Below are 71461 nucleotides of genomic sequence, written 5' to 3'. Positions count from 1 at the left end.
AATTCACAGGAAAGAAACACGCAGTAGGAAAGAACTGGGTTTTTCCCTACATAGGAAGGAAAAAAGCTGAGTTTTCCCCAACTTACTCACTTTTAGCAATAGATTTACCAAAAATGTAAAGTTGGATACATAGACATAAAATCACATGAGTAATAGTTTAAGCAATAAAATCTGGGTTTCTCAGTAGCCACCTTAGGAAGATAGGCTTCCAACATGACCAGTGCTCAAAATGTGATGGGAATTCCTTTTTAAAAATGTATGTCATCTGCTTTTTTTTTTTGGCTGCGTTGGGTCTTCATTGCTGCACATGGGCTTTCTCTAGTTGTGGCGAGCGGGGGCTCTTCTTTGTGGCCGTGCGTGGGCTTCTCTTGTTGTGCAGCACGGGCTCTAGGCACGGGGCTTCAGTAGTTGCAGCACGCAGGCTCAGTAGTTGTGGCTCGCGGGCTCTAGAGCGCAGGCTCAGTAGTGGCGCACGGGCTTAGTTGCTCCGCCGCATGTGGGATCTTCCAGGACCAGGGCTCGAACCCGTGTCCCCTGCATTGGCAAGTGGATTCTTAACCACTGCGCCACCAGGGAAGCCCTTGCTTTTTTCATAGTAACATTCCTCCAGGAAGCCCACTGCTCCCTGGTCCTCCTCCTGGGGTCTTTGGACAAGTCAGGTATGTATGAAATGCCCAGTCACCCCTGGGCTCCATGCACATTCTCAGGGGTAACTGAGCCCTGGGATCTTAATCACCCACACACCTCTTTAAGTGTCTGAACAGATTCTGTGTGCTTTCCAAACATTTACCCTTTCTGCACAGGGAATTCAGCTATCTGAAGGCTCAGAGCCTGGGGAGTGGGTTTAGGGGAGCCAATCCATTAGCAGAAAAGAGTTAGAGCAAAGAGGTGGTCGTCCAACCAAGGCGGAGCTGTCCCTGGAGAGCAGCGTTTCTTTACCTTCTCGAGGAGCTCCATGCAGGCGGCCAGGTCCATCCCGAAGTCGATGAACTCCCACTCGATGCCCTCCTTCTTGTACTCCTCCTGCTCCAGCACGAACATGTGGTGGTTGAAGAACTGCTGCAGCTTCTCGTTGGTGACGTTGATGCACAGCTGCTCCAGGCTGTTGAACTGGGTACTTCGAATACCAAAGAGTTTGAGTGAGTTTGGAAAATCCAGTGGAGACTCAAAGCAGACACAAAGCGGAAGGGTGCTTTGAGGCTTGTCGTTGATGCAAACAACTCACATCAAAGATGTCAAAGCCAGCGATGTCCAAGACCCCAGTGAAGTACTGCCTGGGCTGCTTGGTGTCCAGCTGCTGGTTGATGCGGGTGACCATCCACAGGAACATCTTCTCGTAGACGGCTTTGGCCAGAGCGCCCACCGAATTGGTCACCTTGGAAAAAAGAACATCCACTCAACCCTCAAATTAATGTTTTTATGATTGTATTAAGTTGAAACATACAAAGTTCATGTCTTGAAAGTCAAAAGCAGCTGGAGACTGGCAATTTCATATATTTCAGTCTAATATTACATCTATCTTGAGACATCTGCTCCGTTCCATGAGGTCTATCCCATTTACAAAGATCGTTTTCTACCAACCTTGGTTATAACACGTGACTCTAGCCCCGGCCACACCTAATTGAACCAGAGGTGGACATTTGGTCCAAGTTGGGCTAAACAGAGTGTCTCTCCTGAGAATTTGGAATTGGGATCAAAAGATGCTGGTCCCAGTCTCAGGGTGAGGCTGGAACCACGGAGATGTAAACTTGGGAGTTCTGGGGTGGCCACGGGCAGGAGAGGTGGAGAAAGCTTATCTACCTAGTGAGAACACAACAGAGCAGGAGAGAGAAGACAGCCTGGAGCTGTCTTGCCAGAGAGGCTGCCTGGCTCTGGAGGGCTCTTCACTTCCTGGCTCCAGACCCTCATGGCACCCAAGGCACTCCTTGAGTTACCCCTGAGGCCTAAGAATGAATTCTCCCTTCATGGTGAGGCCAGTTTCATATGTGTTTCTGATTCCCGCGACCGAAAGAACTTTAGGATGGTCGTTAAAATAGCAAAATACGTGAGTCATTCGGATTCAGAGCATCTCCATTACCTGCTGGACATTTTGCCCTTTAGTGACATATTCGTTCCCAACCTTCACCCTTGGACAGCACAGGCCTTTCAGCATTTCTGCAGAATTCAGACCCATCAGGTACCCAGCTTTGTCAGCCACTGAAGGAGGAGGAGAAATGGTATCACACAGACAGCAGCTACTAAAACAGCCAGTTAGGCCCTGGTTCCTCCTAGAAGTATTTTCTATAATCCTTTTGGATGTTTTTATGTTTTCCTACACGCCCCAGGCCTGGACTTGACTAATGGAGTTTCAACCCCATAAGCCAGGGTCCTGGGTTTTCGAGAACTTTCACTTTGCCTTCTAGATACAATCTTTAGAAATAGGTTGATCTTCACTTACTGATATTTAAATTTCATTAAAAAACATATTGTTATGTAGTATTGTTGGAGTCTGATAATACAGCAACATGGTATATGAGTAAAGGAAGTACTGTTTGGACAGTTAATATAAGTTCAGCACCTTCCCAATTTCTGCAAAGTGCCCTGCTAATAGCTGAGAGAGAAGTACGAAACCGTCACCCCACCTGCAAGTGTTTGGAGATGGTCAAGCTCAGTTGAATACGGGAAATTTCATATAGTTCACTAGGAGTTCAGTTGACTTTGGGATGGACCGGGCTGCCTGCATTGAGCTCATAGAAAAGGTAAAGAAATGCTGCTTCCCAAGGACAGCTCCTCCTTGGTTGGGACCATCACCTCATTGCTGGCTCGGGAGCCAAGTTAATAAAAATCCAGGGCAGTGCTTGTTAAGGACTTAGACCAGTTGTGTGTTTTACTCTTTGCTCAAACCATCCCTTCTTCCTACTTTGCCCATTTACCATTATTCTTCTGGTTACTTAAACTTGAAAGCTTGGGGTGGCACATCCTTCTTTTTCGCCCCTGACATGCAGTGTTGAGAGAGGCATCTAAGTCCTGCTCATTTCACCTTAAAAATAGCTTGCATCTCTATGGTTTCTAAGACTGTAGAATAGTAAAGTGGCAAAGAGCCTGGGTTCAAATTTAGGCTTTGCTCCTTTATGCCTCAGTCTTGCCATTTGTCAACTGGGGGACAGTGACAGTACTTATGTTACTGGGTGGCTGTGAAGCAGTCCTGGTATACAGTAAGCACTCAGGAAACACTGACTTGGGTTGGTAGCATCATCAGAGGAGCTCAGGCCCCGGTTACAGCCACCGTTTTCCCCTTTGCCAGCCTCTTTCTGCTTCTAAACACTGAACACGTGGCTGCCAGGGCTGGAAGAGGGTGTGGGACCTTGCCGTGATGCATGTGCATATGGTCCGCCTGTGCCGAGGAGCCTGATGCATTTTTTCCCTACATTCCACACTCTGGGTGAGCATGACTACAGATGGATTAATTCCAGGCTGTCACACATACTCTGCTGCTGCTTGGAGCGTCAGCGGCTTCTGGTGTCTATCACATACATTCTAAACCATTTATCCTGGCACTCAAGGCCTTTCCAGACTGACGCCAAAATAATCGCTTTTTAATTCCCATCTCTTACAAATCCACTACACATATCGTCTTCTATAGCCAAAGTGGACCACTCTCTGCTTCTCTGTCCCCATCACATCCCTTCCTTAGCCCCCTTGCTCATCATTTCTTCTGCTTAGACTGCCTGCCCCCCCACCTTTTAGGATCCTACCCATCTTTCAAAGTCCAAGTCAATGTCCCCACCTCCCCCAGGAAGCCTTCCCTGATTACCCCAATCAGAAGGGCTCCCTGCTCTGAACACTTTGAATTTTTCTCCTGTTACTTCGCATGCACCACTGGGAGGACAATGCACCCGTGGGTGTACACTTCCTGTATAATCCCCTTCACTTGAGTGTGGGTGGAACCTGTGAATGTAATGAGATATCACTCCCATGATGAGGTTATTAACCAGTTGTCTTTGAGTTAATAACAAGGGAGACCATCCTGGACAAACCTAAGCTGATCAGGAGAGCCTTTATGGACAGTGATAAAGTCATGTATATTTTCCTGGCCTTTAATTCATGGCTATTGTTCCTTTTTATCATCTGGGGTGCCAGACGCACTGCTTCATGCAGTGTGGGGATGTTATCAAAAGGTAGAATTATTAGGGATGAACCAGCCTTTGACTCTGGGAGCTTGTAAGATGAAGTACTAGAGGCATGAGGCATGCAGGGTATATGGCAATGGGGTCTGGCCGTCGGTCAGCCCCTACACTGCCCTCTACTCTGTTTCCAGGCCTCTTTGGGATGAGGCAGAGGCAGGTGGTGAGATCATCCAGGTGAGAGTCATGGGAAGGAAGATTTGTTCACCAGTCCTTGGTTCAGGGTCAGTTCAACAGATGTAGGAGGCGGAAGAGAAAGTGATAGGAGGGAGAAATTTATCTGCCACCTAAATTGGCAGCTAATTAATTCATTAATTTAGGTTAATTAATTTATTAACCTGAATTAACAGCTGCCTAACCAAGGTTCTTATTTTAGGCTCAGTGAGTAGGGCAATATTCTGGATATTAATAATGATATGTAAGCAGAGAAAGAAAGTGAAATTCACTCAACCATCATAAATGTCCACCCTAAAATAACAGGTGAACTGACGGTGAGAGATACTGGACAGAGATTATTCACTTATGAGATGATGCTCTTGTTTTCTAAGGAATCTCCACTAAATGATTCCTTGACCAAGTGAATGGACTTCCCCAGCGCATGTTCAAAAAGCTTTGGACAACCCAAATTCAGTTTGTATGGTTTTCCAAGAGCAGCTCTTGAGATGAACACAAGGTTTATCTCCTGTGGCCCAGTCCACACGTTAACGCAGGGGGAGAGGCAAACCTCTGTCCCCTTCCCAGATGTGGTACCTTCGGTGCCGTCTGGCTCTGCCTGCGCTTCCCTCTGTTTCTGCCTGAATTTCATGTTCCCGTAGTGCATCACGGCGCCTGTGAGCTTGTAGATCCCAACTTCCTCCTCTGAGCTGAGGCCCAGGATGTCAGTGTCATTCTGGGAGTTAGAAAAAAAGGACAGCCGTCACAGCAGGCCTCAGGGACCCAAATGCTGCTTTTCCCCGGCATTTTGTATAGCACGTGAGACAGCATTTACCCCAGTAAGTGGATGACAGGTGGGGTATGACAAGTTAGGGCTTAAAAACCGTGTCTTAATTGAACATGTTTGTGTGGGTGGGTGAAGATTATGGGAAGAAAATGTGAATAATCTGATTTTAATCCTTTCCCACTGTGCATAGATGTGGGCACTGTTTCCTGGATGAGAACACTGGGAAACATTGTGTGATGCTGGGAGGATGTACTTTCACGGACCCCATACCAGAGCTTGCGAACTTTGCATTGCAACCCAGGAATTACAGTGTAGTTCAGCATGGAGATAATATAGCACCGTAGACTATTAGAACTGGAAGGGAAGATATTTTTCAAATGAGAAAGGAGCTAGGTAGGGGGCTAGGCCCTGAGAAATGGAATATTTCCTGCCATATCAGTAAACAAAGGATGTCACAGTCATCAGCGATTGCAGCCCTCCAACGATTGTGCCATCTAGCAGCCATCAGATGGCAGCCGCTCCCCAGGTGAGCCCTGAGGAAACTCAAGAAGGAGCGAATACGTGCCATCTAGCAGCCATCAGACGGCAGCCACTCTCCGGGTGAGCCCTGAGGAAACTCAGGATGTGAAAACACGGGATACTGGCCCCAGATGGCTGAGGTGCATATCAAAGGAATGATTTCGGTGAGCTCAGCCTCTTGCATCTTCCCACACATAGAAAAGTGCTAAATTCCTTAACTTGGGATTGCTGGTTTTCTTTAACTAACAGTAACCTTTTGATGTTCAGACTACCTGCCCTTTGTGGCAAAACTTCTGTATAACCTGGCTCCCCCCTCACCTCCTCGGGGCACTTCTCTCAGGGTTACTTGAGATGCTGCCTCCTGAGCTTGGAAGTCCTAAAAATTCCCACCAAATAAAACATAACTCTCAACTTTTAGGTTGTGAATATTTTTTAAGTCGACAGAACCATCCCTATGTTATCTCATTAAGTCCCTATGAGAACCTTATAGGTGTGCAGATTTTTTCCAGATTTCTGGGTGAAGAACTGAGGTTCTGAGGGACCTGCCTGCAGGGAGGATGTGATGAAAAGGGGCCGGAGCAGCGCTGGGTCACTTCAAAGCCTACAGCAGATACTGATCTGATTTTATAACCTCTTGTTCTGCCACAATGGTTTTAAACTGGAAAATCCTTCTCCGGGGTATACATATGATTGTGTAGCAGGGTTTGCAGCCCAAGCCTAAGCAATGCCCAGGGCTGGAGTTGAAACATGTCTGGATGTGTCAGGTAAGCTGGCGGGGACAGACCATGGTATTGAAGCGCGAGGCACTCTTGGGGTGGCGCCCCCTTGTGGGGGAGGGAGAGTCCACGCCAGGAGCTGACAGAGGGGAGGAGAGTTTCTGAGGCCCTGAATCATATCCCATCCCAGCTGATGCCTATCTGTGTCCTAGGAACGGGCGGCTGCGGGGAAACTAGAGAAAGAACTTTCTTTCGCTAAGTGCTGAAAGGAAGCAGGTGAGAGCGCGACTGCGTGGGAGCCTTCTGGAGAACGCAGTCACTCGGAGGCAACAATCCCCCTCCATCTGGCCATAAACCATCACCCTGGAGAAGCTCCGTGGGAGGAAGGAGCAACAGAAGCCCTGATGGCAGGGATCTCTGGTGAGGACCTGAGATACTTTGGGGACTTTGAGAATTCCTTAGGAGGGCCTTTCGGGGGGTGGGGGAGGGTGGCTGGAGGCCTTGTATCAGTCACTAACCCTCCTCCCCAGCTGGTAAAGACTGGGGAAAGCTGGTTAAGAATATATAATAGCCAGACTAGTGTAAAATGAAGTTTGTTTGACCATGAACATTTTCTCCTTGACTTAAAACAATTAGCATCACCTGGAAATGTCACAGAATGAAGGCCAGGGAGCTGGGCCCTGGGCAGGAGCCCCTGGGGTGTTGGGCGAGAGTGCTTTCCAAAAGCTTTTAGAGCTTCCGTGAGGGCAGAGCCAGCAGGGGTAGAGATTAATTGCACTGAGATATGGTGTATTTTAGTTAAAAATGCAAGTTCTGGGGCTGGGCAGATCTGGGTTCCGACTGTCGTTTACAAACTGTCTTCGAGCAAATTGTGTGTTTTTTTCCTAAAACTCAGCTTCTACCTTTATGAAACGGGGGTAACAGTGGTGCTGATGCCAGAGATCTTATTGAGGCAAAGCTCCTTTCTCAGTTCCTGGCACGCGTAAGTGCTCAGTGCACTTAGTTAATATAGTTATCGATCCTGGAGATACTCCCCAAAGCTAAAGGCCAGAGGCCTGACAGGTGTGTGAGCCCGAGGTGGCAGGTAGCCGGAGGAGCGGAACGGCTGCTGAAGAGCGGGACTCTTTTTCTCCTGCGCTAGACTTTCCTGTATTTTCTAGATTTTCTTAAAGAACCATGTAGATGGTTTTGTACCCTGAAACCTTCCAACAAGACCTTTAAAGACCTTATCCGTGCAAACATTTACTCTAAAAAGCTGGCGAGTGGAACTGAAGGCCTATTTTGGAGAGCTTCCTGTATTCCCATTTCTGGAATCTTCTGAAATGGAACCAAGTGGGGGAGGGGTGTGATCTGTACTAATTCTCTGAGCTCTTGGGTCTAATCGCTGAGCATCCCTGCATCCCAGCTGCCTCCTGAGATCATGGGTACCTCTCGGTTCATAAATTCAACAATTCCTTACTTAAGTAAATAAACACACAAAATACATCAGTGGCCAACTGTTCCTCACTGTCGTCAATAGTGGCCACGGTGACCTCTCCTTGGCTCACAAAGGGGACGTCAAAGGGGTAGGTTGAAATGAGAAGCAGGTCTGTGAAGCAGAAGGATCCCTTTAGCCTCTTATGCACAACTGACTCTGAGTTTTTTTCCAATGTGATCAATTTGGAAGATGAGAATGAAAACCAAGGAACTTACCGATAAGTTCCGGTTTCTTGTTTGACATGATTTGGTAAAAAAATATGATAGCTTCTCTCACGGGATAACTGAAATGTCACCCTGGATTTTTCTAAGAGATCTGAGGTAACAAAAAACGATGTGATTTTAGGGTCCCCAGGAGATGCCTCTGTGGCCAAGTCCAAGGTGCCAGATAGAATGTTTGGACTCACAGGTTTCAATGGCCACTGATGCCAGCTTTCCTGTGGCCCCAAAGTGAATGCGAATGAGCTTCCCCCGTCCAAAGACAGATTGAAAAACACAGTTATCTTCTTTATATGGTACTGTAGCCAGCTTCCGTTAGGTACTCCTGAGGATGGGTGGGATGTGTCGGGTCGCGGAGGAGGTGATGCCAGAAGCATGAGGACTTTCCTCCTCTCTGTTTGCTTGGCATCTGGTCCCCACGCCGGCTCAGCTAAGACTCGGGTAGCTCTGCCCAAAGCACCTGGCCCTGTTCCTACAGCTCTGGGGATGCCTGCAGGCTCCCTCTCAAGTCTCTGTTCGGGACTACCTCACACCTGACTGTCTCCTTGGTCTTTATCCCGCTCAAACTCTTTATAACACCTTTGAACTGATAACCTGGTTGGACTATCTGACTTTTTTTTTTTTGCCTCTGAATGTTACTTCTGAGATTTCTTGCCTCAGTTTTCCTTACTACTTACTACATGCAGACCTAACTCCCAGGCCAGGCCTCCTGGCTCCAAAAAGACCCACTCAGCCCTTGGGTTCCCCCAATCTTGGGGAGTGAGAGGTGAAATTATATATAGTATATATGTGTGTGTGTATACTCCCTTCTTACATCACCCGCTTAACTGGTCGCTACCACCCTGTGAGCCAATTTGAGGGCAAAAATATCGCCTTGCTTGTTCACCCGCAGACCCTGGAATGTAGTACGTACTCAGTAGTATTCTCAGTGTTTTCTGAATGAAGCCTAAGAAGAATTAATGAAGGACCAGTGGAGGTTTATGTGAATTATGTGTTTGCTCTTCAGGAGTTCTAGCTGCTGAATGGAAATGCCTCTGGGTACCTGCTCTACTGGCCGGTGAAATTAGATAGGAGGCTGGATACTTGTTTATTTGCCAGTGTCGGAAGTAAATGCCTCTTTGGTTGAGCTAAACCTAAGTGAAACGTTGAAGGATGGGACGTATCCTTCAATATCTTTAGTATCAACTTCTTCCCAATTTTTTTTTTTTTTTTTTGCGGTACGTGGGCCTCTCACTGTTGTGGCCCCTCCCGCTGTGAAGCACAGGCTCCGGACGCGCAGGCTCAGCGGCCATGGCTCACGGGCCCAGCCGCTCCGTGGCACGTGGGATCTTCCCGGACCGGGGCACGAACCCGCGTCCCCTGCATCGGCAGGCGGACTCTCGACCACAGCGCCACCAGGGAAGCCCAGCTTCTTCCCAATTTTTGAGCTCTGCTGCCTCCACCAGGTTTTCCCTCCTCCCAGCACCTCCTGACCTGGAGAAGGTCAGATCTGCTAACTAACTTCGCATTATGGTTTTCATGGCTAATAAGTCAGTGGATACTGTTCAACGGACTTACGTATTTTAAAATGCTTCCACCTGAAGAGACCAATTTTAGCACAGAGAAGTCATTTTGTACTTGTGGAATTTGAATCTGGAATCATTGTACCTTCAGGATGCTCTGAGGCAATGCTGACTAGTTAGGGAAGGACAGCTAAATCTTCCTCCGGCTGGGAATAAGACAAAATGTTCTTTGAAGGGTTATCAGAATATCCCAGTATAGTCTACTTGGGGGTAGGCTAAGGCCAGATATATCCTAGTTTATGTGGCCATTTTTCATATTCAGCATTGGAGGAGAGGGTTTTCTTTCTGGGGGTCATTGACAATTGGACCGAGTCTTACGAATCTCGAGGAGTTGTCATTCCTCACAGTCTTGGCCTTTCTAAAGGCCTCCAGGAGGGGGTTGGCCTGGATGATCTGGTCTTCCAGGGTTCCCTAATAATAAGTGAGAAGAGGAAAAGAGAGGACTTTGGACGTCTTCTGAATTAACTTCCCAGTGACTCAAAAGTGTGGATGCTCTGGGAAGGGCCCAGGGAGAGATGTCGCCCGGCTCAGGCTGGTGGCAGGTACAGTTATGCTGAGTACCCACAGGCCCATCCCCACCCCACCCAAGGAGGCTTCAAGGTCCCATCGTAGAAGGGGTCTTAGCACAGCATCAAAGTGGCTTCTGGCCACACCAGATTCCAGGTTGGAGCACTACCTGCTACATCTCAATCTCCCAGACAGCCTTTCTTACTCTGATAACATTTTATTATAAATCATGGATTTGTAAAATATAGACCTCTGTTCCTGCATGCACCAGGACCCATTTACATAGATATTCGGGTTCAGAAGTAGAAATAGACTGTGAGCAATGAAAGTGACCCACATGATAGAAACAGTGGTTCTCAAAAAATTTTTTAAGTTGCATAAAATATTTTGTGAGAATTATTACGTAGAAATCCACTTATAGAAAGCAGAGTTTTCACCTTCCCCCCTGTTCCCCACATGAGTGCTTGCCTTTCTGACGTCAGAGCTGTTTGGAAACTACTGTCCAGCCCAGTGGTTCTCGAAGTGTGATCCCTGGACCGGCAGCATGAACAATGGGAACACGACAGAAATGCAACATGCCAGGATTTTGAATGTGAGATAGGAATTTCAGTCAGAAATTCTGGGCCTGGGGACCAGCAATCGGTTGTTAACGAGCCCTCCTGGTGATTCTGATGTGCTCTCCCCTTTGAGGACCACTGGCCTAAACCATTCCTTCTCCAAAGGAGGATGTGGAGTTGCTCAAGGTCACTCGGCTGTTGTTGATGGAGCTGGTGCTAGAGCCTGAGTCCACAAGGTGGAGCCATTTCCTGCCTTGCCCCGTAAACACCCCCTGGGGCAGGACCTCGTGCTGTGCATCTCTGCTGGGCACAAAGCCCTGCAAACACTTGGTGCTCACCTGGGAGTTAAGGTATACTTAGTCCAGCAAGCCTTCCAGGTGCAGGAAGCTGCTCACCTGCATCTTGCCCGGCCGCTGCTCCTTCCTCTTCTCCCCAGTGACCGCAATTGTTGCAGAGTACTGGACGACACGCTTCGTGTTCACTGTCTTCCCAGCCCGGATTCTCCGCTGTTGATTTAAAAGTAAGTGAGAGGGACTTCCCTGGTGGTCCAGCAGTAAAGAATCCGCCTTGCAATGCAAGGGACGCGGGTTCGATCCCTGGTCAGGGAACTAAGATCCCACATGCCGTGGGGCAACCAAGCCCGCACGCCATAACTACTGAGCTTGTGCGCCTCAATTAGAGCCCACGTGCCAGAACTACAGAGCCCACGCACTCTGGAGCCTGCGTGCCACAACTAGAGAAGAGGAAACCCGCACGCCACAACGAGAGAGAAGCCTGTGCGCCACAATGAAGAGCCCACGTGCCCCAACAAAAGATCCCGAGTGCTGCAACTAAGACCCGACGCACCCAAAAATAAATAAAATAAAATAAAGTAAAATAAAATAAAATAAAGTGAGATACACAAACATAGGAAACAGACTTGTAATTGCCAAGGGGACCAAGGAAAGGGGGAATGGAGGACAAATGGATTGAGAGTTTGGGATTAGTAGATGCAAACTATTATATATAGAATGCATAACCACCAAGGTCCTACTGCATTGCACAGGGAACTATATTCAATACCTTGTGATAAAACATAATGGAAAAGAATATGAAAATTCTTTCATATATATGTATAACTGAATCACTTTGCTGTACAGCAGAAACTAATACAGCATTGTAAACCAACTATACTTCAATAAAATAATTTTTTTTTAAAAAGTAAGTGAGGTAAAGGAGAGCAGAAGGAATGGACAGCCCCTTCCCAGTCATCATGGCATAAACACAGGTCACTCACGTGATGAGGGTGGACTCATTGTCTCGATCTAGAAATGCAGAAGGAAGCAGGATGGAGTAAATAAACAACATATAGGCAGGATATACAAATCGGGCAACATTGGGGGTAGACAGAGCCCATGTTCTGGCTTTGCCATTAACTGGTCGTGTGATGATTTGGTCATGTCTAGTCTTCTCTGAGACAATTTGGGCAGATTTCCCAAATGCTGGAGGTGTAACGTGGGCAGCATGGGAAGTGAACGGTGAGTCCCACAGTGTGAAAGTTATTCATGTTCACAGATCTTTACCTCCTCTCTAGCACTTTCTTATCTCCCTTTTCAACAAAGAAAGCAAGTCTCTGACTTAGAACTTGTAAGAAGCCACAGCTACTAATTAGAATTTCTGGACACTGGTTTGTTGTCATTGCATTTTTCTTTCACCTTTACTTTCTACTTGTGGATAGTGACCGTGGTTTTCCATTGACAAGAGTGTTATAGGTTGAATTGTGTTCCCCGCAACAAATTAATATGTTGAGGCCCTAACTAATCCCCAGACCTTATTTGGAAATAGGGTCATTGCAGATGTAATTAGTTACGATGAGGTCATACTGGAGTAGGTGGGCCCCTAATCCAATATGACTGGGGTCCTTATAAAAAGACAAATTTGGAGACAGATGAGAAAGTGCAGATCAAGGTGATGATTCTAGAAGCCAAGGGATGCCGAAGCTGGCCAGCAAACCGTTGGAAGCTGGGAGCGTGGCCTGGAACACATTCTCCCTCTCGGCCCTCAGAAGGAACCAACCCTGCTGACACCTTGATCTCAGACTCCCAGGCTCCAGAGCTGTGTCACAATGCATTTCTGTTGCTCAGGCCACCCAGTGTGTAGTACTTGGTGACGGCAGTCCTAAGAAACTAATACTAATAGTGATATTATTCTTCCTTTTTTTAAAAAAATAGTTTTCCTCCAGATCAAAGGGCAGATTTGTTCAGTTCCTATTTTATTTTTATTTTTGGCCACGCCGCGTGGCATGTGGGATCTTAGTTCCCTGACCAGCTATCGAATCCGTGTCCCCTGCAGTGGAAGCACAGAGTCTTAACCATTGGACCGCCAGGGAAGTCCCTATTCTTCCTTTTTGAAATGGACGGAACTTCAGTCACTATAAGGAAAGATTTTAAATATGCAGAAATGACCAGGATCGCGAATGTGAAATTGGCATGGCTGAAGTTTGGGCAACGTTGTCCTGGATGACTTTTAAGCATCTTCAGATCTCAGATGCTTGCTTCTACTTCTTCTCTCTGCACCAAGTCAAATCAGGTGAAAGTTGAACAGACTGAAGTGATGTTAGGCATGACAGGGTGACGGTATTACCACATCTCTGCTATTTCATCTGCTATTCTGGGAATTTAAGGAGGAGAAAGAGGGAGCCTGAGAAAACAGGTGAAGGGAAGTTGCTGTGCCCGTTTCTCCAACTTTGCATTCCTAAGTGGCTACTAATATAGTCTCTCTTCCAAGTGTGTTCATGTTGGGGGTCTCTTTGGAGGTGGGGGCAGCACATGTCTTTGTGCTCCACGTCCACCCCCAGAGAAGCATGTACTTAGCGTGGCTTCAAGAACCGTGACTGGTAATGGAAGATGCTGCGCCCCTGGCTTTCCATCCTGACATCCTCTGAATCTCCTTAGGTCACATTGGTCATTGCACCATTTGGATGACCAAAGCCTGTGAAGGGCTCGAATAATTAAGTAAGAACCAGTACAGTTAAAGGACTTGAATACTTCACTAAAACTATTTTTTTTTAATATGCATTAAAGAAATTACTCACCAGTCAGCATGAACTGAAAGGCGTTGTCAGAGATGGAGAAGATGTGGGGCGGGGCCTCCTGGCGCTTTTTGCCTCTGTAGGCCGTCACCACCTCGGGGTTGTACACCGGCAGCCGCTTGTAGGCGTTGACGGTGACACAGAAGAGGCCCGAGTAGGTCTGAGAAAATCAGAAAATTCAACCTATGGATCTTGATTTTACTCAGAGAAGGGAAAGGAATAAAGAGAGGTTGAAGGGCACTCACGTAGATCATCCAGGCTGCGTGACGCTCTTTGAGGTTGGCACTGCTGGCTCGTGCAGGTGGGTCATCATGGCCATGTCCTCGATCTTGTCAAATTTGGGAGGGTTCATGGGGAAGACCTGTTCACTGTTCAGAGCGAGTTATTGAGATATTGAGAGGAAAATCACGTGATGAGTGGGAGAGCCGATGTGGTGAGCTACCAGTGTGGTGAAAATGGTGAGATATTGTGCTGAGATTACCCCATTACTGTGGTTAACTTTATGGATCATTTCTGTGCCCAGAGATGATCCGTAAATAACTGTTCCTGATAAATCTAAGTCTGGTCAAAGTGTATAACCAATTCTGGTCTGATGCCCCCAAGTCAGCATGCCATTCTGTGTGCCAGAAGTGGGTTACAGGTGTGCAAAGTTAGAGAGCCCTTCAGCCTCAGGGTGGCCAGGTGGAACTCAGGATGGCCAAGGCCACAGCAGCTTGCCTCTGTTTACCCCATTTGCTATGAGTGCTGTAATGAGATCAAGCTTGGAATATTGGAAAAAACTCTTCTAGTGTGTATTCTGTGCATCTCCACCTCAGTACCTCTGCTCATGTGGGTCCCTTTGTCTGGAATATATCTACATTGAAATTACATCTAGCAACCTTCAAAGCTCTTCTTAAGTGCCACCTCTTCCATGACCTGTTTCTGCTCTCCCCTGTCTTTTCAAGGCTTCCAGAAATCCTTGCACCGCTGCTCTAATAGTTAAAGCATTTGGACTTGAAGCATGGTCCATGGCTGAACAGTATTTTGAGACTACTACCTAATTTTCCCCTCTCTGCTTTCCCTTCCCTTTAAGCATACAACTGGCACTCCATTACTCAGGAAAGGTAGAAAATAAGGCATAAAAGTAAGAGAGCCTGTAAGCGTTTGTTTTCCAAAAGCCCAAATCCTTAGAAGAGCTTTGAGGGTTTTACCGAAAAGATAAAAGGGAGAAGATTTGTTGATATGGACCAAATCTCTTGAGGAAAGGAAGCCCTTCTGCCCCACTGCCCTAAACTAGAGAGAGAGAGACACCCAAAATAGCATAAGGGAGATGGAAAAATCTGTGTGTCCTGAAGATTCAGAAACTGGGGCTTGTTTCTTAGCACATCCTTTAAGGGGGGCAGTGACACCCCATGTGGTATTACTGAAAACGTGGCATGGCTCTGGGGAGGGGACTCCAATAGTAACTCAGAAAATTTATTTCCGGCCCTGTGAAAAGAGGCTGACACCAGAGGTTAAGTTTAATAATAACCATCATCGTCATCAATCTGTCTCGTATGCTTGGATTTGTGAACTGCGATTCATACCTACCATGTACTCTTTTTTAAAAAAATTATTTTATTTATTTATTTTTGGCTGCGTTGGGTCTTCCTTGCTGCGCACGGGCTTTTCTCTAGTTGCGGTGAGCGGGGGCTACTCTTCGTTGCGGTGCGCGGTCTTCTCATTGTCATGGCTTCTCTTGTTGCAGAGCACAGGCTCTAGAGTGCAGGCTCAGTAGTTGTGGCGCACGGGCTTAGTCGCTCCGCGGCATGTGGGATCTTCTGGGCCCAGGGATTGACCCCATGTCCCCTGCATCGGCAGGCAGATTCTTAACCTCTGTGCCACCAGGGAAGTCCCCATACCCACCGTGTACTCTTGATTCCTACACTAGATAATAAACGTTGGGGAAGCAGGACTGAGATTTGCTCACATTTGCAAAGTGATAGACACGGTGACCTAGACATGATGGGTGTCCAGTAAGTGTTGAATTGAATGGTGCTCTGTAATTCTCTGCATTAAATTAGGCATTGCCTCCGGAGCTCCCTCTGTAAGTCACTCTGCAGCCTAGAGAGTTCCATTCGGTATATTCGCCCATCCAGCAGCAATCTGTATCAGTCTCTCCCTTAAGCAGTCCAAACGCTTCCACCACCGCCTTCCCCTTTCTCCAAAGCAAACATCATAAAAACTCTCAAAGCCCAAGTCCTCGAAGGAAAGAGCCAGAGCAGAGGTACGTGCCATGGCAGTTTTTACCTGCAACTTCACTCAGAGGAGATCAGTGTGAGGCTTGTTCTATCTTCAGATTCCTGTGGACCAGCATGCAATTTCTGCTATTCTACTCCAAAGGAAAAGGAGGATGCCCGTGTTAGCAAGGACATCTGAGATCAACACTTACCCGGTCGTCGAGGGTCTTGACTGTGACTTTGTCATTTTCCTTGCTCTGGATCATACCTTTCACATAAAATTCCTTATCATCCACGGCAAAGCAAGCTTTCTTAGAATCAAATGGGCGAGTTTGAGCCTCGATTCTCTCCTTCTCTGATTTCCGCGGGTAGGGAGCTGCTTCTCCAAAAATGGCCATCTCCGCAGCAGAGCTCATGACTGCAGGGGCTGGGAAGACCAGGGCTGCTGAGTCTGGAGCTTTGGGGAGCTCCATCCTGTTATTTCCATTCAGACAGGGGGCCGGATTCAAAAGTTCCTGGGATTAACCTACGTTCTGAGGAATCCAGGACCTGGTATAGGGGCCTAGAGTGGGCAAGTGGGGGTGAGCTAAAGGGGATATTCTACTCCAAGAAAAAAGTTTGAGGGGACATCTCTTAGTCCAGCTCCAGGTGTGGAAGTCTAAACCAATTAGAGGAAGCCAAGCTGAGCCTAATAAAGGAGGCCTCAGAAAATACTTCCTTATCACACATCACATTTGAGCCTCATGATCTCGGTGTCATTCCCAAATCTTAAGGGTGTCTGAAAAGAATTATTGGAATGTTGATAATTCCTAGCAGAAAGTTCAGATAGCCCAGTGAAAAGTAATGACTTGAACATAGAGTACTGCCGCACTTGTTTAGCCAATTACAGGCAACAAGGTCATAGGAGACATTATGGCCTAGTGCAATGGTTCCAAACTTTAATATGCACCAGAATTACCTGGAGGGCTTGTTTAAACACAGATTTCTGGGCCTCACCCCCAGAGCTTCTGATTCAGTAGGTATGGGATGTTGCCTGAGAATATGCATTTCTAGCAAGTTCCTGGGCAATGGAACTTGTGTGTGGTCCTTGTGATCCTTGAACATCAGCATCACCGAGGAGTTGTTAGACGTTCAGAATCTCAGAACCACCCCGCATTACAAAACCAGAATCTGCACTTCAACAAGATCTCCAGGTGATTTCTAGGCATCGGAGAGTTGAGAAGTCCTGGGCTTAAGGCAGGGGTCTCCAAACTTTAGTTATGTGTAGCAGTGTCGGGGTGTGACAAACAGTGTTTAATTAAATACCCGCTTTAGAACTCATTACTTAGCGTGTGTGTGTGTGTGTGTGTGCGTGCATGTGCGTGTATGGTGTGTTTATGTATCTTTCTGCCTCTCTCTCTCTGTCCACCCTCCCTCTCATCCCTCCCGTCACTTCTTTCCAAACCATCCCCTTTCACAGACCTTCTCTTTATGTGTTTTCCTTGCTTAGAAGCTAGACATTTTGGCTTAAAGTCCCGGCACTGAACTTGGTCAAACCACTTAACTTCTTTGGGCCACTAATTTCACTTAAAATGAAGAAGCAAGCCTAGCTCATTTCTAAGGCCCCTGCAGGTTGTGTGGCTTTTCTGGTTCCTTTTCCTCATCTGCCTTTGCTTTTCCTGTTCCCTCTGGGCCTCTTCCCGCATGCTTCCTGACCCTCTACTTCTTTTCCCCACAACTCTCCCCCTTCTCCCTTTCTTTCTCTGCTTTTCCTTTTCCATACATTCTTCTGTAAGTGACCATAAAATGGAGTTCAATTACACACATGTATCCCCATATCTCTCTTAAGAAATAGTTCATATGTTTTGAATAAGGCCTTTTATGTTTCCTATTAAAAGTGGGAAAATTGAACATTTTATAGTTGTCTCTTGGAACTTCCCCCGCCCCCAATCTTACACTTTATGAAATTACTCTTCATTGGTAACTGACTGTTGTTTCAGTATCCCTCCTTGAGATTCTGGGGGGATCTAGTCCTACAGAAAGAGGAGCAACTGCTTCCCTCTGGATCTTATTCAGGATAAGTTGCATTTCGCTTTTACTTTGTCCAGCAGCTCTGCTGAACCATCTGTGTGCTCGTGGTTAAGTTTTCATAGTTAAGAGATTGGAGCTCAGTATAGCACCACAAAGAGGACCTCTGGCTTGCAGGCTTCATGTGGTTTAAATTTTCTGTTACTTCCTGGTGGAGAGGAAGAATTCATCCATATTGTTTCCTCATCTGTGAAGATAGTCCCTTCTTTTGTGGCTTAAGTGAGTTTTACGACAGTAGCAGTTCTCAAACTTTGTTCTCTCAGAACCCCTTCACACTCTTAAAAATCATTGAGAACCCAGTGAGTTTGGTTTATGCAGGTCATATCTACCAATATTTATGATATTAGAAGTCAAAATTGAGAAAATCTAATTCATTTAAAATTCCTATCAACTTCATTACATGTTAACATTAATGACATATTTTTATGAAAATGACTATATATTTTCCAAAACAAAAAAATTAGTGGCAAGAGTACCATTGTTTTTCATTTTTGCAACTTACTTTAATGTCTGCTGAGTAGAAGCTGGATGGATTTTCATGCCTGCTTCTGTATTCGGTCTGTTGCTGTATGGTTTTTTTGGGTTTTTTCGTTTTTTGGTTAAAGTAGATATAGAAAATCTTTCACAGATATATAATTTAGAAAAGGAAAGAGTATTTTAATTGCCCTTTCAAATAATTGCAGATATTCTTTTTAGATACTATACCAAATCTTGACATGTGGTAGTTTCTGTGGTAGTTCCTTAAAGGCTAGTTGCAATGTGGAATCTGAAACCATATCAGCAAACATTATGATCTGTTGGTCTGTGTTGAACTTTGAATGAAACTTTTACCCATGTGTAGACATCATACATTGATCATTTGGAAAATATTGTTCACTGAATTATACGGAACTTCCAAATATTGGCACGTTTCACTATACAGTATAAAAAAATCACAGTCATTAATATCAGTACTGATCTCATTAGAAAATTCAAATATTAGGACGTTGTCAAGCTAATGATAGTAGATACAAGTCTTCCAAAATTTTAATTTTTGCTTGAAAACTCAACTGTATCATTAGCAAAAGATACTGTCAGTAGTTTTCCTTGAAAGGAGAAACACACTTCACTGCTTTTTGAGAAACTGTCTGGCAGATATCCAAGTCTGAGAAACAATAGTTTGTCTGCTCGTCGTTCTTCCAAGTAAAAATGGTGCTTCATGAATCAAGTGGCTGGTTCATCTTGCAACTCAGACAGCTGCACACGTGTTTTTCCTTGAGACAAATGTCAAAGTCCAGTGTGCAGAAGGAGTGCTTTTTCATGGACTTCCTGTTTGATCGTGTAGGATATTATAAAGATGTGGATAAAATTGAGATGTAATAAAATTAATACTTTCCACTGCTGCAAATTTTAGGTCATTTTTCAGTGAAGCTGGCTTTTTAAAAAAATTATTTATTCATTTATATTTATTTTTGCCTGCGTTGGGTCTTCGTTGCTGTGTGCGGGCTTTCTCTAGTTGCGGCGAGCGCTACTCTTTCTTGCGGTGCGCGGGCTTCTAATTGCGGTGGCTTCTCTTGTCGTGGAGCATGGGCTCTAGGCACACGGGCTTCAGTAGTTGTGGCACGCGGGCTCAGTGGTTGTGTCTCACGGGCTCTAGAGTGCAGGCTCAGTAGTTGTGGCACACGGGCTTAGTTGCTCCGCAGCATGTGGGATCTTCCCGGACCAGGTCTCGAACCCGTGTCCCTTGCATTGACAGGTGGATTCTTAGCCACTGTGCCACCAGGGAAGTCCCGAAGCTGGCTTTTTAAATTAAAAAAAAATTTTTTTTTCACTGTCAGTGTATGGCTGTGAAGAATACTATGACTACTAGTCCAGTTTGGTGCCATGTCTTGATTTGTAATAAAGTGAACTTTATTACAGAACTTCTATCCATCCTTGCTTTTGCATCATTAAGTCAACACAGTGAAGAAAGCACATGGCATCTGGGTATCATTATGAAAATTGTTTTGACCTCATGTACCTCTTGAAAAGTTCTTAAGAATCTCCAAGGATCCATGGGCCACAGTTTGAGAATGGTGGCACTATAGTGTGAGGGAATCTCGTCAGGCTGCAAGTGTACGATCTGATGTCGTTTAGCTTGACTTGGTGTTCAGCCTGCTCCCCAAAGTGTTGAAAGTTGACCCACATCAAAATCGTCTGCAACAGAATCTCTGTGGTTGGGACTGAGGAAACTGAATTGTTCTCAAGGGCCTCAAACACAGTGATGTTCGGGAGCATTAATTTGCTTTCATGAAGCCACTTTTTCCAAAACCGTGGCATGGTCCCAATTGTCAAATACAAAATGATTTTAGGCAACTATTTCTTAATTTTAATAGTTATATTAAAGTCTGTTGCCTTATTTTAGCAAAATGTAAGATGCCATCAATTGTAAGATAAACTATTTTGTGTCCCACTAATAAAGGAAAACACCCTGCTAATTACAATACTCCCTTCATTGATTATAAGATGCATCCCAAGTTTAGAGATAATATTTTGTGAAAATGTGAAGAAAGTTAGAATAAAATAGAATAATTATGTGCTAACCACTTAGAGACGGTGAGATATCTGTTTATAGTAGTGATATAAAGCAGTGTTTCTCAAACTTTGGTGGGCATAGGAATCCAACTGGGAATCTTGTTGAAATAGATATTCTGATTCAGCAGATCTGGAGTAGAGTTTGAGATTTTGAATATCTAAATGTCTCCGCTGATGCTCAGATAGACGGTCCAGACTTTCATAGCAAGCATATAGGGTAACTTTGAAAAACACATCTAAGAAGAAAAAGGAATCAAGGTAAATCAAAATATTAAGTGAATTAGCAGTACTGGTCTTAAATGGGTATTGCAAAATTTGTGATAGTAGTATAAGAATGAAGTCTGAAGTTGGGGAAAGCCTACAGTGACTCATGGTCAAACTATACCTTTAGGTCTCTTAGAAAAACAAGACTTTCCGTCTGGGATTCAAGTCACTGCGTGTGTTGAGGTGGAGATTTTTCTTCTTCCACCCAGAGCTCTAACCATGACTCAGAATCCAGTATCTCCTAGTGTTACTGCCTAGATGATGCCTGAGTTGTCTCACCGATATTCTTGCAAAAGTGTTGTCCAGCCTACTCAGATGCCTTCAAGATGACTTTTTTCCCTTTCGGAAATTTTGGAAAATCATTTGGGGTAGTTTCTGGAGGCCAAAGATACTTCTTGCTTGAAACTGAAATCTGGCTCTCTGTGATTCAGGATGTTTGATTCTCCTTTCGGCTCTTGGTAACAACAGAAAGAGTTCAAATCTTCTGCCCACAAGACAACTCTTCACCCATTTGATGGCTCCTCTGGGTTCTCCTTAGCGGGCCTCTCACTGTTGTGGCCTCTCCCTCAGCAGAGCACAGGCTCCGGACGCGCAGGCTCAGCGGCCATGGCTCACGGGCCCAGCCACTCCACGGCATGTGGGATCTTCCCGGACCGGGGCACGAACTCACATCCCCTGCATCGGCAGGCGGACTCTCAACCACTGCGCCACCAGGGAAGCCCAATGTGGACCATGTTTAAAGTCTTTATTGAATTTGTTACAGTATTGCTTCTGTTTTATGTGTTGGTTTTTTGGCTGCAAGGCATGTAGGATCTTAGCTCCCCGACCAGGGATTGAGCCTGGAAGGCGAAGTCTTAACCACTGGACCTCCAGGGAAGTCTCTCCTTAGCTTTTTCTTTTCCAGCTAAGTAGCCCGAGTGCTGTCTTCATCTGTTTCTTCCGTGATATGCTTCTGCATCTCCTTTACCATCACAGTGAGCTCACTCCTCTTAATCTCTTAAGTGTGACATCCAGGCCACGTGTTGTCCTCCATCAGCATGTGCCCTCACCTCTCCTGACCTAGGTGTCATGCCCGAGGTGGTGACTGCCCTCTGGCAGCCTCATCACACCGACGACTCACCACTCACTGTCAAGCAAAGCCCCTCAACGCACGCTGCGTGCGTGCGGTTGCTAAGTCAGATCTTGTCCCCATATTTATACAACTGGACTCTGGGACCCAGGGCTAAAACCATTTATTCTTGGCTGAAAAAACTTTCCCTTGTTAGGTATCATCCAACTCTCTTGGCATGACTCATGGTGTCCCTGGAAACTCTACCCCCAGAAAGTCCCCTAAGTATCTTCTTCTTGGTTTTGAGAGCTTGACCTCCTTCCAACCCTACACAGCTGTGTCCCTCCAACCATCCCCTCTGTTCCTGTCTTTAGGGGTCTTCCAATGGGGATGGCCATCCCAGTCTACCTAACCTCCAGCACCACCTTCTGATTGCTCCCCAACCCCTCTTTCTGCTGTCAGTGCTCTATGACACTGCTCTTAACTTTCATCCCTCTCCTGGGAATTTCTCAGCTACTGCATCTTGTCAGCAATGGTGTGGTCATGACTTAATTATACTTTTGTTTCCTTGGTCCTAATTCATCTAGAATTACTTCCAATAAACACAAATTTTGAGGTGGGGGAGTAATTTTTTTTTATTACTACAGTGGACATAGGTTTGAATCCATTTCTCCTTTTTCTCTCAGCATTATTTGTGAGTGAAGACACAGCTGAGTGGATTCAGGGGTGCGGACTCTGCTCAAAAAACAGCAAAGTTAGACTTGTGTGAAGACTGAATCTTGAGCCTACGAACATCATGTTTGGGGCCAACCTAAGTATATTGACCTGGAGCTTGCGTGTCACAGTTCTGCAGTGTGTTTTATTCCTGTTAGTGTGATGAGCAAATTTGGGAAGCCCTTCTTCCTTAGCTGCATATTTTGTAATCTGTCTTTAGAAATACTTAAGTAATGGATTTTAATTTCATCAATTTCAGATTCCTGTGAGTGTCGCAAGAATGAGAATGTGTAAAACACTGTTTGCTAATTTCAATGATTGTATTCCCAGTCAAGATGAAAGTGACTCTTACCTTCTTGGTTTCCAAAGCAATGGTTAGTGTCTTTCAGGAATGAAGTGGCTTCTGAGAGAGTGATTCCAGAAATCAAAACCAAACCAAACAAAGAACAAATGAACTACGAAGAGTTTAAATAAATCTAGAAATTGTACTTTTCTAAGTTTAGCTACATTTAAATAGTACACAGTGGATGGTGTGGGCTGGAAATAAATTTTCCATTTTTCCCTTCGGTTAAATCATCATTCTTTAAATAATTGGGTAATTACAGCATTGATTGACAATTTTTTTGGGTATCTTCTGTGTGTGCGAAGTACCATGTCAGCTCCTTAAGGGGGTATAAAAAAGGATAAAGACAGTCTCTACCCTAAACGAAGGCAAAATTTAGGAACAGTTAAGAGAAATGCTCAAATAAATCTTTGAACAAGGAAGAATAATACAAATTCTGTAAAAGCATCTAAATCAAGTGTTATGGGGACTTAGAGAGATCATGCTTCCGGCTGAGGGTAGGGGGCTGTGAGGGGTCAAAAAACAAAGGAAGGATGGGGGGGAATGATCTGGATTGTAACTTGGATGCTTTTAGACCAGAAGTTGAATTCTTTGGCAATGAGGGAAAAGTTGTGAATTATGGGCAAGACTTCTTTAAGAGGTCTAGGAAGGGCACTCTCTTAAATATCCTATATTCTCTTGGAGAAGATGAAGGTAGGGTAGCTGATAACTTATTTGGGACTAAGGAATCTCAGTCCAGAAGTTTATAACCTACATGAAGATCTCAGGATACCATAAGAGTCTGAATAATTTTCAATATCAAATTTAACTTAAACTTCCCATTTGCCACACAGTACTTTTATGGAACCTGGGGAACATGTCGTGAAATACCATTTAGGCAGGAAGAGACATTTCAACACTTGCTTTCCTACTTTGGTTGCCTACTCTTGGTCTCTTCCTTTTATGAGCCTCTAATAATCTCCAGCTATATCCTGAAATTCTCACAACTTTCTCAGGAAAAGATTAAATGATTAAGTATCATATTCTGAATCCTTGGTTCAAACGAAATCACACTTGGAGGCACAACCTCCGTTTTCTAATGCCAGCTCTGTAAAGTAGCTCTTGTAATTTCTTTGAGCTTTGGTTTCCTTCTGTAAAATGAGGCAGATGGACCAGAAAATCCCCAAGTTTTCTCTTAGCCCTGTGAATGTATGACAGAAGGTATTCTGGTGAAGATGATGGCCAGAAGCCAAAGCATCGCAAGTCTCCTAAAGCTATAGAATCCCTCTGAGGGATGCTCCTGCGGTGTCAGACATGACCCAGCCCAAAGTCCACGAGGCATGCCATGCATGAGCAGTCTGGAAACTGGTCATTAATAAGCAAACTAGGATGCATTCTGAGATGGATAAAATGCATGAGAGAATTTCTTCCCGCAATCATCTCCCAGAGATCCTAAGAAAAAAATTTACATAACCACAAAAATTTCAAATAATACTTCAAGGCAATCACAGAAGAGAGATCACAAATTAGCATGTTTATTTGCTAACTGCAGTTATAATACTGACCTAAACAATTAGAGGGGTAATACGCATTATATTCAACTTTATATCCTGCAGGTTAGTTGTGGTTTTTTTGGTGTCATAATTGCTTAGATTCTTGTCTTTTTACTCTTTGTAGAAGCTTCTTGAAAGGCCTCGCCATCTTGTCTCCCATATTGCCCTTAACACAGTTCCTTACGCTTAGTAGACCCTCAGCAAAGGCTGCTGTGTTGCATTCTCTCCTCTCCAGGTAACCTGATCAGGTATAATCACAGCTACATGGAGCAAAAAAGCGGGCACTTGTGAGCACTTACCTTGCGATGCTGCGGTCGAAGCAGTTTCGAAAGTGTGGTCCCCCCCAGCTCCCTTTATACTCCCCAATGTGCAAGCCCAGCACTCTCACTTGGCTGTATTTGGGGGATCACCATTTACTCCTTAGATGTAAAGACATCGTAGCCCTGATCTCTCACTCTTGTTGAGTTACTTGGATAAATGACCAGTGGAGGCTGTATAATGCCAAGTCAGCTGCGAAGGGATTGTGACGTTGGACACAGATCTTTGAGACTTAGAGAGTCCTAGAGGCCGAGCAGAACTGGGGCAGAGTGTGCTAAGAAGGTCAGTGAAGGGCAGAGCCACAGGGTGAATTGTCAAGCGATGGCTGATCAATAGCATGGATGCTAACTACGTCTCCTTTACCCAGCATCGTAAACATGAGGTGGTGTGCACCTCTTCTCAGAAATCTCCGGAAAACATAAGGTTGGCCATTTAACACATCCATTCTTTTTTTTTAAACGTTATTTTTTAATTGAAGTATATTTGATTCACAATGTTGTGTTAGTTTCAGGTGTACAGCAAAGAGATTCATATATATATATATATATATATATACACACACACACGTATATATCTATATATTCTTTTTCAGATTCATTTCCCTTGTAGGTTATTACAAAATATTGAGTGTAGTTCCCTGTGCTATACAGTAGGTCCTTGTTGTTTTTCTATTTTATATATAGTAGTGTGTATATGTTAATCCCAAACTCCTAATTTATCCCCCCCCTTTCCCCGTAGATAACCATAAATTTGTTTTCTATGTCTGTAGGTCTATTTCTGTTTTGTAAAAAAAGTTCATTTGTATCATTTTTTATTTTTTTAGATTCCACATATGAGCGATATCATATATTTGTCTTTGTCTGGCTTTGTCTGTGATAATCTCTAGGTCCATCTAACACATCTATTCTTATCCATTATTTTGTTAAAAAAATCCATTGTAGATGGAAAACTTTCTAAAATGTATTATATATTATCTTGATTTATTTAATCTAGTATCTTGAATAGACTTTAACTTTTCCTTGATCACTCAGGGGCCTGGGAGGTGATGTAATAAAGTTGTCAGGGATGTTATAGTTTCTTCGTGGATTTTACCCTGCACTAATTGTTCCTAGGTTGCAATGAATTTTTGTCACCTTTCTAGTTTTTATATCTACACCTTCACGGCAAGATACTCAGCTGTATTCTGTCTGTGGTTAGTGTGTTTGCCTCTGCGAGCCCAGTCTTCCTTTTCCTAATTTGCTATAGAATGGGAAACAGATGAGCAGGCTAAAAGAAAAAAGAAAGAAAAAAAGAAAAAAGGAGTCATAAGTTCCATGGGAAGTTCTAGAAGTTCAATGAAAAGACATGGTCTTTGTGACAACTCTTATGGTTGCTTGGGGTTGTTTTTTGGCTGAAACATAAGTAATGTTTGACTAGGTAGGAATTACCATACATTTTAGAAGTTAGAGCCATTTACAGCAATACAGTTTGACTTGTTTATGTTGTATATGATCAATGTGTACTGAATTATACTCAATATTTTGTAATAACCTATGATGGAATATAATCTGAAAACAATATAACTGAGTCACTTTTCCATACACCTGAAACTAACACAATATTGTAAATCAACTATACTTCAATTAGAAAGAAAAAAAGATACTCTAGTCTCCCAGTGGGTAGTCTCATATAGGTGAGGCATTTCCAAGGACAGTTTGCATTAGTCAAAATGAAATTGTGGACAAAGGAGAAACAGATGGGGATAGGACTTCCACGTAGCATTTTCCAAAGTAGATTTGACAGAATGATGACTGAGAGAAACTGTGAAATAAAAGGTCCCATGGCTAAATGAGTTCAGGAAATGTGGCCAACTCTATTCCCTGTTGTTGGAGATTCACGATAAATACTAGCATGTTAAGGGGCCTGAGAAGGCTTGCAGTAAAAAAATATGAAGAACTTTTTTGTACCTGGTGATTTGATGTTGGAACACCATCTTACTCCCTGCTTGAGAAAACAAGAGGAGAAAGCTGAAGGCTGCAATCCACAGAGAACTTGTCTCATTCTTAATACCATTTGGCCCAGAAGAAAGCAACAGAGAGTGATCAGGCATAAACACAGCTGCTTTTATTCAAGGGACAGTCTTTTGTATGTAACAGATGCTCAGTCGATTTTGTTCCTGTGTATAAATGAATAAGGACGATTCATGGGGAATCTGTGTTGAAAGATGGCTGAAGTGATAAGGCAGAAAAGAATGGAATCAGACTCAGTCTCACTTAATAGTAATAGTTTATATTTATTAAGAACTCACTACGTGCCAGGCTTTATCCAGATTGGCTCACTTAAGCATCATAATAGTTTTGTGGGGTAGGTGCTAACATCATTCCCATTTTTTTTTTTTTTTTGCACACTGCTCCACAGTCTCATTTATTTATTTATTTATTTTCAACATCTTTATTGGGGTATAATTGCTTTACAATGGTGTGTTAGTTTCTGCTTTATAACAAAGTGAATCAGTTATACATATACATATGTTCCCATATCTCTTCCCTCTTGCATCTCCCTCCCTCCCACGCTCCCTATCCCACCCCTCCCATTTTATGGCTGAAGAAATTGGGTCACTGAGAGTTTAAATAAACTGCCTAAGGCCACACAACTAGTAAGTGACAGAAATGGGATTCAGATCCTCTCTGGCTCTAGAGCCAATGCCTATGACCTTTCACTTTTGCAAGCCCATCACTTTTGAGTGCTGGCAATGGGGAAAGGAGATATGAAATAGGGACATTGCTCCAAAGGAGGTGATAATGGACATGGGAAGAGAGTACATAGACACGAAAAGATAAATTACTTTTCCAAGGTTAAGTGCCAAGATGAGTGAGATGCACAGTGGACTAGATGTATGGACAAGGTATTTAAAACCCGTAAGGTATGTTGTGTATGTAATATATTCTCAGAATTGTTATTAATGATAATGATACTACTTTGGAGGAGAGAAGAGATCTGAAGGGGATGGTGACTGTGGAGATAATAATAATAATAATGCTTTTCGTAATTCTTTCCAGTTTACATAGTATTTTTGTATATTTTATTATGTTTATTTTTCTCTGCAAGCCTTAGGGGGTTATGCTGTTTATATTCTTATTATTCCCATTGTCCATATGGGGAACTGAGGCCTAAGGGAGTTAAGTGATTGACCAAAAGGCCCCACAGCTAGTAGGCAATGGAGCCAGAATTGGCATCCCAGGTTGCTGATTCCAAAGCCTCACCTTTTCCTCTATCCTCTACTCTCTCTTAAAGGAGGCGGATTTTAAGAGTACAGGGAGGAGGTTCCAGGCTTAGGGAACTTCGGGATTGTGGTTAGAAACAAGACTTCCCAGGGTGTGTTTCAGGAAGGTGGACTGGGCAAGCCTGGGTGGAAGGGTTGGGGGTAACATGGAGGTGAGGCTGGAGAAGTGGGCTGGGCTTGTCTGTGATGGGCTCCCAATGCCCATGGAAGGAGTCAGGACATTATTCTGAGATCATTGGGGAACCTTTCAAGGTTTTAAGCAGAAAAGTGAATGTGTGTGTGTGTGTGTGTGTGTGTAGACACACACATACATCTGAAGATTAGTATAGAACTGATGGTAGAATATAATGGAGAGGGAGAACCTGAGGTCCTAGAACCACTTAGCAACTATTTAGAAAATCTTGGTGTACAACTTGCCAAGATGATTATACAGGCTCTGATATGATTTATGGGAGTAGGTGGGCAGTTAGAATTAACCCCTGGATGACCCTATAAATTCAGATCTGTGTTAAAACTCTTCATAGCACCAGAGGGCTGGCTTTCACAGTGATTGTGCCCTGGTATCTCCTGGTCCATCCTGTAGATTCAAGAAGAGTATTGTGTGGGCTTGAAGTTGTCTGCCTCACTGTCCCGTTTAGGCCTGGCAAAAAGAGAACCCCAGGAGGTGAAAGGAATATGTTTAGCTCATTTAAGACCTCTCTGAGCTCTAGACTTATTATTATTATTTTTAATATTTATTTATTTATTTAGGCTGCTCCAGGTCTTAGTTGTGGCATGTGGGATCTTTAGTTGTGGCATGCACGTGGGATCTAGTTCCCCGACCAGGGATCGAACCCGGGCCCCCTGCGTTGGGTACGTGGAGTCTTACCCACTGGACCACTGGGAAGTCCTCTAGACTTATTTTTTGAGGCCCTATCCCACATTAATATATTAAAATCCTCTCAACATATATTAAACATGCAAGTAATATCTATTTGCATTGAATATAAAAATAATCGTGGTGTAAAATGAAGAGGGCCTTGATTAAGCAGTACAGAAATGAGATGTAAAAGGAAAGAGAAAACCCAAGGGATACCCTGAAGGCAGGATCCACAAGACTTTGATGATGCTGGGTTTGAGGAGGAAAAAGGAATCAGAGGATCCTACCTTTCGTCCAGCCCTCATTGCAGCCTAGAGATCTAGGGGCATGATAGCAGCCCAGGAGAAATACCGAAGGGGGAGAAATATGAATTTAGATTTTGGACAGATTGAGATTGAGATGGTGGTGATATCCAGCTAAGTAGGTAGAGATAAGGGTTCAAAGTTTACAGGAGACATTAAGACTGAAGATGTAGGTCTGTGAGTGTGAGGGTGTCACCTCTATGCCGTTGGTTGAACTTATTAAGGAAGTTGGGTTCTCAGAGAAAGGCTGCATGTTGAGGAAGTGAGAAGCGGAAATGAAGACAAAGAGAGTGGAAAAAAAAAAGGTTATTCTTCAGGTAAACAAATACCTGAGTGAGATCTTGTTGGAGTCAAAAGAGCCACGTGGATCCATATTTCACTTCTGTCATTTACTGCCATAAATGGCAAGTCCCATCACCTCCCTTGGCAGCTGTGATGTTTTCCCCTTCCGCTGCAAAATCAGAAACATAATTCTGTTTCTGCCCAAGTCATGAGGATAGTGTGGGGATCAAATGAGATACTGTCAAGATGTGGCTGTCTCCGCAGGCAGTCTGCTTCCAGCCGGTGCCAAACAGTATGCTTCAATCTGTAACAACCTTGACACAGACCTTGGCAAATAATCCACTAGCACAAAAAACGTAAGTGAGCAATGCAGACTTTACTGGAGATTTTGTAGAGCAGACTAGAAGAGGATTATATTACATCCCCTAAAGTATTCAGTTTCCAGCAGCAATGACTTCCGCGAAGTCCGTTTTCCTTCACACTGATGCCAAGAAGGGTGGATGATTTCCTTTCTTCCCCTGAGGTGTCTGCCCGACCCCTACGGGTACTCAGTTGTTCCTCTGTTACATGGGGCCATTTAGCTCTGCCACTGACCTGCATTCCTACTCATCTGGTTACTCAACAAAATAAAAGTCCTCAAGTAAAGAACACCACTTTTATCCTTAGAAAGTTTGGTGATCACCTATTTTTACTCACATATTCCCTTTGGGAGCTTCATCTTTATCCCACCACTATGCCCTGTAGTCCACAGCTCACACCCCACACCATCATTCCATCTCTCCCAGCCCTGAGAGGAGTTCTGTCAATGAGCATTTTCTCCAGTCTTGTTACAAAATCATTTTGTCAACTCTAAAGTGATGGGAACTTTATTATTAGCGTCAGAAGAAGTCAAGGGAGGTGGTATTTTCGAGAGGGTGGTATTTTCAAGAGAGAGGATATAGTAAAAAGCTCTACAGAGAAGATGGAGAAAAGGAGGACCATGAAAAGGGCATTGGGTCAGTCAGAGAGATGATCCTGACATTAATGTCAGCAGGGTGGTGGGGGTGGAAGCTTTGAAGGCAAGGATTAAGGAGTGAGCAGGTGTTACGGAGGAGGAAAAAGTTTTCCTGGTTTCCCTGGGAGCACATCTCTCCACCAATCGCTATATAAGGCGCATTCAGAGGAAATGCATGATTTGGATGGAGAAAGCAGCAGCAGGGCCAAATAGAGAGGCCCAGGAAACAAGTGTAATCAATCAAGTTCATTCCGCAGAGAAGAAAGGGCAGTTAATTGTGCTGATAGGAGGATCATCCCTTACCCCTTACAACTATCTAAGAGCTTATGTAACAGATGAAATTTCCAAAAGCAGCAAGAAGTTCCCCAGCCAGAAACAGACATTTCTGGGCAAAAGTCACAGGACAGGTACATTAGTGAATGATACAAATTTATATTTAATCGCCTAATTAAAAATATTGAGTGAGAATATTAGATTCCAGAACTAGAGGGGAACCTTGAATATTACCTAATCTAACCCTGATGGTACAGAATCAGAAACTGAGGCTCTGGACAGGTTACCTAATTAATGCTAATTAATTAGACAGACCCCCCCCCCCTTCCCATTCTACTCTCAGATCCAAGAGCGCTAGTTCAGAACTCTTTCAAGTGCAATACATAACCTTCCATACTGCTGGCATTTATACACTACAATTTTGCAAAGCAAAAAGTTGATGGGGGATTATCCAGAGAATTATTTAAACTGATTTTCCTTCAATCAGTGAGGACACAGATTTATCAGTTTTACAGGTTGGAAAACTGAGGCTTGGAAAGATCGACTAGTCATACGGCTAGTAAGCGTCAGAATGGGAGCTAGAACGAGTCTGGTTTGACTCCAAGTCCAGTTTGTGTTTTCACAACAAGACAGCTGTTTCTGGCTTTGCAAGATCCTGTTAAGACACTGACGCTCTCAGTATTGTACATGCTCCTCAGCATTACACACAAACGAGGCGTCCTTCTCCGAAAACATCATGGAGAGAGTGTGTGCATGGCCTGGGAACACTGTGTTCAGAGAAGAAATTCTACCAGTTAGGTCTGGCCAGTAAACTGGAGACTTTCTTATCTGGCCTCATAATCTTGACTGACGCCTGTGAGAGTTAGGGTCTACGTCATTTGCCCTTTTTCTGTCTAGTAGTTGTATTTTGGTTTCTTCAGTGCTTAAAGCCTCATTAGCACTAAGAAAAGCGTGATCAATTACTTTTAATTTCAACTGTTGGGGTATGAAACAACATAGCCTAAAAAAAAAAAGATTTATGCCCTTGGCTAGGCATAGCCCAAATGTATATTTACATTGTTAAGAGCCGCATGATAATGCAGTGACTAACAGTGGAATTTTTTTTTTTTTTTTTTTTTTTGCGGTATGCGGGCCTCTCACTGTTGTGGCCTCTCCCACTGCGGAGCACAGGCTCCAGATGCGTAGGCTCAGCGGCCATGGCTCACGGGCCCAGCCGCTCCGCGGCATGTGGGATCTTCCCGGACCGGGGCACGAACCCGTGTCCCCTGCATCGGCAGGCGGACTCTGAACCACTGTGCCACCAGGGAAGCCCTAAGAGTGGACTTTGAGAGTCAGAGTACTGAGGTTCAAATCCTGACTTCACTATTTAAACTATTTGAATTTGCACAACTTATTCTACTTTTCTGAGCCTCAGTTTCTTCATATGTAAAATGGGGATAATAACAATACCTAACTCATGGGGTTCTTGTGACAACTGAGTTAATAAATGCATGATAGGCTACTTTTTGAAAGTGACATGGAGTGGGTGAGGCCATGTCAACAGCAGAGCCTGAGACTTAGAAGCCAGGAACTTTCTCTAGAGAATGTACCAACCATTGCCTGTGCCAGAGGGCTCTGGAAGCCAGGACAGCATCTTCTACATTGTTCTTTCATCTCATTTTTGTTGCTGTTTGGTAAGGCCCATCAGCTGACCACAGCCTGACTACTGTCCATCCAGTCCTCCCATTCTACCCACTACATATAGCCAATTTCCTCTCCAGATGGCCCAGAACACTCTTAAGTCACCGCCACCCCCCACCCCCTCATTCCACACACTCACAACCATAAAACAAGACGAGGAAGATGGAGCCTAGATACCTCAAAGCAGGGTTGACCAACCTTCCTAATTTGCTTGGAATTGAAGAGATTCCTGAGACTTCAGTTTTAAAATCAGGACAATCCTGGGCAAACCCAGATAAATTTATCACCCTACCCAAAAGGTGGTTGGGGGTATGATGGCAAAATCCTCAAACTTGACCAAGATGGGGCTAGATGGAACCAGCTTGAGATCTCTCACAAAACCAGGATGGTGATGAAATTCACATGTGGAATTGCTAATTTTGAAGCTGTAATGCACAGAGCCGGTAACAGGGAGCATGCACTTATTCAATTGTTTATTCATCAAACATTCATTGAGGGCTTACTACATGCTGGGAAGATTTTAAGCACTAGGGAACAGAACAGGCAAAGTCTCTGCCCTCATGGAAATTTTATTCTAGTGTGTGCCTATGCGGGGACAGACAACAAACAAAGATATAAATGTCAATTAGGGATAAATTCTCTGAAGGAAAGGACAATTAGGATAAGGAAACAGTGGCTGTGTGGGTTTGAAATAGATCAATCAGGATAAGTTTCTCTAAAGAGATGATATTTGAGCACTTAGAGAAAGAGCAAGCCAGGAGAATGTCAACGGGGCACAGTATTCCAGGCAGAGAAAACAAGTGTAAAGGCTCTGGGAGGGGAACGTGCCTGCACAAGAACAGAATAAAGGCCAGTAGGGCAGGGATGAAAGGAGCCAGGGATACAGTAGCAAGGAATGAAGTGGCAGAAGCGGCTAGGGGCCAGATGCTTAGAGCCTTGCAAACTAAGGTAAGGATTTAGGGTTTTAAATGCCAGCTGTTATTATAAAGGTAACGCTATTCTTCCATATTCTCTGCTGAGGGTTGGCTCTGTTATCTGCTGTTTTTCTACTCAGCTTTGCTTCGTTCTGTCAAACAAAAAGTTTAGCATCTGCTCTTCATTTAACAAATGGCTTATAAAGACACTCTTCCAGGCATCGTGGATTAGAAATTGGTTCTCTCAAACAGCTTACCATCTAGTTAGCGGAGGGTGGGTGGAGCACATTATTGAAAACACGTGAAAAGAATCAGCAGCCGTGGGCTTCCAAGGAAACACCTGATAACTACCAAGAAGAAACCAGGTTTCAATTTCCCAGAGAGGTGAGGAGTTGCTTCCGGTGCGCCCCAGGGCATCATGGGAGGAGTGCGCCACCGGGGAAGGAAAGGCTGGACGTGATTCCGCCATGGTTGGGACCAGCCGGGAGACGGTGAGGGGCCGTAGCCGGTGAGTGTACGTTTGGAGTTTGTGAGAGAGGCAGGCTTTCCTCGTCAGCTCCGCGATTCCAGAGCGTAACTGTGTGTGTGGTGGGAGGGTGTGAAACGAAGTGGTGAGGGAATTCGAACCCCCGGCTCTTGACGTGACTGGGCCGCGAGGAAATTTCTGAAAATTCTCAAGTCGCCAAATTCCATTTGAAATTTTTCAGTACGTTTATAGGGATTTGATTACATTGCATATACATATACTTAGGGCTAAATCCATTTTGGGGTACTAAAAACTGTGGGTATCAATAGAATTATTTTTCAGAATATACCGGAAAAAAATATGATTCTTTTGCTCCAAAGATACCACCTTTCCCATCCATCCTCTTAACAACATTTTTCATAATTTGAGGGCTCCTTCTGTGTTGTACCTCAGTTTCCCTGAGAGACAGCCATAAGCCATTGTTTCTGTGAGGAGCTGAGAAAATAGCCCGCCCTCTTGGGAAGGTCAGGCTACTATAATATAAGAAAAGCCCTGTTTTGGGTGTGTTCCCCAAGGGGAATGTTTTTCTCCTTCATCAGCGAAGAGGCTTTTTCCCTCTTGGGCTCCGGAAGCAGCATCTTGGTGGCGCTTGGAGCCAGGAGGGAGGAATCAGGCTGGTAAATTCCATACTTAAGTAAGGTTCTTTCCATCTGCCCACAGCTGATTCTTCAGCTTCCCACTTAGGAAAATGTGACCGGCTAAGTCCGCAGTGAAGGTGCCTGGGGACACTGGTGTCAATGTAACATGTGCCCAAACCTCTGTCACAGCCAGGAGGCAGAATTTAAGTTTGCTCACTGACAGCTGCTGTGTTAGCCCCGGAATGTTAATGCTTACCGAAAACTTGGAAGAAAGGCAACAGCTTTTAGTAGTTGTGCTAATGGTCTCATCCATCAAATGACCCTCTCCTCTTCACCTTTCTATTGTCAGTTATACCCAAGTCTTTGATGAGAATTGGATATGAAGTCCTCTTAAGAAGTACTTTCCTTTTAGTTATTGTATTTAAAAAATATGAGCCTTTAAGAAAATTCCCAAAGTGAGGAACACATTGTAGAAAGATTGAAAAACATAATCAAACATACTGAAGGAAAAATTTAAATCACTCCTAAGATTTTAGCATAGAAGTAATCTCTACCTAAATTTGGATTAAGTCCTTTTACACCCTTTTTTTATGTTTGTAAACACATACACACTTTTTTTTTTAAAATGTGCTTTAAACAAATACACAATTAGGGTATCAGCCTGTAAACATGGTTTTCTGTTCTGCCTTTACAACTTAACGGATTATGGGAAATTTTATCATGATATTAACTCTATTTCTACGTCATGATTTTTAATAGTTACATATCGTTCCATCCTGTGTACTCAGTTTTCTATTTTGGGGCATTTAGGGTGCGCTAATTTTTTTTTCTTTTGAATATTCCTGTAAACATATGTGTGTATATGTTTATGCATATCTTTATGATATTTATAGAATAGACTTTCTGGGCAAAGGCTATGACTGTTTTAAGGTTTGCAGTAGTATAATGCTTGTTATTAGGGTCTCCACTGTAGTGATGTGGCATAAGAAAACAGTAAGTATTCTCTAATGATTGTTGCGGAACCCAAGCTCATATTGCTTGCCACACAACAGGTCAGCAAATTGAGAGACGAGTTGTTGGGGCAGGGAATAGTGACTTTATTCAGAAAGCCAGCAGACAGAGAAGATGGTGGACTAGGGTCCTCAGGGAAGATGGTCCAGAACCATCTTCCCTGAGGTAGAATTCAGGCTTTTTTTATACTAAAAGGGAGGGAGTGTTGTTAGCTCTTGCAAACTTGGTGTTGGAATCCTTTGTTCTTGCAGCTGTCTAAGTAGGTCAGGTCATGGTGTTTCTGTAAACCTCCAACAAGACAAATGTTATTCTCTGTTCTGCAACTTTTTATTTCTATATGAATGGAAAAGTGTTACACCTGTAAAGGCCAGAGCCTTGAGAATTGGCTATCTTGTATATTTCAGGCTCTAGACAACATTAAGTTGTAGCAAAAACAATAGAGTACAAAGGTTAAAGTAAAAGAAACAGATCTAATATGGAGTCAGTTTTGTTATTCCCTAGTACATGAGCATGCTGATTTTCAGCTGTTGTAAATATGCAGTAGTCAGTGCAACATGACTGCAAAGTAAAATGACAAATACTGCCAAATTTTCAGAATTTAATGAAGTTGATGAAAGTGGTATTAGAAAACTGCTTGAATTTTGCAAAGCCACTGGCCAGGGTGATGCAGCAGCACTGAACTAGTTAATAATTAAAGTTCTGAACATTGACAATGATGATGATCCAATAAGTGCTTCAAGAGAGTGAGTTTAGGATCAAAGGATTAGGAAGACCCTTAAAATATCGATGAAGACATCATACAGTTTTTGCAAAAAAGGACATTCTTTATGATTGCATTGCAAAAGTTAAACATAAAGGGTGCCGCATCATACAAGATTGTGAGAACGATGTTCCTTTCCTCTCAACTCCAACATTGATTCATTCTTTGTTCTAAGAATTAACAGAGATGCAGTTATAACGTAAATCTTGTGACGTATAAGAAAATAAATGTATTTCAATACTTCTGGCTTGATTTTTATGATAAAATCCCCATCAGACTTTTCCCCCACAATTTACTGTGTAATTTTGGACTTCATTTTAATTAATTTAGATTCACCTTAAGTGGTTGTTTTCTGAGGTACATGATTGTTGATGTAGAAAATCACAAAGAATTTCCCCCCAAACTCAGAGCTATGAAGTGAGTTCAGCAGGGTTTCAGGGTATAACATAAACATACAAAAATCAGTTGTATTTCTTTATGCTGTATGCTAGCACTGAACATGTGGACACCAAAATTAGAAATACAGGGACTTCCCTGGTGGCGCAGTGGTTAAAAATCTGCCTGCCAATGCAGGGGATACAGGTTTGATCCCTGGTCTGGGAAGATCCCACATGCCATGGAGCAACTCAGCTCGTGCACCACAACAACTGAGCCTGTGCTCTAGAGCCTAAGAGCCACAACTACTGAAGCCCGCGCCTAGAGCCCGTGCTCCACAAGATAAGCCACCGCAATGAGAAGCCTGTGCACCACAACGAAGAGGGGCCCCCGCTCCCTGCAACCAGAGAAAAGCCCATGCACAGCAACAGAGGCCCAATGCAGCCAAAAAAAAAAAAAAAAAAAAAAGGAAACACAATTTACAATTACTTAAAAACAAAAAGAAAGAAAAAGAAGAATTTAGGTGTAAATCTAACAAAACATATACAGGACTTGTATGCTGGAAACTGTAAAACAAGGAAGAAAGAAATTGAAGAAGATCTAAATAAATGGGAAAACATACTTTATTCACGAATTGGAAGAATCAACATAGTAAGTAAGCTAATTTTCCCCAAACTGGTAAATAGATTTAACGTAATTCCTATCAAAAATTATAACTCTGGCTTTAAAGTTTGACGTACAGTATCCTAATTATTATTTTCCCAAAGCACTATAATTGTAGTATTTCCCCCAATGAAAAATTTTAACAGCTTTAAGGGGATATAATTGATGTATAACGAACTGTACATATTTAAAGAGTCTCGACATATGTATACACTGTGACACCATCATCTAAATCAAGATAATGAACATGTCCATCACCCCCAAAGTTTCCTCCTGGTCCTTTGTAATACATCCTACTGTCCTTCTGTGCCTCCCATAAATCCTGCCTCTCTGTCTCTAGGCAACCACTGGTCAGTTTTCAGTCACTATAGATTCATTTTTTTTTTCTAGAATTTTATATAAATGGAATAATAGAGTCTACACTTTTTTGGTCTGACTACTTTTAATCAGCATTATTATTTTGAGATCCATCCATGCTTTTGTGTGTGTTAATAGTTAATTTTTAATCATTTAAAAAATTATTTATTGTTTCTGGCTGTGTTGGGTCTTCATTGCTGCGGGCGGGCTTTTCTCTGGTTGCGGCAAGCGGGGGCTACTCTTCGTTGCGGTGCGCGGGCTTCTCATTGCGGTGGCTTCTCTTGTTGCGGAGCACGGGCTCTAGGTGCACGGGCTTCAGTAGTTGTGGCTCCGGGCTCTGGAGCGCAGGCTCAGTAGTTGTGGTGCATGGACTTAGTTGCTCCGCGGCATGTGGGATCTTCCTGGACCAGGGCTCGAACCCGTGTCTTAACCACTGCCCACCAGGGAAGCCCAGTAGTTTATTTTTATCATTTTGTAGTATTACATGATATGGATTCACCACAATGTATTTATCCATTCACCTGTTAATGGCCATCTGGGTTGTTTTCAGTTTGGGGCTATTACAGATAAATATGCTGTGAATATTTGTGTTCAAAGTTTTTGTGTGGACATACGTTTTCATTTCTCTTGAGTAAATACCTAGAAGTGGAACGACTGGAACCAATGGGTAATTTCTTAACTTTTTAAGAGGCTGCCAAACTATTTTCCAAAATGGTCATGCTGTTTTACATGAGCGCTAGCAGGTGTGAGAGGTCCAGTTCCTCCACCTCTTGGCCAACACTTGGACTTTTAGTCATTGTAATAGGTGTGTTGTGATATCTCATTATGTTTTAATTATTATTCTCCCAATGATTCATGATGAGCATTTTTCATGTGCTCTGTGTATATCTTCTTTGGTGAAATGTTTGTTTAAATCTTTTGGCTCTTTAAAAATTGGGTGATTTGTTTTCTTTTTAGTGAAGATATAGATTTCTATATGTACTCTGGACACAAGTCCTTTATCGGGGTATAATTTGCAAATACTTTTTCTCAGTCGGTGGCTTGTCCTTTCATTTTCTTTAACAGTGTTTTTCAAAGTGCAGAAACTGAATTTTGATGAAATCCAGTTTATCAATTTTTTCTCTCATGGCTTGTGCTTTTGGTGTTGGCATCTAAGAAATCTTTGTGTAAACCAAGGTCACAAAGATTTACTCTTATGTTTACTTCTAGAAGTTTTTGTGATTCTACTTTTGGTTTCCTCTTTGATCCAAAATTTAATTTAGGAGAGTATTTTGAATTTTTTTGTTTTAAACTGTTATTAATTTTAGACATTTTTGCGATTGAGGCCTGTGCAGTTTATACTGTAAAGGAATGAGGCTGATAGGGGTTGGGAGGCAGGGGAGTGTGGATGGTAGAAGGTGGAAGAGGGACAGGAGTGCATAAAGTACAATTTTTGTCTAGATTGCATTTTTGTTCTACTGCTTCCTGTCTTTCTAGATACCAAACTCCTCATGTTTATACTGCACTAAATCTTTCTTGTCTTATTCTTCCTCTTTTCGTAAGTCCTTTCTGTCTCTTTCTCTCTCTCACCCACTCATCCATTCAGTCTGTCAGAAAACCCTATGTGCACTACCTTCACAGTACATCTAGAATCCATCTGCTTCTCGTCATCTCCCAGTGCCTATCTCTCTGGTCTAAGCCACTGTCATTTCTTATCTTTTATTTCGCAGTAGGCTCCTAACTGGTCTCACAGTTTCTACCTCTGCCCCCTTCAGTGTATTCTCAGTGCAGCAGAGTGATTCTTTTTTTTTTCTTTTTAAAGACTTACTTATTTATTCATTTTGGCTGTGTTGGGTCTTCGTTGCTGCACACGGGCTTTCTCTAGTTGCGGCGAGAGGGGGCTACTCTTGCTTGCGGTGCAGAGGCTTCTCATTGCGGTGGCTTCTCTTGTTGCGGAGCACGGGCTCTAGTTGTGCGGGCTTCAGTAGTTGCGGCACGCGGGCTCAGTGGCTCGCGGGCTCTAGAGCGCAGGCTCAGTAGTTGCGGTGCATGGACTTAGTTGCTCCACAGCATGTGGGATCTTCCAGGACCAGGGCTCGAACCCGTGACCCCTGCGTTGGCAGGCAGATTCTTAACCACTGTGCCACCAGGGAAGTCCCCAGAGTGATTCTTTTAAAATGTGTGTTAATATCACTCCTCTGTTCAAAACACTCCAAAGATTTCCCATCTCACTCTGAGTGAAGAAAAAAGTCCTCAGGTGGCCCTGAAGCCCTACATGATCCCTGGGGTCCCAGGTTCCTCTCTTATGCGGTAACTATCTTGCTTATTCTCCTCTAGCCCTGCTGGCCTCTTTCCTGTCCCTGGGACATGCCAAACTGCTCCTGCCTCAGGGCCTTTGCATTTTCTTTTGTTCCCTCTGCCTGGAATACTCTTGCTTCCTTCAGGTGTCAGCTCAAATGTCTTTTTATTAGAGAGGCCTTACTTGACTCCTCTCTACAAAGTACTAACTGCCTCCCTCTTACTTGTTTTATTTCTCACGAGCACTTATCTGACACATTACACAGCTTCTTATTTTTTTTGTAGATCTTTTAAAAAATTTTTTTTATATTGGAGTATAGTTGATTAACAATGATGTGTTAGTTTCAGGTGTACAGCAAAGTGATTCATTTATACCCATACAAGTATCCATTCTTTTTCAAATTATTTTCCCATTTAGGTTATTACGGAATACTGAGCCGAGTTCCCTGTGCTATACAGTAGGTTCTTGTTGATTACCTATTTTAAATATAGTAGACACAGCTTCTTATTTGTTGACTGCCTTGCTTTCCTTGCAGAATATAAGTTCCCAGAGGGAGGGAACTATGCTTTTGTTCACTGCTATTCCCATAGTACTGAGAGCAGTGCCCGGCGCACAGTAGCTGCTCAGCAACCACCTGTGGAGTGGGTGCATGAGTGTGCCCTGTCTGAAGGGGTAACCTCAGTGAGTGTTTTCCTTAGTAATTTGTATCAGTCTAGAGAGATTTAATAAAATTAAGTCCAGTGAAAGATAATTGTGTGTGTGTGTGGTGGAGATGGGAAAGGGGATGCTGGGTGGTGAGAGAGGTACAAATATTGAATGTTCCACAAAGCCATATATAATGTTAAAAAAATAATAGCTAGGTGAGAACTGTGTTTGAGAATAAATAATTTTGGAAATAACTGAGTCTGGTTCAGTTTATCAGTTCACTGTAGTTTTTATTTATTCAGCATTAAGAGAAAAACATCACAAAGCAAGTGACCCAAAATAGCACATTTTGTGCATTTCTTCAGCCCCTTGGCAGCATCATGCAGATGTGTTCACTCTGGACTGACTTTTGTGTGGACCTCCCGGCTCTTCACCCGCAGCTTGTTGACCTGGGACTCGGCAATGTCAGCCCGTTCCTCGGCCTCCTCCAGCTCGTGCTGGAGCTTGCGGAATTTGGCAAGGTTAGCGTTGGATTGCTCCTCCTAAGAAAAAAGTTGTGAGAGTTAGACTTTGTGGTTCTCATTGCACTTGTCACAAACAGGATTATTTCCTCAACTCAGATATTTCCTTCTTATGGTTTGTCATATCTGATTTCAAATCCAGACAGAGGGCTTCCCTGGTGGCGCAGTGGTTGAGAGTCCGCCTGCCGATGCAGGGGACACGGGTTCGTGCCCCGGTCCGGGAAGATCCCACGTGCCGCGGAGCGGCTGGGCCCGTGAGCCATGGCTGCTGAGCCTGCGCGGCCGGAGCCTGTGCTCCGCAACGGGAGAGGCCACAACAGTGAGAGGCCCGCATGCCGCAAAAAAAAAAAAAAAAAAAATCCAGACAGAATTTGTAACTTCAATTACATTTTTCACTCTAAAGAATGAAAGAAGAAACAGTTTTGAAATGGAGAGACAAGCTCGTTGTGTCAAACCCATGTATATGTGAAATCTATTTATGATGTATGGACTGGGTGGAAAGGAGGAAGAGACCCACGTACGCTTGGTCACAGGGGTTAGAAAGTAAATGTAAAGTCAAATTCTAACTTTGGGAAAACGCCAGTTGAAATGTTTTTGCCATATATTTTGACTCTGGTATACAGAGACGCTGTGGGTGGGGGGATGGGGATAGGAAGAAAGTATGCCCTCTGTTGGTTGGACTTACTACCATTCGTGCCTCTCCCTTTCGTGTTCCCTTTTCTTACCTCTTACCCACTACATTGTGTCTGGGAGAGTGGGGAACAGCCAGGAAAAGTGAAGCTGGAGAGTCTTCCAGCGCGTCCTAATTTGCTACAGCAAATGTGCAGGGATGAGTCCCCGCTGATGACACTGGCAGTGAGGGAAGGAGTCAGCTGGGGTAACAGATTTCTGTTTGGCTTTTGGGAACAGTTGATTTTGTGCATTTCTAGAGGGAGAGGAATATTTATCATGGTGGTAGATTTTCTGCTGGATGTTCTTTGCAGCTATCAAGTAAGGTGGGTTATTTGGAATTTTCTTTTTTTCCCCTGACCCCTACAAATTGCTTAATAATAAAAATGTCTTGAAGTCTTATTCTATAATTAGGATTTGGGGGGAAATTCATATTTATATCATCTCTTTTAAAATAAGAATGACATATTCTTACTTGGTCTCTTTCTTTCTCATTAACACATTCTCTTAATACACTTTCTACCCTCAAAGAAGTTTTCTTCTTCCCTCAAGGGCTTAAAGATACTTACAGCCTCCTCAGCTTGTCTCTTGTACGATTTCACCTTTGCCTGTAATTTATCTACCAGGTCTTGCAGCCTGAGAACATTCTTGCGGTCTTCCTCAGTCTGGAAGTTTGAAAAAAATGGTCTGCATTGAATCCAACGAAATAAACCCACTACAGGTGGTGAAGTAAATCACTTTGATATGATGGCAGGTGGGCCTGGGGTAAATGTGGTCAACTCTGAGGCTTCCTTCATAGTATTAACAGTAGCCACTCTTGTTAAATGTCCACTGTGTGCAGACACTATATTGGAGAGTTATACACGTCTCTAATCCTTACCTCCCTACTCTGGTGAGTAGATGTTTTTATTCTATTTTACAGGTGATGAATTAAGGTTTAGAGTGTTAGGTAACCTATCCAAGTTTATAAAAGTAAGAGAGGCCAAACCAGGACTAATACCAGTTTATCTGTCTTTGAAACCTATATTCTTTCCTCACTTGCACTGTTTTCTAAAGGCCTTCCTGATTTTCCTAGCTTAGGGAAGGGTCTGCGATAGGTGATTGTGCCATTTGCCCCTTATATATATATCAAGTTAATATGTAGCTATTTGTGAGTACCACATAGTCACCAGGTTTTCAGTTTCCCTTTGTGCAGGAAGTCTGGATATTCTAGAAAGCTCTTCCCCTTACCTGGTAGGTGAGTTCCTTTACTCTTCTCTCGTGTTTCCGCAAACCTTTAACAGCCTCAGCATTACGTTTCTGCTCACTTTCAACCTCTCCTTCAAGCTCACGTACCTACAATCAAGAAGGATATTTATATAGTCAGTCTTGGGGGATGTTAATTAACTCAGGACCTACTGAAGATATTGGGTGGCTGTCCCCAGCCATAGGATAAGGAAGGGAGCCAGTGTACAAGAAGAGAGAAGGATGGGGGAGTGCCGTTTTCACTTCCCGGATTCAGAGAGATTGAGAGACCCACCCTGGCCTCCAGCTTCTGGATCTGCTTCTTCCCGCCCTTCAGGGCCAGCTGCTCAGCCTCGTCCAGGCGGTGCTGCAGGTCCTTCACCGTCTGCTCCAGGTTCTTCTTCATGCGCTCCAGGTGGGCGCTGGTGTCCTGCTCCTTCTTCAGCTCCTCGGCCATCATGGCCGCCTAATTAGTAAATAAACCAGTATAATAAACCTGGTAATGGCAGGTAACACACAGTTTCATGAAACAAATGCTCATTTGCTCACATCAGTGATGGCCTTCTTGGCCTTCTCTTCTGCATTGCGCGATTCTTGAATTACTTCTTCCACTTCACTCTGGAGTTGTGAAACATCATTTTCCAATTTTTTCTTGGTGTTGATCAGGCTGGTGTTCTGTTAAAAGTAGTGGAAATTTACAAGACCTGCAGTTTGCACACTTGGGGTTTTACAAATGTATTACTCGTTGGCTTATGCAGGGGACCTAATGGCAACATTTCACTGAACTTCAAATATTTGTTCAGTGCAAAATGTTAATCATTTGCAGGGTTGGTTCCCCCTGCCCCGCCACTGCCCCAATGTCCATCTGATTTACGCATAAAAACGTGGAGGTTCAAGAATGTCTATATTGGTTAATTGCTCTTTCAATTATATGTCAACCAGACATTGCTAGTGTTCTGTCCTTAAAAGGTTGGAAATATTAGAAAAGAGTAGATTCTTTTTGTGAGAGCCTGGTACTGAGAGTTTCTCAGTTAGAAGGAATCTATTCTCTGTTAACTTGAATGGTTTGCTCCCTTGGGGAATACTGAATTACTCTTACGAAAACATTTTCTTAAAATTTCAACCCAGTGGTTCTCTAAGGGAAGCAATATCACCTCAGTGGGTATTTGGAAATGTATGCGGGTGGATATTTTTGGTTGTCAGAATAACTAGGGCGTGCTGCTGCATTTAACGCCCAGGCTGGTCAGTGACACTAAATGTCCTGCAAGGCACAGGGACTGTAGACATAGCAATGCTGAACGCTGAAGTGCTCCTGATGAGAAACACTACGTGGAACATTTTCAGATTTTGGAGTCAACAGATATCTTTATTCAAGTTTATTCCACACCATGGTTTTCAAAATAATCTAGAGTCAAATCTTATTTTTCAATAGAAAAAGTAATACCCCTGCCCTGTTTTGGTAGAAAATCTTAAAAAGAACACACAGCAAAAAATCATCTATAATCGCATCACTTCAAGGTAATTGCAATTAATATTTTAAAGCATCTCCCCGATCCTTTTAAATATACACATATTTATAAAAATAGAGTACTTCCATATTATAATTCTGAGTCGTCACTTTACGGTACACAGCATTTGTTTGATGTGAGGGTCTCACCTGGGTGTGCAGGAGCTGGACGCGCTCGCTGGCGTCCAGGAGCTCCTGCTCCGCCGTCTTCCTGCTCCTCTCCGTCTGCTCCAGGGTGGCCCGCAGCTCCTCGATCTCGGCCTGCAGCAGGTTGGCTCTGCGCTCCACGATCGCCAGCTGCTCCTTCAGGTCCTCCTGGCCCCGGAGAGCATCATCCAGGTGGAGCTGGGTATCCTGTTAAGTTAATAAAAAGGCTTAGACACCCTGAAGAGGATGTGAACATCCCAGGAAATGAACTGGAAGAATGGGTTGGTGCCAGGAACGGGAAATGACAGGCCTGTCATTTGAATGAGCATGAAAATGGGGATGTCACCTGCTTAGGTAAGAGAGGATTATCAGGAGACTGATTCTTGTTGTGTGTTATGCCATCAACTGTTTATTTTTCATGTGCGAGTCACCAGTATCTATAATTTATGGAGCATTTTCCATATGCTGTACCCAGCACTTGACATCTGTCTTCTCACTTCATCCTCACAAGTAACCCTATGAGGTGGGTAGTTTCATTCTTAATTTGTAGAAGAAACAGAGGTTCTGAGAGGTTATAATAACTTGCCTAAAATCAGGCAGCTAGTAAGTGACAAAACTAAGACTCAACCTCAGGCCTATTGGTGCCAAAGTCTTTTCATTTCACTCGTATCATAGCTTATCTCTGGGCTTCTGTTTGTTCTTTTATATAACGTTTCTTTAAAAGTAATATATTCGGACTTCCCTGGTGGCACAGTGGTTAAGAATCTGCCTACTAATGCAGGGCACATGGGTTCGAGCCCTGGTCTGGGAAGATCCCACATGCCACTGAGCAACTAAGCCTGTGTGCCAGAACTACCGAGCCTGCGCTCTAGAGCCCGTGCTCCGCGACAACAGAAGCCACTGCAATGAGAAGCCTGCGCACCGCAACGAAGAGTAGACCCTGCTCGACGCAACTAGAGAAAGCCCGTGTGCAGCAACAAAGACCCAATGCAGCCAAAAATAAATATATGTTCTATGTGTATTTATTTTTAGCTACCTCCATACTATGAACCGTATAATTTGTTAAAAGGAAAAAAAAAAGATGGTGTAACAAGAAGGTGTTGTGATGAATGGGAGATGGATGGGTCACTTCCCTGACTTGTCTGGGCTGTTAATGTGGACCCATCTACCTTCAGGATCCCTTGGGTGTTTCTGTAGTTCCTCAAGCTCTCTGCTGCCAAGCGGTTGGCATGGTTCAGCTGGATTTCCATTTCATTCAGATCTCCTTCCATCTTCTTCTTGACTCTCAGGGCATCATTCCTGCTCCGGATCTCAGCATCCAGCGTGCTCTGCATGGTCTCCACGACTCTAATGTGGTTCCTCTTCAGCTGGTCAATTTCCTCATCTTTTTCAGCGATTTTCTTATCAACTTCAGACTTGACTTGGTTCAACTCCAGCTGGATACGCAGGATCTTTCCCTCTTCATGTTCAAGAGATGCCTTAACAAAACAGTGATCAATTAATTAATAATCAGTTAATAATGGGAAATGAATATTTGGAGGGTATTCCCTTGTGAGCCAAACTCTTACTAATATCAGTTTGTCTAATATTACAAAGTACAATAAAAGAGCTCTAGGACCCTACTAGGTAAATCATCCTTTAATTTATTCAGTCATAGACTTTATTGGGCAACTCTGTAATAAGGGTGCTTTGTAAAGTATAAGGGGCTATACAAATATTATTCATATGAGTAGTAACAAAAATTATATGATTAAACTTATGTGTAGTAAACAGGAATTCTCTCCTGTTCTATAAATTAAAATGTTTACGTGATATACTAATTCCTGTTGTAGAAATTCTCAGTTTTAAAACATATATATAATTTTGATTACAAAATATGTGTTCATTGTAGAATGTGGGGTAATTTATAAAAACAAAACTTTCCTATTTTTCCTCCACTTAGAGGCACAATTTTAATGTGGTACATTTTTTTTCTAGTTTTTTTCCTATTTGTATATATTTATACATGGTAAAGTTATATTGTATATGCAAATGTGTGTCTTGCTTTAAAAATTATCCTCTACCATAAATATTTCCCCATATTAACTACATTTAATGGCTGTAGAAAATTGCATCATATGGATGTTCTATAGTTTGCTTTACCTTGTTTTTGGATTGGACATCTTGTGTTTAAACTTTGCCTCCATTTAGGATAATTTTCTTGGGATAGATTCTTAGAAATAGAACTGATAGGTCATATTATTACATTTTTAAGACTTTTGATAACTATTGCCAAATTGCCCTTCATAAAGGTTATATGAGTTTAGATTCTCACCTGCTCTGTAATAATGGATCCGTCTCATAGTACCATTGCCCAATGAAAACAGTGGTGTTTCCACCAATGTTTATCTTTGATTTTCCCCCCACAACATCAATATACGTACCTCTGCTTCCTCTAAGGCAGCCTGAATTTCACATTTCTCTTGTTCCACTTGCTTCTTTATTTTCTCCAGTTCATGGATTTGCTTCCCTCCCTCAGCAATCTGCTCAGTGAGGTCAGAAATCTCCTCTGTGGGTGAACAGAAGAGAGAAATGGTCAGACTGATATAACATGGAAAGGTCTTTCCAGGGCCATATAGGGTAGGGAAGTTCAAGAGCACTCACGCTGCAAGTTCTTATTTTCTCTCTTTAGCATTTCAAGTTGTTCCAGGGATTCCTCGTAGGCGTTCTTGACCTTGAACAGCTCCGTACTGAAAGAACGGGACTCCTTCTGGGAGCCCTCAAGTTCAGCCTGGGTTTCCTCATACTTCTGTTTCCATTCTGATAGGACCTGAAAAGCAGTAAATTGTCAGCTAATGGAAGGAGAAAGGGAGACTAAGTAAAACATCGATGGAGTTTGAGCAGGCTGGGCCACCTTGTCAAAGTTCCTTTGCTTCTTATCGAGAGCTGCGCAGGCAGCATTAGACCTCCCCATGTCAAGCATGAGGTCCTCCACTTCATTCTGGAGCCGCTGCTTGGTCTTCTCAAGGGAAGCGCATTTGGCGTTCACGGCTTCTACATGTTCCTCAGCTTCCTGCAGACGCTGGGCCAGCTTCTTCCTAAAAAGTTAGCCAGGCAGTTAAGGAGAGAGGTCAGGAACAGGGGCAAGTGCTAAACTCCTCAGCCCCCTTTCATAGTCCTTTTTCTACAATGTCAAGTAGCATGGTTTTCAAAACTGTGGTAGCCAGAACTGCTTTCTAGATGGATTAAACCGTGAAAAGGTCCAAAGCGGTGAACAGCTGGACTCAAGTCCTTTTAGTTGTTGAATTGTTAGAGGCCATTGTTGTAGCTGACACTGTGTGTATGTATCTTACAGACATTGTATGTGTGTATCTTACAGCATATGATTTCAGGATTTTCAGGGCTTCTGATTGAGTGTGGTATGGAGAATGATTAGCCAGGGCAATTCTATTGATTGATTTATATCTCATCTCATTCCAAAAAGGATTTGAGACTAACTAGATATTTTATTGGTCACAGATATACTGGGCATATTCTTTTGCTTTCTCAGACTTTCCATTTTATTTTATATACTTTTCTTCCTAGAGAAAAATAGCCAGTTTCTTCTAATAATATATATTTGGTCAGTCTCACCTGAGAGAGGAATGGATAAATAAATCAGGATAATTCATGTAGTCTAAGCAAAGGCAGGGTTTTTCTTTTTATTCCTTCTGAATTGTCTACGTTCTTGCTTTACTCCCAATTGTGTGCCAACTATACATGCCTAATGTACACAAAAACCTTTAGCCCTAATGCTCTAGAAGATCTACCTGAAGGTCTCCTTTGGTCTGTACCCAGACTAAGGCTTTACTTTATTCAGACTAACTCTGAACATTATGCACAGTTCGGATGGCCTCCAGCATGAGTTTTAAGAGATCTGTCTTTGTACTACAATACTTAAGAAGGTGGTCTCTGGAATCAGAATGTCTGGTTCTAATCCCAGCTGTACTATTTATTAATCATAGGCTCTTGTGTTAGTTGGTTAACCTCTCACAGTCTCAATTTCCTCATCTGTAAAACAGGGATACGAATAATAATGCAATGTAATGTTGCTAAGAAAATGAAATGAGTTAATGTACGATAGTATTTGACACACAGCATGCACTTAGGGTAGCTTCTGCTTTTGTCATCATCATCACAGCTGTTTTCTGGGAGTTGCTGAGCTGGGCAGCTAGGAAACCATGTCATGTCCCTCCTCTAGAGTTCACAGCACACACTTGGCCTCCTCCAGCTCCTCCGTGCGCTGGATGGCGTCCGTCTCGTATTTGGTCCTCCACTGGGCCACCTCGCTGTTGGCCTTGGACAGCGCCCTCTGCATCTCAGCCTTGGCTTCCTGCTCCTCCTCATACTGTTCCCGCAGCAGGTCACAGTCGTGGCGGGAGGACTGCAGGGCGTGGGCCAGGGCGCTCTTGGCCTGTGGAGGTATGAGTTCAGTGACTTAATTCATTTCTTCAGTGATATTTAACTTACACACTTAAAGGAGAACCTAACTGAATATGTTTAGATTTGATCAGTCAAGAATACTTTTGGTAAAACTTACTTTAGTTTCTTCCTCTAGCTGACATTTCAGCTCCTCAATCTGCTGCGTAGATGCTTGTTTGGTCCTTGAAAGCTGAGAGACCAAAGCATCTTTCTCATCCAATTGTCGGGAATATTCACCTAAGAATTACCGAAGTAAAGGAATTTGTTCATGGCATAAACAAACAAGCCTAAAGTTTGTATATATAATTATATGTGCATGACAAATATATACTTTATCTAATTATAAATATTGTTACAGAACTGGCTAGATTAAAAAGCAGTATTGCTATTGTAGTGTAACAAATAAACTAGTCTGCTGATTCTTTCTTGCTTTTTTAAATTTTTTCTAACCCGCGCAGTAAATTCCTATAGTTGATTACTCCCCTCTAATATGGGAGTATTGCTATTAATTCAGAACCCCCGGAACTGCTTTTGTCTAGGCCATAATCGCGGGCCTGAGGGAGATCTCTACCCGCTTCCGTCTGCAGGCGCGCTCTCTGAGCCGTCAGGTCACTGAGCAGCCGCTGCTGCTCTTCCTCCTTCGTCTTGAGTTCACTCACTTGGTCTTCTAGAGCGCGGCATATCTTTTCAAGGTTTCCCTGCGGCACAGGTCCCCATGAAAGATGAGACATTGAATACAGTTTAAAAAAAAAAAAAAAAAAAAAAAAGTTACCACTGGATTCTTAAAATATTTTTAGAGTGAATAAATTTACGTCAAGTGTGAGTAGAAACTGATGGCACCAGCTCTATGGAACATGCTAGGATTCAGGTATGATGGGTGCATAATCTCCCCAAAGTGCTCATTGTTGGAACTCATTCATTTATCCCAATGATACTTGACACTGACAAAGTAGATTTTGAAATAATCTTAACAAATTATATCCAGCATTTAAAAAAAATGAAATAAAATGGAATATATTAGAATACAAAATTTTAGATCAGTGCTATAAACTGCCTACAAACAATGTTTAACGCCAGAGAACAATGAGGGTCCTTACAGGTTATTAACTCTGCTCATTTGAAGACAGTATTGGGTACCTTGGCTTTGGAAATGGTCTCTGCATTACTGCTAAGGTCGTCGATCTCCATCTTCATCTCACTCTTCTCCTTCTCCAGCTTCTGCTTGACCCTCTGCAGGTTGTCAATCTGCTCCCCCAGCTCGGCCACACTGTCCGCGTGCTTCTTCCTCAGCGTGGCTGCCGTGGCCTCGTGCTGCAGGGTGGCCTCCTCCAGGTCCCGGCGCAGCTTCAGGAACTCGGCCTCCCGCTTCTTGTTCATCTCAATCTGGGCTGAAGTGGCCCCGCCGGCCTCTTCCAGCCGCTCGCTGATCTCCTCCAGCTCCCGGGAGAGGTCCGAGCGCTGCTTCTCTGCTTTGGCGCGGGAGGCCCGCTCTGCCTCGATCTCCTCCTCCAGCTCCTCGATGCGGGCCTGGCAGTGACAGAGCACATTAACATGAACTCACCTCAATTTCAGTTTTTTTGAGTGCAGAAACAAATGGAGGTGAGATGACTCACCTGCAGCTCTTTGATTTTCTTCTGTAGTTGAATTTCTACTGCCTGCTCATCTTCAATTTTGCTTAGCAGATTGCTGATTTCAAATTCTTTCCTTTAGACAGAAGAACAAGGCATATTAGTGCCCATAAGAATTGAAAGATGATGTTGCGTAGAATTTTTTTTCTGGAGTTCCTACTTTTTAAGTTTCTCATCAAGTTGCTGTTTGTCATTTTCTATATCTACTATGGATTCTTGGGCCAATTTTAGGTCACCCTCCAGTTTCCTCTTGGTTCTTTCTAGGTCCATTCGAAGTTTCTTTTCTTGTTCTAGAGACCCTTCAAGCTAATGAGAAAATAAACTTTGTTAAAAATTTAAAGTATATTAAAAAAACCTTTCAGATGGATATTAAAAACACACATCATCCACTTGCTGTTCTAGCTTGGCTTTAGCTTTGTTCAGGGTGTTCACTTTGTCCTCTTCTGCCTGCAGGTCATCCAGGGTCTGCTGGTGGGCCTCCTGGAGGGCCTTCTTCTCCTTGGTCAGCTTAGCTATGACTTCGTCCAGGCCTGCCATCTCTTCTGTGAGGTTTTTCACCTAGAAAGGTTAAGGAAGTGATTATCTCTGCTCTAAAGCAGCTTAGTTAGATGGCAGAGTCTCTGTATGCTGTATACAAATATATTTCATACCTTGTTCTCTGTGGCATGTTTCTCCTTCTCAACCTTGGCCAGTGTGAGCTCAAGGTCATCTATGTCTTTCTTCAGTTCTGAACATTCGTCCTCCAGTTTCCTCTTCTTGGCGGTCAGCTCAGCATTGATCTCTTCCTCATCGTCAGCTCTCTCAGTCACCTCCTTGATCTTGGCCTCCAGCTGGATTTTGTTTTTAATCAGTTGCTCACACCTTTCCTCTGCATCAGCCAAGGCGTCAGCTTCCTGTGGAGAGATGTGCTGAGCTGTTGAGAGAATCTGTTACTTATTTTGAACTTGATCTTTGCACAAAATAGTAGTGTTTACTGAATGCTAATGAATTTTTCAGTATGAATATAAATTAATTGAACATCATTCCATCGTCTGGAGAAACATAGCTAATTAGATATGGCACTATAGATTTAGAAGCAAATTAGCCTGAAAAATGACTGGATTGAAGCAATTGACTATTTTAAAAAGTATTGTGTAGAAGAGTAGAAGGACCGAAGGAAGCCTGGGTTCTTGCCCCAAATTTGCCTCCATGTGTATGACCTTGCACAAATTGATTTACTCCTCTTACCCTCAATTATCTCATGTAATTAAAGAGGATTGGAATAAATGATTGCTAAGAGCATTTCAACTATATTATTCAAAGATTTTTGACTTAGTTAAATTGCCTCAAACAAGTAGTTGCTACATTGAATTTTAAAAAGAAAAACTACGTAACATTATGCCTATAAATACATTTCCATGAAGCATTTTTCATGTACTCAGAACCTCCCTGATAGACCATAACAGTGCTGTATAATTGCCCAAGGCTTCCATTTCCATTTTAAGAATTACCTATTAGTCTCAAAATGAATATTAGACTATATAAGAACTTGTAATTTTGAGAAACTACATAACTCAGTGAGGTTTTTATAAATGATTAAAGGACTCATAAAAATCAGTTCAGCCACGATCTTATTACTCTGGGCTGGGGAATTTCTTTAACTTCTCAGTGTTTGTTTATATCTTAAGTTTTTAAAATGCTTAAACGTTTGATAATGAGGACTTCGAGGGTTCCTTTGCTTTTATTTCTAATAGTCATACACTCAGTATATATTTACTCACTGACTAATGATAATACCTATGAAAAGAGGTTAAGATGAAGAGGCTGTGATTGGGAAAATGTAACCTTCATATAAGTGAGCTTATCAGAAGGAAAAGTTGAAAATAGGTTAAACATTTTAAGGAAACTATCCTTTTTTTTTTTTTTTTTTTTTTACAGATTTCTTCATGACATTGTTGGGCTTGTTGGGCCAAGGAAATGGGAGGTTGTATTTGGCCACAGTGCTGATGCCAAGCCTGCCCCCACTCTGATTACAACTTCTTCTTTAACCAATAAACAGAGGCCTTGAGAACTCAGGATCAGTATCACAGGAAGGATCACAGAGGTCACTAGCTCTGTCTTCCACCGTGGTAGTTCAGTTCAAGTAACTGCAAATGAATTTATTGAGCTAAATCCTGGGGGTTGAGGAAAAGAGATACAGAGAGAAATAAGAAATACTGTCTTTTATGAGTGTAAATACAATCTCATACACTTGTATTCAGGAAGTAGGGCTCTTAAGACTGGGATGAAGCAGGCAGGGCAGATAAGTAAAATGACTGAGATTTGGGGCCTTTGCCTTTCAGCTGCTTCTTTCATGCCTATTAAATTTGTGGTATTGTTAAATAACTTCTACAATCTCCCATTTTCCATTTGCAATTTGGAAGTTGTTGGTGCCTTACTTCTTCACAGGAATATTGAAAGTTAAGTGAAATCCTGAAAAAAGCAACTAGAAATTTTCTTTTTCAAGAAAAGGCCATTTGTAAATCCAGAGTGTATGTGAATTCCAGAAAAGCTTCTATGACATGGTGCATTCAGCACACAGAGTACTCACAGATTGAACCTGGAGCTGCAGCTCATTTTTCTCTTTCAAGAGAGTCACCATTTTTTCCTCCAGTTCCTTCCTTTTGGCCTCTGACTTGGCAAGTTCATCTTTGGTTTTCTGGAAATCTTCCTTCATGGTGGTCATCTCCTTCTCGGTTTCTGCGCTCTTGAGGAGGGGCTTGATCTTGAAGAAGAGTTTCATCCAGGGCCAGTGCTTGACGTTCATGAAGGCACGTACATTATACTGGATGCAGAAAAGGGCTTCTCTGAAATGACCGAAAAGTATCAGTGTAGATTGATCCATTAGAGACAATGTTATTATTAGTTTTTTACCTACAAACTCCCCTTTTAATGACCCCCCCACATGTAAGTGATGTGTCAAATTCTGTATATTTCATATGCAGGACACACACACACAACACACACACCCTCACACTCAGAGCGGTCCTCAGTATGACCACTTTGCTAATGTGCACTGCTCATACCAAACGATTGTGTGTTCTCAAGTCCCTGTCACATTAGCAAAGAAGCTGACTTTAGAGGAGGAATCCTTTGTATATATGAGCAACACATACCATTTTAAGAACATTTGAGAAATCACAATATTAGTGACTTGGGAGTGGGTGTGGCAGGTGTAAGTTAATTGTGCTGCTTGGCCTTTGGCACACTGACGTGACCTGTGAAAGGGCATGGCTTGCTTTCCTAATTGCCCACCTAAATTGATCTTATGGTTTACCCTGTTTTCCTCGAAACCTCTCCTCTTATTTTAATTGCTGCCAAATTATCTACTCCATAAACAACTTTTGTTAGTTTCTTCACCTAATAGACTGGCTTTTCTCAAGTCCTTTCAAATGCCTACTTCTTACCTGCTCAGTTAGATTGTTAATGTCTGCAGAGCATTTAGCATGGATTGAGCTACGAAATTTGTTTTATTTAAATAACATTTTAAAATAGTAATAAGAGATGTTCCTTCTGCACACTGTAGCAATAGACTGGCAAGGTTTACCTGCCTTATAACAATGTGTTTGCCTCTTCAAGCTTGTTAAAATGGAGATTCTATTTCTATAGGTCCAATTTATAAGAACCATATCTCTGAGAAGGCAGATATCATGCCATAAACCATAATGTTGACACATGGAAAAGACTTGGGAACACTTATACCACAGAAGTAAATGAGTACAGATGAGCAAAATGAATGCAAAACGTGTGTGTAAGGACAGCAGTAGTGCTGGGTGGATGGGTTGGATGAGGTTAATTAGAGGAGGCGGAAATGGAAGTTTTGAATTGGTAAAGAGATAAATTAGGCTGAGAGGGGAGCGCTTGTGCAAACAGGAGAGAAAGGAGATAAGCAAATTGTTTAGCCTGGCTGGAAAAGGCTGTGCGGTGGGAGATGATAGATGAGGTAGGGAATAGAGAGTGGCCTTGACAGACACACAGCCAACTTGGATTCGATGTGGGAGACCGTGGGGAACCGCAGACAGATACAGTGTGATGGAAATAGTGTTTACTGCAAACGATTCCTGCTGCTGTATGTGAGGTGAATGAAAGGGAGAAACTGAGGGAGGAGAGACGTTTTGAAGAGAATCCCAGTGTGAGGGGTTAAGCAGAGACTGATGTGTTGTAAGAGTGAGTTCGGAACTGGGTGAGAAGTGCATATTAACCACAAAATGAAAGAGTTAATGAATAAGGAAGAGCGAGGTCAAGTCCCTAAGAGACCTTACAGTCCTTATCTTCTGCATGGTTACCTCCTTTGCAACATCTTCTGATATTCTGCCCTCATTAGGAATCCCCTACAGATGGCTTGAGTTCTTGTTATAATCTGGGCCAACTTTTCATCTCTCATTTCTTCCAGAAGACCCAGCAGGCCAGCTTTGAAGAAAACCTGGAGAGAGGGAAAGTTACAAATCATCCCCAGACTACAGGAGATACAGCTATGGCAGAGGACTTGGATCAGGTGTAAGTAACAGCCATACCTTTGTATGTCCAAATTTGTACTGGGTGTGATCAATATCAATAGAGGCAAGAAGTTTCTCAGAAGCCTTCTTGCTGTCAATGAACTGTCCATCTGGAATAGCACTTGCATTTAAAACTTTGTATCTGTTCAGTCGAAGAAAGAAAGAATGATTAGGAAGGTGTGATCATATATGAAAACCAGACGACACCAAAAAAAGTCAGTAAAAAGAGAAAAAGCAAGAGTAGAAAACCCAACTGTCCTTTTAGGTTCAGATAGTAAAACAATATGATTTTTCCACAAGCTAATGCATGCTTCCGTCCTATTTTTAAGAAGTGCCACCTTCTCTAGCCTGTATTCTGTTCTAGCACCACAAGACTATATTATTTGACTTAATTTCATCGTATTGACGAAGCAGGATACATAAAAACAATGAACAGAGGGCAACAGTGAAAATGATTAATTAGTCACAGCATTCAGTGAACTGTGGCAGAGGGAGACTGGCCTTTGTTTAAAATCCCCGTAGAGGATCCTGCTCGGGAAGCCCTTCCTGCAGATGCGGATGCCCTCCAGCACACCGTTGCAGCGCAGCTGGTGCAGGACAAGCTCATGATCCATGGCGCCTAAAAACAAATCAGAGTACTTACTACTGCGCACTGAATTTTCAGACTTGTGCCTGTGTGATGATTTCATGCTCTTAGATCTTACCAGGAGTTTTGGTTTCGTTGGGAATGATGCACCGTACGAAGTGAGGGTGTGTGCTCCTCAGGTTGGTCATCAGCTTACTTAAATTTTCCTAGAAAACCAGGTAGAAGGGACTTGATGAGAAAGTTCTATTTCAGATTGCTTTTTTTGGTAATTATATGGAACGAACCTAGGCACTTTCCTAACTATATTAGGTAAAGGTCTATGAGGCTTCAGTTGCTCTGTGTTTTAAAGGTCTCAAGAGTTCTAGCCTGCGAAAAAACCGAAAGGCTAAAGTGCTGGGAAGAAATGCAGCTCTCCCTGGTATTCATTTATGACACCTAGGATCTATCCTGTAAACAAACTGCAAATTCAGTAGCCTTGACACACAGGAAGTATTCTTGACCGGGAATCAGAAGACAAAGGACTACAGTCTCGCTTGGCCACTAATGAGCTGCTTGACTCTATAAAATCCCTTTTCTCTTTCTGGGCCTCATCTGAAAATAGTTGAGATTACCTCGAAGGCCTCTTTCATCTCTCTCAGCTAATATTTTTCACAGAAGTAGTTTACAGTGGTAACCTAGGTTAGCCACTGTCCCAATGTTTGCCATTCCTTCCTCGAGTGTATTATTCCCTGGGACTTGTACTCTCTTGTCTTTTGGTTTGTTTGGTTTTTTTTTTTTTTTGGAAGAGTCTAAAATCATAAGACTGTATGACCTTGTGTGAGTGGATCTTGAGTACCTGAGAATGATCACAGTCTGAATCATATGGGGGGAGTTATTCCAGAAATAGAGTAACTGATTATGACAGACAGTGGTGTTTACTCCACCACAGAAAACTAGCAAGTAGCTGTTTCTCAGTATTTCTTAGGTATATTCGTTGAGAAGGCAGAGTTGCTTTATTTTTCATATCTCAGTTAACTATTAGGAAATAAACAAAATAAGTAATGTGAGTTTCTAATCTTGCAATTATGTACAAGGATAAGTTGATGAAACACGGGCATATTTGGTGAAATAATGCAAATTGGTAGTGAGAAAAAAAGAACAGGGCTGTTTTCTTGTTTAGGTCATACATAGTATCTGCATTTTAGTTTTAAAAAGAACGAGACTTAGCCACAGAAATCCTGACCAAGCAGCCATTAGACCAGATGCTCCATATGTTCCCCTGTAGAAGAGCCAGCTGTTAAGCCATCTAAGAGAATCACATTATTTGCAGTAATGTTATTATTACTGTTATTCTTAAGAGATATTTTTCTATCTTAATCATCCATCTAAATCACTAGGTTTGGCTTTAGATAATTTTCAGCTATTAGAAAAAATTAAATCCACCTCGGAGGACAAAGATGTGATTTGGTGGAAGGATGTCCTAAAGGGTGTGTCTTGGGCTCAATTCTCAAAGGGGAACTCAGGAACATTCTCAAAGGGCAACATTGGTGGCTTTCCACAGGGAGACCTTTGAAGTTCAGCTGTGCTTCCTTAAAAATCGGCCTTATCATATAGCGAGAAAGCTTCTAAGGGCATTTTGGAATTCCTGAATACATTAGATGAGCATAGTAAGGAATAAGAGGTAAAACATTGAGCCCTACAGGAGGAGTATTGCTTTGGCTGTGCCCTGACAAGAAGGAGTATTTGAAGTCATTCCTATTAACATTCCATTCCCTCCTAATTTATTCTAAATCCTTTATTCTTATCCTAATTATGATAAGTCATAGGAACTGAATAGATTTTTCAAATTAAATTTGTACTTTACCCTGAAAAGGGCTGACACGGTCTGGAAAGAAGAGCCCTTCTTCTTAGCACCTTTCTTTGCGCCGCTGTCTAAGGTAAAAAGAAAACCCATCAACGAAAGTAGAATTCCAGAGGCTGGAATGGTATGTGAACATTCTGTGGGGACAGGTTAATTTAGATCAGGGGCTCAGAAAGTACCGGCTTCAGCACTAGCATATGTGGAAAAGAGACTGGCCAGAGTCTTCATTGCAGACTTCTGGTACAGCCCAACCACAGTGTCGTTCAGGGGGTCCTTGTTCTTGTCCAGCCAGCCGGCAATGTTGTAGTCCACGGTGCCCGCGTAGTGGATCAGTGAGAAGTGGGCCTCGGCCCTGCCCTTGACCACTTTGGGCTTCTGGAAGTTGGCAGACTTGCCCAGGTGCTGGTCATACAGCTTGTTCTTGAAGGAGGTGTCTGTGGCCTTGGGGAACATGCACTCCTCTTCCAGGATGGAGAAGATGCCCAGTGGCTGAATTCAGAAAAGTAGACATTGGTGTCAACCTATCTTGTCTCAAAAGATATAGACACAGTGGTTGTCATTTGATTGAATTATGAGCACTCCTAATTAAATACATTTATAAAGTAAACCAGGGTCATAGCTCAAAGAGGTCCTTTTGTTGTCAGTAGAATGACTTTTCCACCATTCTTTCTCACATTCAATCCATAGCATTATTTGCAATTAAAAGAGTAGCTGGATATAAACTCCAAATGTCAGCACTGCATAAGTGGGGGCGACTTATTAAAATGTTCTGTGATTACCACATTTTCCCCTGTTTGGTGAATTAATCTATTGTCAGAGTTTTGTTTTTCTATGCAAAGGACTTACTGACTTAGAATGATGTTTACTTTATATGCAATAACTTAACGGTATAAGTAATGCAAACCTTATTTAAGACATTTTGTGCATTTAATCCCTTAAAGATAGATTATGAAGAAGCATAGCAATTTGACTCTTGACTTCCAAACAGATTACCTTTGATATAAGCCCTAGCTGTGTTACCTGTGCGTTAATTTTGATTTAGAAAATAGTTATTTCTATTGTTGACATCTTGGATCATAGTGGAGATAGATTTAGAACAAATGAGGTAGTTCTTCTAGTGAAGCAGACCATCTCAATAGAGATGCTGCTTTAAACTTGGATCTGAGTCAGTGTTAGAACAGAACTTGTTACGACAAAGTGAAGCTAAACACTCTCTGATTCTTCTTACGTAAAAGTTGAAAAGAGAAAGTCATTTCTAAAGTAATTTTCTAACTTGTTCTATTATCAGTCTAGTTAAGATTACAGTAATACATTCTGGACTTGCTTAAGGCACTTGGGAAAGTTATCCTTTCAGTTCGGGTTTCCTTTAGAAGTCAAGCGGACCTTCTCGATGAGCTCAATGCAGGCGGCCAGGTCCATCCCGAAGTCGATGAACTCCCACTCGATGCCCTCCTTCTTGTACTCCTCCTGCTCCAGCACGAACATGTGGTGGTTGAAGAACTGCTGCAGCTTCTCGTTGGTGAAGTTGATGCACAGCTGCTCCAGGCTGTTGAACTGCACAAAACCAAATTTCCAACATTAAGTGGATTTTTATAGCAGTAGAATTCATCACTGAAAAATCTTTTATCAAAAATATGTGGAATACAGTAATGAAATAAAGTTTAAACTGATTGTTGTCTCTTCAGAAATCCCAGGGAAAAAAATGATCATTTTTGACATGAACCCTTTTCATGATTTCTGAGCATTATTTAAAGGCACAGCTGTCAATCACACAGCAAGAGTTGTGGTAGAATCTACCTCTTTCCACCTCTGAAGATTGCATGGGCAAAAATGTGCATTAAAAGTATAACCATGATCCTATGAGTTATGGTTCAGATTTAAGGGTGAAAGTAATTCATTGCAAAGCGTCACTTCTTTTACCACCACCCCCCCAACTCAAGATAAAGGTCACATTTTCACTTTTGGCGTCACATTATTAAGGAAAGCTTTTCTTAAGACCTTTAGTTGATGTGCAGAGTGAAATTAATAGGCTAATTGCTCTTCTATTCATACCAAACATTTGGTAAATCCTCATTGTCAGGTCTGTGAAAGGGGGGACCTGATGTGGTATAGAAATTGAAGATCTGATGGAGTCTTTTTTTAAACTTTTATTAATTTATTTTTGGCTGTGTTGGGTCTTCATTGCTGCCCACGGGCCCTCTCCAGCTGCGGAGAGCAGGGGCCACTCTTCGTTGTGGTGCGCGGGCCTCCCACCGCTGTGGCCTCTCTTGCTGCAGAGCACGGGCTCCAGGCGCACAGGCTTCAGCAGTTGCAGCATGTGGGCTCAGCAGTTGTGGCTCACGGGCTCCAGAGCACAGGCTCAGCAGCCGTGGAGCACGAGCCTAGCCGCTCGCGGCATGTGGGATCTTCCAGAACCAGGGGTTGAACCCGTGTCCCCTGCATTGGCAGGCGGACTCTCAACCACTGCGCCACCAGGAAAGCCCCCTGATGGAGTCTTTATAATAATTGACACCCTCATTTTATAGATGATAAAGCTGATGGCCCAGAGGGGAAATGGTGTGTGTCAGATGAATCTGGAAGAGGGAAAACTATGAACTGTCACTGCGCTTCTACCTCTAGGCCGTTTCTCCTCCACGGGAGGTGCCTTGTGTATGGACCAAACGTTGCATAGCCAGGTTCCTGTCGTGGCTTTGCCTTATATGGCTGGAGGATCTTTAGCAAGTGTTTTGATTTTCTTGCATCTGTTTCTCCACATGTAATTAGAAGTAATATTAGTTACTCCTTCATGGGTCGTTGTGAGGATTAAATGAGGTAACATTCTGAAGTGCTTCGTGATAAATGTTAGCTATTATTATTACTTCTGTTATTATCTAGTTACCTCCTAGCTATTTCGTCCTAGGTGCCATGCTGGAGAAAGCAATATAGACACTACAAGTGTAAATGAATAATAATACTCAGTATATCAAAACCCATATTGCCTTTCTCCCACTTTTTATTAATATGAAGATAAACTCACATCAAAGATCTCAAAGCCAGCGATGTCCAAGACCCCGATGAAGTACTGCCTGGGTTGCTTGGTGTCCAGCTGCTGGTTGATGCGGGTGACCATCCACAGGAACATCTTCTCGTAGACGGCTTTGGCCAGAGCGCCCACTGCATTGTACACCTTCATGGACAGAGTAATGTTTGTTGGCACTATGAAAGGCCTGGGATGTGTGTGATTCATTGAGCTTGTGCACTTACCTGCTGCACAGTCTGGCCTTTGGTGACGTATTCATTGCCGACCTTGACCCTGGGGTAGCAAAGGGCTTTAAGTAGATCAGCAGAGTTCAGACTCTGGAGATAGGCAGCTTTGTCAGCAACTGCAGAGACACAATTCAAGGAATGTTGTTTAACAGCAGGTACTTCTTCAAGGTAGTCTTTCCATTTTCCTCCATCCATTTTCGTTATTATTTACATAGAAAGCTTTAAATAATTCTAGAGAAGATCAGGTGAGGCTCTCTGTATATTAGAGCATATACTTGCTAATAAATGGTCAGTCAGTTACACTGGCCTTTGGTGATTTGTTGCAAGCAACTCCTGAGAAATTTAGCAACAATAAAAATATGTCCAGTGTTTATGGAAATAATTTATGTAACACAAAAGCCAGAGTCCCTGCTCTTAAGACACAGTAGGTGGGGGTGGAAGGTAAGATAAATACACCTTATCTCAATTTAGCTCCTCCCAATTTAACCTCAACGAATTAGTTTCTTTATCTGAAAATGTGAGGATTAAATTTTAGTGCATGATTCCTACAGAGTCCCCTTCTAAAATTTTGTCAGTGACTATGATGTAAATGAGGGAGAGAGAATGTCAAGCCAGGGTGGTCAGGAAAGGCTTAAAGGAGCAGATAACTTTAGCTTCCGTGGTAGATCCTGTAAGTTCCATGTTCTTTCCATACATAGAGTATATGATTTTTCTTTCTCAGTTTCTTTTTTATCTTGTTGCCTAGATTGTCTGAGGGTTAAATATAGACAACACACACACACATGTGCACAGATGTCCTCCAACCCCAGCTCTGTGTTTGGGCAAGACCCTGTATCCCTCCACTAGGTTTGCCCAGCTGGTGCTGAAATAGACCAATATGCCAAGTTATCCTATATACCTTCTCGCCATTGCTAAGGCAAAGCAAGCTCACGGTTCTGTCTCATTCCCTCTCTAATGATCTGGCCCCAGGTTGTGCTTTTTAGATATATCCTTACAAGTGGCTATTAGGGTTCATTTGGGCTGCATAGAAAGATGGAGATATGGAGATGTGAGGAGGGAAAGGGGGTGAGGAAAGCATGCAGTGTGTGTAAATGTGTACATGCCCCTCAGAAGTCCAGCTACAAAAGAAATGTGAGTTTAGAATAACCTGTTTTTCTCTTGCTGTATTCTCTAATTTAAACCCAGATGGAGGTTCATTTGGTACCTTCGGTGCCATCTGGCTCCGCTTGCTCCTCACGCTGCTTTTGCTTGAATTTCATGTTCCCATAATGCATTACTGCCCCTGTGAGCTTGTAGATGGACACTTTCTCCTCGGGAGTAAAGCCCAGGATGTCAATGGCTCTCTGCCAGGAGAAATGACAGGACAAAGTTAGGGCAGAAGAGACTAACATATTTTGGAGAATTTACACTATATTCTAAGGTAACCACACTTATGGTGTGGTTGCTATTGTCATTTCCATACATAATGGATTTTTTTTTTTTTTTTTTTTTGAGGTACGCGGGCCTCTCACTGTTGTGGCCTCTCCCGTTGCGGAGCACAGGCTCCGGAAGCGCAGGCTCAGCGGCCATGGCTCACGGGCCCAGCCGCTCCGCGGCATGTGGGATCTTCCCAGACCGGGGCACGAACCCGCCTCCCCTGCATCGGCAGGCGGACTCTCAACCACTGTGCCACTAGGGAAGCCCCATAATGGAGTTTTAAAAAGTGAGTGTGTGACTTACATCAGTGGCCATCAGCTCTTCTTGGTCATCAATGCTAGGGACTGTGATCTCCCCTTGACTGACGAAGGCATAGTCATATGGGTTGGTGGTGATCAGGAGCATGTCTGGGTGCATAGAATTCAGGGTGTATGGTTTACATTAGAAGTTGTTAACAAAGATATTAACTTTTGTCTGTGAATTTAAGTTCATCCTTACCAATCAGATCTGGTTTCTTATTGGAAGTGATCTGATAAAAAATATGGTAGCTTCTTTCTGCCTTTAACTGGAAAGTAACTCTAGACTTTTCTAGAAGATCTGGAAAGAGAGGGAGATAGACGTTGAATTAGAAAAAAATATCAATGCTGCTGAGATATTAAATGAACTTCAGTGTCTTTGGCTAAAATTGGGGCCTAAATTACGTTAGGCTCCATTGAGATTTCAACGTGATGATCGATCCTGTTGGTACTACATGTAAGAATTCCAAATATGTATGGCAATTACCCAAGGTTCTCACCATCTAAGAGCAGAGACTGAAGTATGCATGCTCTGGTAAAAATCAACTTTGCACATGGATGACCTGTGACCTCTGTATTATAATTGATCCTTAATATCCCCTTCTTCCTCAGATCACCTTAGATTCTTTGGTGAGGGACTACCTTGGAAACACCTACCAAAGCCCAGATCAAGAGCAAATCACAGAAATGTATTGTAAGCCTATAGATAACTCATAGGAGTCCATAGATAGTCCTGCTGTTTTCCCTGGAGAAAATGTCATAGTTGCTTCTGAGGCAGGAATTGCAGAATGTGTTATAGAGCCAGCAGTCTGAGACTGAGGTAAATAGAGCACACAGCAATTATGGATAAGTCTGGCATTAGCTCACGGGCAACACTGGCAGCAGGCTCAATGCTCAATAAGTGTTGCAAAATATCCCTGCAAATGACATCACTTGTTTCTCTGTTTGATTTTCAATGGTCCTGTTACTCACATGTTTCGATATCAGCAGAAGCCAGTTTCCCTGTGGTACCAAAGTGGATCCTGATGAATTTACCCTTGCAAGTGAAAAAGACGATGTTATATACAAAAATGTTAGCACACGAGTAAGAAGAGATTGAGTTAATAACTCAGACATGCCTTTTGGGGCATTTAAGGCCTGAGAAAACCCTTCTGTGACCCAGAGACTCACAAAGCGAGAGGAGTTGTCATTCCTCACGGTCTTGGCGTTGCCAAAGGCCTCCAGCAGGGGGTTGGCACTGATGATTTGATCTTCCAGAGTCCCCTGCAAAGGCAAGAGCAGTCCTCACATCTGGGGCTTCGGTGCGCCCTGCCAGTCTTGATTCTGACACGCCGGTCAGACCCACCTGCATTTTGCCAGTTTCATCCTTCTTCTTCTCTCCAGTAACTGCAATTGTTGCAAAGTACTGGATGACACGCTTCGTGTTCACAGTCTTTCCTGCCCCAGATTCTCCGCTGTCAAACAGAAACCAGAGAAGAGATCAGAACTACAGCTCACATTGTTGACATCTAAGACAATCACCACAAACCAGAGAAGAAGAAAAAAATCACATACGTGATCAGGATGGACTGGTTCTCACGATCTGTAAAAAAGAAATCAAGACCATCAGTTTTTAAAAATAGTACACATTCAATACAAAGATTATTGACTCTGTAAAGATTAATCAGTTTATCCTTTTTAACATTTTGAAGATGTTGCCTGTGATCTTGGTTTTGTGTGTAGCTCCCAGATAGTACTTGCCTCTTGGAGTAAAATTTGTGAAAATAAGAGGCAGAGAATCATGTGTTTCTTCTTAAAATATTATTAATTTTAAAACTTACGGGAAGTTTCAAGCGTATACAGAGGTAGAAGCAATAACGTATAAAGAGCTCCTATGTACCCATCATACATACAGTTTCAACAGTTATTATTTGGCCAACTTTGTATAACCTGTACTCCCATCCTAAACTCACTTGGTTATTTTAAAGAAAATTCCAGGCATCATATAATTTCATCTGTAACTACTTCAGTAAGAATCATACAATTTTGAAGTTTCATTTAACAGATGAAGAAACAAACCCAGAGAGAAATAAGTGACTTTTCTAATAGTTACATAGCTTATCAAGATGTTTAGGTCTATTTGACTTCCAGCTTATATATTTTTCTGCTACCTGGCCTCCTCCCGGTTTTTCATATTAATTTGACAGCTGGTAATACTAAAAAAGGAAGGGATCTGGAATTGTAAATGTTGGTGTTCATTTACTTATTTTCCTTTTTATTTTATACACGTTTCTAAGTAATGAAAACAAAAATTGTCACTAGTTATACGACTGATATGTTGGATATATACCAATTTTCTGATTTGTTAAATCTTTAATTCTATACTGATATAGATTTTAGAGCATTCTCAAATCTAAAAAAATCTATTCAGAGAAATAGATGCTAATTTGAGTGCTATTTAGATGTAGATATAGACTCTAGAGAACTTCAAAGCTCTATTCAGGGAAGTACAGACAGATTTTGGAACATACTCAGATTGATTTCTTTTTCCAATAGAAGGAAAATCAAGAAAGATCATATCACATCTAGTGGGAGCATAGATAAGAAAACAGTGTTCTAGTCTCTAACCGGTCAAATGCCACAGTTTTGGGTGTTGTTTTTTTTTTACAAAAATCGTGTTTGGAGATAAGTAATCTTGAATTTGGAGCAGGCCCAAAACTTGGGGGGGGTGGGGACCTCTGTACGGGTGGTGGTGTACATAGCAGTGTAAATGCAACTGCTAAGTGTTAAAACCTCTGGAATGAGCCCACATTTGGATAATTTCTGGAAGGTAGCTAGCTTCTGCTGACAACCAAAGAACAGTTTCCTGGTATGATATCCTTGTAGAACTGCTGGCCAATTTGTAATGGAAGATTCCTATTTTATCCCTTTCTCTTCCCTCTTCTCCTTTAAAAGACAATTTAAAAACAGTGCATAAAAACAATCAAATAAAAAAACAAAAAGGAGCAAAATCCTCTCCAGTTTCTAATATCTCATGGAAGAACAGGAAACTCAGGAATTTAGAATATTTCCAAAGGCAGTACATTTGGTGTGTGCCGATAAAAGGTTTTCATGCTGTATTTGGGCCTACATTTCGCATCAAAGCCATTTGTTTATGCTTTGATAAGACAGGAATAACAGACTTCCATATAATTTTTTAAAAATATTTTCAGGACTTCCCTGGTGGTCCAGTAGTTAAGACTTTGCCTTCCAACGCAGGGGTTGCAGATTTGATCCCTGGTCAGGGAGCTAAGATCCATATGCCTCGCAGCCAAAAACCAAAACATAAAACAGAAGCAATATTGTGACAAATTCAATAAAGACTTAAAAAAAAAATGGTCCACGTCAAAAAAAAAAACAAAAACTTAAAAAAAAGTATTTTCAAAGAAAGAGGGATTTCTGTTTTCTTCTATTCTTGTAGGAAAATGCTTCAAAATCTTTGAGAGGAAAGTCATGGCTCTTTCTTTACTCCTGTTCTACCCCAAAGGCTAGTGATATTAGCTGTGTCTTTTAAAGATAAGGAATTCACAAAGCTTTCCCGCTATGGCTGGTAACTATTTTCCTTGATTGCTGTAGATGTGGATATTTAAAAAAAATCTACTTGAACTTTTTTTCTGTCCAAATCAGAAAGTAAAAAAATGTGAGAAAGCAACAACAAATATGTTTACAGAGGTCTACTAATTATTTCAACGAGGCTTCTGGTTACCAGCTGGGTTAGCTTGGGTAGGTCAATGAATTCAGTGAGCTTCACTTTACTCATCTATAGAATGATTTCAGGGAAGAATATGTGATATTACAGCTCTGAAAGTTTCTTGAAAGCAGTGAAGCCCCATGTGGCTGCCATGTATTATTGTAATCAAAGCCCAAAGTCTGTTTGTTTGTTAAAGATTCTATTTCCACCTTTCTGTAAATAGATGCATCACTCACTCACCAGTCAGCATGAACTGAAAGGCGTTGTCAGAGATGGAGAAGATGTGGGGTGGGGCCTCCTGGCGCTTTTTGCCTCGGTAGGCAGCCACCACCTCAGGGTTGTACACCGGCAGCCACTTGTAGGGGTTGATGGTGACGCAGAAGAGGCCCGAGTAGGTCTGAGAAAATCAGAATATTCAACGTGTGGGATTTGTTTATACTTGGAGAGATAGGTGGAATAAAGAGATGTTGAAAGGCGCTCACATAGATCATCCAGGCTGCGTAACGCTCTTTGAGGTTGTACAGCACTGCTGGCTCGTGCAGGTGGGTCATCATGACCATGTCCTCGATCTTGTCAAATTTGGGAGGGTTCATGGGGAAGACTTGGTCTTCTCTGACAGTTAGAGTCTGGCAAGTAAAGTAAGAGACAAGTTTGTATTAATGGTTGGAGGTAGGATTTATGTTTATCTGCTTTAATTATAAGACTACAGTTGTGGACACTTTCCATTATGTTATTCGGTGTCCTTTAAATAAGGGCATGAAAATACATTCATCTTAGCGTTTGATGGTAAGAAAATCTGTTTCCTCTGATGAGCTAGAATACGTACTACTCTTTAAAAAATACTTTTTTCCTCCTACATTTCCTTGTCCCAGGTTTATTTATCAGTTTATATCATTTTACTTAAATGGGTTAAATTTTTCACTTTTCCTGGCCATTTATTACAAGAAACTTCAATTTGGGGGGAAGTAATGGGGATATGAATACATTGTTTATCTAAATAGATAGTAATTGTTTTGATAGGAGAAGCTAGTTTTTATTTCTCCCAAGTTTGGGGATTTAGACTGGGAAGTGAGGAATTGAAGGAAGATGCTGGAGGCCAAGCCTAGTGGCTTTAAAGTCCTTTGGGTAGTTGGGAAAGGGAGAAATGAGGTTACTGCTGAGAATTTCTTTTACCTCCCAGATCTGATGTCTGTTAATGGACCAGAAGGGTGTCTGTATTGGCAATAGGCTTAGAGATTCTGAGCAAGGAAGGCTTCAACTTGAAGCGAGGAGGTGGAGGAATAGGGCGGGGAGTATTTTCTCCTTATGTTTTTACTTACTGCTCCACATTCTGTCTTTACAGTTACTTTCCCTCCTTCTTTGCTTTGTATGATGCTCTTCACATAGGATTCCTTGGGCTCCACCGCAAAGACTGATGATTTAGCATCGAAGGGCTTGTTCTGGGCTTCAATCCGCTCCTTTTCCGATTTTCGAAGGTAGGGAGCAGCTTCGCCAAAAACAGCCATCTCGGCGTCCAAACTCGCACTCATGGCTGCGATTTATTTAGAGAGAATTTTGCCTTGGGGAAAAAATCAGGGAGAGGAGAAATAGAAACCGGAAGTTATACATGTGAGCTAGGATTTGAAATGAAAGAAATGTTGAGGCTCCATCGCCTTCCTGGGCTGTAACTGTTCTTCCTAGCTGTTGCTGACCAGTGGTTCTCATACAGTAACCCTAGCGCAGGGCTGCTTTGGAATGAGACTGCAGTCTGAGGCTTCACTTTCTGGGATTTGAAAATGTCCTTCCCAGATGGCATGTCTTGATCTTCAGGGCTAGGGCATCGACAACTGAGTGAGAACGGAATCCTTGCATGTTTTATTCTCTAGACTGTAACAATATCTATAGCTAAGACTGTTGTTGATGGATTGTTTTATAGCAACTGTCATTATTTAATCCCCCTTCTGCATAATGTTTGCATCTGCCATTTGCCAGGACAATCATAGAGTTAGGAGGGAAAGTTTGTTTTGTGCAAATGGAGATTGATATTTTCCAAGCTATCGAAAACATTTTTTCTCTCATAAGCCAAATAATTATTTTTAACATCTACTTTATGTTGATATTTGGTGTTATATCTCTTGGTGGGTCATTAAAAACCCCATACTAAATTCTTATCATTCTAGGTTTTTTGTTTTTTTTTTTATCATTTGGCTTGTTACCAAGAGACTTAGCATTGCCTTAATTCCAAAATCTCTTTTAACATTCTCCTTTTGGCATGAGAGATTTCAACTGTCAGTTAACAGATCTAACCACAGAGAAATGAGAGCTTCAGCACGAAGAAGTTTCTTCATCCCACATAAATTCCGCAGGCTTCTTTTCTTTCCGTCCAGAAAAAGAAAAGAGACAAAAATTTAAGAGTTCATCGCATGTATGTGAGCCACCGTCCTCCGTTGATAGATGTGTCTCTCAGTGTTGGCGTGTTACTTCGGTTGGGTCTTTCCTTTGCTCTCAGGCAGTGAATTACTTGGGGGGAGGGCCAGGATCTCTTCTAAATTAGGTACGATATTTAGCCCTCTGTGGGTGTAATACTTGTGATTTTTTAAGCGAACAATAACAAACCTTTCTAAAAACTACAGTGAATCATGAAAAGGTAGCTAAAATACTATGGTTTTAACAAGATGTTTGTTTTTGTTTACATTTTTAGATTAAGAATTTTTCTGGGTATTTAAAAAATATTGGTAAAGTGTGTAAGTATTCATTGCTGGTCAGGAGGAGGAGGTTAGCATGGAATAGTCCATTGCCCCTGGACAGTTCTAAGTGCAGCTGAGAACTCACTGTCAAAATTCATTCTTTCCTAAATGGTCCTTTAATCCTGGAATTCAGATGAGGGTGGTCTCTGAGAATAAGACATTCTGAAAAAATGATTTCCCAGCATTTATAAGCAGACATTTGGAAGCACAATCTATTTACATAACTGCAAAAATATGGAAATGGTGTACAGTGAAGAGCTGTTCCCAGCATCGTTAGCCTAAATAAATCCCCTCTGTCATCAATAAATGAATAAAGCAGAGTCTTACCTCTGGATTCCAGACGAAGATGCAGGTTCAGAAGCGTCTAACACTGTAAAACAACACGTTTCTTATTAGTGAAGCTCTGAAATTCCAGAGATAAGATAGTTATAGAATTAAAACATTTTCCTGGTCTAAAACTTGGCTGTATGAAAATAAAAGTCAGAGTTGGGAGGAACAGTCTCATGCTCAGAGATGGGCCACGGCGTAAGCTGTTTCTGCCCCCAGAGTCCTTCAGGTCCCAAGGCCCCCATCACTTACCCCTGGGTTTTTGGTGGAGATGAAGCAGGAGGGCTCCTTCGTGCTTATATAGGGGCTGATGTGCTGATGCTGCAGCTGCCTCCTCTTTGTTAGAGCAAGACATTTGGCAGCATGAACCCTCAGAATAATTTGTACTGACATTTGTCACGTTTGGGTATAATTAGAAGTATTCATATTATTTTGAGTATGTGAACCAATCTCCTATAAATAACTTGACAGCGACCAATGTGCTGGCAGAGAATGCCTTCTAGTGTGCTGGGAAGGTAATCTTTGACAGTGCCTGGTGGGGCCTCCTAAAAGCTATATTCGTTTTGGCAAACTCTCTCGCACATGCCTGTGGTGACCCAGTGATCACATACTCAGCGACGCATTGCTTTCAGGACCCTATAACCACTTTTCCTTCTTTGGTACCACAGGAGCCCCCACCTCCTCCACACCCTTGGGCCACTGCCAAGGCTCCCCCTTGGAGTCTGGGCTCAGACAGCAGGGCCAAGGTGAGAGGAGATGCTATCCTGAGTCTCTACCGTCGGGTCAGTGCCCGTCCACCCAACACTGAAAAAAATGATTATTTATTACAAAATAATATGTATTCATTGTAGGAAAAAATACAGATAAGCAAAGAGAAAAAATGTCTATAATCCCAATATGCGGAGGTGAGATATAAACATATAAGTGCATATATGTATAAGATATAGACATATAAGTACATATATGTCTTACAACCTACTTTAAAAATTATATCACAGGTAATTTTCTACCACTAATGAAATTTACACCCTTATTCTTTCTTTTTTTAAATAATTAATTTTGGCTGCGTTGGGTCTTCGTTGCTGCGGGCAGGCTTTCTCTAGTTGCGGCGAGCAAGGGCTACTCTTTGTTGTGGAGCACGGGCTCTAGGTGCACGGGCCTCACTAGCTGTGGTATGTGGGCTCAGTAGCTGTGGCTCGCGGGCTGTAGAGCGCAGACTCTGTAGCTGTGGTGCACGGGCTTAGCTGCTCCGTGGCTTGTGGGATCTTCCCGGACCAGGGCTCGAACCTGTGTGCCCTGCATTGGCAGGCGGATTCTTAACCACTGCGCCACCAGGGAAGTCCCTACACCCTTATTCTTTAAACAAATTATATTATGATCATTCTTTTAAAATTAGAATCTTTTCTTCTTTTAATGGCTAGGGATATTGAGGTATAATTTATATACAGCAAAATTGACTCTTTTTAGGTGACGGTTATATAAGAGTTTTTCTGCTGCTATTTAAAAAATATTTTTAAATTTACAATAAAATTCACTTGTTTTATAGTTCTATGAGTTTTTGCATGTGTACTCTTTCTTGTAACCACTGGCATAGACAGGATGCAGAACTTCATTTCTGTGAGTTTCGATAAACATGTGCTGTTGTGTAACCTCTTACGTTCTAATTATATGAAAAATTAAAGCCTTGTACATTAGACTAAAATTAATTGGATTGCATCTAATGTCTCATAAAATATGATATTTGATGTATACTTTATATCTGGTTTTCGAATAATTGTAATCATAAATGTGAATTAAACTGTTCCATTCGTAGATATAAGGCCAAGAGAATTGAAAACATACACTTATACAGAAACTTGCACATAAATGTTCATAACAGCATTATCCATAATAGCTAAGTGGAAACAACCCATATGTCCATCAACAGACAAATGGATAAATAAAATGTGGTATATCCATACAGTGGTATATTATTCAGCCATGAAAAGGAATGAAGTCCTGATACATGATACAACATGGATCAACCTTGAAGACACTAATGCTAAGTAAACGAAGCTGGATGCAATGTGTTCATATTTGAATAACAAGAACAGGCAAATCCACAGAGACAAAAAGTAGATTAGTGGTTGCCAGAGAATGA

At 42.5% G+C, this 71461-nt stretch overlaps 2 protein-coding genes across 2 annotated transcripts in view; both read right to left on the bottom strand.

Moving 5' to 3' along the window:
* LOC114889556 (myosin-6-like) overlaps positions 1-16343 on the bottom strand; it is a 43439-nt gene extending 27096 nt beyond the window's left edge. Inside the window, 16 exon segments of the mRNA XM_029212903.1 lie at positions 940-1110; positions 1226-1375; positions 2078-2196; positions 4914-5052; positions 7823-7926; positions 8031-8070; positions 8072-8130; positions 8222-8285; positions 9914-10006; positions 11055-11152; positions 11155-11165; positions 11936-11963; positions 13733-13889; positions 13975-14012; positions 14015-14112; positions 16138-16343. Coding sequence (XP_029068736.1) covers positions 940-1110; positions 1226-1375; positions 2078-2196; positions 4914-5052; positions 7823-7926; positions 8031-8070; positions 8072-8130; positions 8222-8285; positions 9914-10006; positions 11055-11152; positions 11155-11165; positions 11936-11963; positions 13733-13889; positions 13975-14012; positions 14015-14112; positions 16138-16343 — 1575 coding nt within the window.
* A 24441-nt stretch (positions 16344-40784) lies between these two features.
* Positions 40785-69362, bottom strand: LOC114888873 (myosin-8). Its single transcript, XM_029211506.1, has 39 exons — positions 69322-69362; positions 67588-67826; positions 66751-66894; positions 66509-66665; positions 64114-64141; positions 63905-64013; positions 63730-63822; positions 63532-63595; positions 62762-62860; positions 62567-62670; positions 62052-62190; positions 60845-60963; positions 60618-60767; positions 58985-59155; positions 57781-58090; positions 57605-57672; positions 55880-55967; positions 55677-55794; positions 55194-55317; positions 54966-55102; positions 53231-53486; positions 51312-51554; positions 51043-51219; positions 50822-50967; positions 50647-50737; positions 50171-50560; positions 49605-49731; positions 49152-49270; positions 48829-49025; positions 47487-47670; positions 47237-47402; positions 47017-47141; positions 45763-46071; positions 44597-44800; positions 43489-43614; positions 43235-43405; positions 42946-43050; positions 42285-42380; positions 40785-41067 (listed from the first exon to the last, which is right to left on the bottom strand). The coding sequence occupies exons 2-39, from the start codon at positions 67795-67797 to the stop codon at positions 40918-40920; spliced, it is 5814 nt and encodes a 1937-aa protein (XP_029067339.1). The 5' UTR covers positions 67798-67826; positions 69322-69362; the 3' UTR covers positions 40785-40917.
* Between the last annotated feature and the right edge of the window lie 2099 nt (positions 69363-71461).

The sequence above is a fragment of the Monodon monoceros genome, unplaced genomic scaffold, assembly GCF_005190385.1.
Source record: "Monodon monoceros isolate NGI ecotype Baffin Bay Population unplaced genomic scaffold, NGI_Narwhal_1 Super_Scaffold_9, whole genome shotgun sequence".
In the NCBI taxonomy this organism is placed as follows: Eukaryota; Metazoa; Chordata; class Mammalia; order Artiodactyla; family Monodontidae; genus Monodon; species Monodon monoceros.
Note: the sequence above shows the minus strand (reverse complement) of the source record. Positions and strands in the feature narration are given on the sequence as shown.

Coding starts and splice junctions, on each gene's coding strand:
- LOC114888873 (XM_029211506.1), bottom strand. CDS start 67,797: ATGAGTGCGAGTTTGGACGCCGAGATGGCTGTTTTTGGCGAAGCTGCT. Junction 66,895..67,587: donor TAAAGACAGAATGTGGAGCA/GTAAGTAAAAAC, acceptor TTTACTTGCCAG/ACTCTAACTGTCAGAGAAGA. Junction 60,964..62,051: donor GGAGCCAGATGGCACCGAAG/GTACCAAATGAA, acceptor GTGTCTCTGCAG/TTGCTGACAAAGCTGCCTAT.